The sequence below is a fragment of the Nerophis lumbriciformis genome, linkage group LG23 (genome assembly GCF_033978685.3).
Source record: "Nerophis lumbriciformis linkage group LG23, RoL_Nlum_v2.1, whole genome shotgun sequence".
In the NCBI taxonomy this organism is placed as follows: domain Eukaryota; kingdom Metazoa; phylum Chordata; class Actinopteri; order Syngnathiformes; family Syngnathidae; genus Nerophis; species Nerophis lumbriciformis.
The window spans coordinates 36,946,597-37,011,660 of record NC_084570.2 but is presented as its reverse complement, the minus strand read 5'-3'; the positions used below and the strand labels follow the sequence as shown (position 1 = coordinate 37,011,660).

Sequence of the window (65,064 nt, the reverse complement as noted above, 5' to 3'; positions counted from 1 at the left end):
GTAGCTAGGATAGGCTCCAGCACCTCCACACAGGACAATTGGTAGAAAATGGATGGATGGATGTCAGTGAAAATAGTGTGTAAACACCTCATTTGCATGTATGCACATACACACCCATTTAAAAGCAACTTGTGAGTACTTATTATATGAATTTAGTAACTGTTTTTTGTACCTGAGATCAAAGCTACAGTCTTCCCTCGTTTACCACGGTAAACGGATTTCTACAAAGTAGAATCATTATCAATAAGTGTAATATTTACACAGAGCATAGAAAACTATACAGATGTGTTACAGATGAGGCAGGAGTTGAAGATCAAGTGCATCAAAAAGTTGCTCAGTCGCCGTGTTAGCATTGCTCACCTTGCGCCACAACGTCATAAAGAAATAGGACAAATGCTGCTTTGTAATACGGTCAAGACGCGAAGAAGACTGAATTCACACTTGTGGAACATGCTTTGAGCGTTTTTTTCCCAACCGCTAGGCCGTGGGAAAATATGCAATTTCACCTAATTGACCAAAAAACATTTTTGCAAACCCATATTTAGAATCCGCAATCCAGCACCCCCCGCGACCCCAAAAGGGACAAGCGGTAGAAAATGGATGGCTGGGAGAAATGTGCCGTTGTTGAATGAATGCTGTGTGGTGATCGGCAGTGACCATGTAATACTTCTCCTTGTCAGTAGGTGGCAGCGGGTAGCTAATTGCTACTTTAAGAATGAATGGTTATGGTTTCAATTCATATGGAACAATGGTTTATGCTTTGAGTTTATTTCCAACATGAATACAATTACAACACGATACATCAGAATGTCCAGTTTCTTTTTTCAACATTTTCAAAAAGGAGTAGGATGAAGCAAAGCTTATTTAATCCTACCCCTTTTCCTTTACATAGCAGTTGCTAACACTTTTGTTCACTTCCTGTTCTCATTTATTCACAATATACTCCATAAATAATACCATTGCATCATATGTTGTCTTATTTGGTCACACACACACACACACACACACACACACACACACACACACACACACACACAAGACAGGTACAGACACACACATAAGACAGGTACAAACAGACACAAGACGGAGGGACGGACAGACGGATGCACACACACTGACTGGTATATACACACACACACACAAGACAGGTACAGACACACACAAGACAGGTACAGACACACACATAAGACAGGGAGGGACGGACGGAAGGATGCACGCACACTGACTGGTATACACACACAACACACACAATACATACTGACTGGTATACACACAATAAATACTGACTGGTATACACACACACACACGACAGGTACAGACAGGTACACACACACAAGACAGGTACAGACACACACATAAGACAGGGAGGGACGGACGGAAAGATGCACGCACACTGACTGGTATACACGTGAAATAAATACTGACTGGTATACACACACACACACAATACATGCTGACTGGTATACACACACAATAAACACTGACTGGTATACACACACAATACATACTGACAGGTATACACACACAAATACTGACTGGTATACACACACAATACATACTGACTGACTCTCTCACACAATAAATACTGACACACACAATACATACTGACTGGTATACACACAATACATACTGACTGTTATGCACACACAATACATACTGTCTGGTATACACACACAATACATACTGACTGGTATACACACACAATACATACTGACTGACTCTCTCACACAATAAATACTGACACACACAATACATACTGACTGGTATACACACAATACATACTGACTGTTATGCACACACAATACATACTGTCTGGTATACACACACAAATACTGACTGGTATACAAACAATACATACTGACTGGTATACACACACAATGAATACTGACTGGTATACACACAATAAATACTGACTGACTGACTCTCACACACACAATAAATACTGACTGGTATAGACAATAAATACTGACTGACTGACTCTCACACACACAATACATACTGACTGGTATACACACACACACAAAACAGGTACAGACAGACACAAGACAGGGAGGGAGGGACAGACGGATGCACGCACACTGACTGGTATACACAATAAATACTGACTAGTATACACACGCAATAAATACTGACTGGTATATACACACACACACACACACACACAGAATACTTACTGACTGACTCTCACACAATAAATACTGACACACACAATACATACTGACTGGTATACACACACAATACATACTGACTGTTATACACACACACAATACATACTGACTGGTATACACGCACACAATAAAAACTGACTGGTATACACACACAATACATACTGACTGACTCTCACACACAATAAATACTGACACACACACACAATACATACTGACTGTTATACACACATGATACATACTGACTGGTATACACACACACACACGATACATACTGACTGTTATACACACACACACACAATACATACTGACTGGTATACACACCACATACTTGCCAACCCTACCGGATTTTCCGGGAGACTCCCGAAATTCAGCACCTCTCCCGAAAACCTCCCGGGACAAATTTCTCCCGAAAATCTCCCGAAATTCATGCGGAGCTGGAGGCCACGCACCCTCCAGCTCCATGCGGACCTGAGTGAGGACAGCTTGTTTTCACGTCCGCTTTCCCACAATATAAACAGCGTGTCTGCCCAATCACGTTATAACTGTAGAATGATCAAGGGCGAGTTCTTGGTTTCTTATGTTTATTGTTAGGCAGTTTCATTAACGTCCTCCCAGCGCGGTAACAACATACACAACAGCAGTCACGTTTTCGTCTACCGTAAAGCAGTTCGTCTGCCGTAAACAGCAATGTTGTGACACTCTTAAACAGGACAATACTGCCATCTACTGTACATGCATATGTGACAATAACATCTAGGGCTTTTAGAGAGTGCAGTGCACAACTGCGCACACAAGGAGACGAAGCAGAAGAACGATGAAGATACAGCCGTGGCGACGCCGACGACGAGTAAGATGAAGAAATACGCTTGTAAGTTCCAAGCCGCAGCTGCGATTGGACCTGGATAGCCTCCGGGAAGAAGTAGTGGATTACCAAGTGCTTGGCAGTGAAGATCTTCCTCAGGAAGCAAAGATTGACCGGTTTTGGGCCATGCAAGGGAGAGATGGAAGATTCCAGACTCTAGTGCATTTGATGAAAGCACTTTTGTGCGTGCCACACAGCAATGCATCATCAGAGAGGGTGTTCAGCATGGTTAGAAAAATAGTGACAGAATAGAACAAGGATGGACAATTCAACCCTTAACTCAACAATGAGTAGATGAGTGTTATGTGTGTGTATATGTGTAAATAAATGAACACTGAAATTCAAGTATTTCTTTTATATTTTTATATATATATATATATAAATAAAACATACTTGACTTGGTGAATTCTAGCTGTAAATACACTCCTCCCTTCTTAACCACGCCTCCGACCCCCCACCTCCTGAAATCGGAGGTCTCAATGTTGACAAGTATGACACACCATGAATTACAAAGGAGTGGCTGCGGACCAACTCTATGAGCATTCTTGACTGGCCCGGCCAGAGCCCTGACCTAAACCCAATTAAGCATCTCTTGAGAGACCTGAAAGTGACTGTCCACCACGTTCACCATCCAACCTGACACAACTAGAGAGGACCTGCAAGGATCCCCAAATACAGGAAAAAAATAGTTGCATCATTCCCAAGAAGACTCGTGGCTGTACTCGCTCAAAAGGTGCAAATACTCAATACTGAGCAGAGACTCAGAATACTTAGTAGGACCATGTCATATTTCACTTTTTATTAATACTTTCCATTCCTTATAATAACGATTACAAACTAGAAGCGCGCTAAAAATTTCCTGCGGAAATGTTGATGAGCCTGCTAACAGATGGCGCCAAGTTTCCAAATCTATGATTTTTAGGTAAATATATACAATTAACTAAAAAGCTAGCATAAAACATTAATATGCTAATATAAGAGATGTTGGCATACTTCTAAGAGGGCGCCAAGTATGAAAATATCTATGATTTTTAGGTTTAAACATACACATTTAACTAAACAGCTGGCATCAAATGTTAGCATGCTAATTTTAGCATGAGGCCATTCTTCCAAGATGATGCCAAGTATTACAATGCAATGTTCTTCAGATATAAACATACAAATGAGTTAAAAAGCTGGCATAAAACATTATCATCCTAACATTAGCATGCTAATACAAAATACCTTAACATACTTCCAAGATGGTGCCAAGTATCAAAAATCGTTATTTTTATGTTTAAACAGACTAAATTAGCGAAAAAGCTAATTTGAAACGTTAGCATGCTAACAAGTGACCTGATAAGAGGAATAACAAAAATTCACTATTTGTAGGCGTAAACATACAAAATTAGCTAAAACATTAGCATGCTAATAAAAGAGACGTTAACATACTTCTAAGATGGCACCAAGTATCAAAATATTATTCTTAGTTATAAACATACAAAATTAGCTAAAAAGCTAGCATAAAACGTTAGCATGCTAGCACGTGACCAGGTGAGAGGAAATATTAAAGTGCACTATTTGTAGGCGTAAACCGGAGGAAAAAGCACACAGAACGTTTCAATTGTTCAGACTGGTCGTGCTCATCAGAATGACAAGACACTTCCGGTCTGCAGGTGATAGCATTCAATTGGGAAGAAACGCCCTACTGACCAATGTGAATACTGATAAATGTGTAATGACAGCTCCAAAAACGAAATCAAACCACAAAATAAAATAAACAAATCAACACAAAAATGTGACACATTATGGGTGGGTCACATATGCATGTACAGTAGATGGCAGTATTGTCCTGTTTAAAAGTGTCACAACATTGCTGTTTACGGCAGACGAACTGCTTTACGGGGGACGCAAACTTGACTACTGCTGTTGTGTGTTGTTACCGTGCTGGGAGGACGTTAATGAAACTGCCTAACAATAAACACACATAAGAAACCAAGAACTCGCCCTCGATCATTAGCTGTTTATATGGTGGGAAAGCGGACGTGAGAACAGGCTGTCAACACGTCACTCAGGTCCGCATGGAGCTGGAGCCGCCTGAATTTCAGGAGATTTTCGGGAGAAAATTTGTCCCGGGAGGTTTTCTGGAGAGGCGCTGAATTTCGGGAGTCTCCCGGAAAATCCGGGAGGGTTGGCAAGTATGGCGTAAACATACAAAATTAGCTAAGACACTAGCATAAACATTAGCATGCTAATATGAGAGACATGAGCACACTTCTAAAATGGCGCAAAGTATCATCATCTGATTTTTAGGTATAAACATACAAAATGAGTTAAAAAGCTAGCATAAAACATTATCATGCTAATATTTGCATCCTAATATAAAAGACCTTAACATACTTTCAAGATGGCGCCAAGCATCAAAAATCATTATTTTTATGGTTAAACAGACACAATTAGCTAACAAGTAAATATAAAACGTTAGCATGCTAGCCCGGATAAGAAATACTAAAATGCACTATTTGTAGGTGTAAACATATACAATTAGCATGCTAATATAAAAGATGGTAGCATACTTCTAAGAGGGCACCTAGTATCAAAATCTATGATTTGTAGGTGTAAACATACAAAATTAGCTAAAACGCTAGCATAAAATGTTAGCATGCTAATATAGGAGACATTAGCATACTTCTAAGATGGCACCAAGAATCTAAATATTATTCTTAGGTATAAACATACAAAATTAGCTAAAAAGCAAGCATACAATGTGAGCATGCTAGCACGTGTCCAGAATACCAAATACCAAAGTGCACTATTTGTAAGGGTAAACATACAAAATGAGCTAAAACGCTAACATAAAACATAAGCATGCTAATATAAGAGACATTAGCATACTTCTAAGATGGCGCAAAATATCAAAATCTGATTTTTAATAAATGAATAAATATTTTTGCATAAAACATTACCATGCTAACATTAACATATAATAGACAGTAGCATACTATCTATAGTAGATGGCGCCAAGTATCAAAAAACATTTTAAATTTAACAGAAAATTTTTTGCTAAAACGCAAACATCAAACGTAATCATGCTAGCACGTGACCAGATAAGAACAAATACCAAAATTCACTTTTTGTAGGTGTAAACATACAAAATGAGCTAAATCATTAGCATACTTCTAAAAGGGCGCCAAGTATCAAAATCTATGATTTTTTTTAGGTGTAAACATACAAAATGAGCTAAAAAGCAAGCTGAAAATGTTAACATGCATGATAAGAGGAAATACCAAAATTCACTATTTGTAGGTGTAAACATGCAAAATTAGCAAAATAATTAGCATACTAATATAAAGGACGTTAATCTACTTCTAAGAGGACGCCAAGTATCAAAGGCTATGATTTGTAGGTGTAAACATAATTAAACGCTAGCATAAAACATTAGCATGCTAATGAATATAAGAGACGTTAGCATACAGGATTGTCTCAGAAAATTTGAATATTGTGATAAAGTCCTTTATTTTCTGTAATGCAACTATCCATCCATCCATTTTCTACCGCTTATTCCCTTTTGGGGTCGCGGGGGGCGCTGGAGCCTATCTCAGCTACAATCGGGCGGAAGGCGGTGTACACCCTGGACAAGTCGCCACCTCATCGCAGGGCCAACACAGATAGACAGACAACATTCACACTCACATCCACTAAAAACATGAAAATGACATACATTCTGGATTCATTACACATCAACTGAAATATTGCAAGTCTTATTATTTTAATATTGCTGATTATGGCATCCAGCTTCAGAAAACGCAAAAATCCTATCTAAAAAAATTAGAATATTTCCTCAGATCAAGTTAAAAAAAAAAAGATTTATAACAGCAAAACAAAATCAAACATTTGAAAATGTCAATTAATGCACTCAGTACTTGGTTGGGAATCCTTTTGCACGGATTACTGCATCAATGCGGCGTGGCATGGAGGCAATCAGCCTGTGGCATTGCTGAGGTGTTATGGATGCCCAGGATGCTTCAATAGCGGCCTTTAGCTCATTTGCATTATTGGGTCTGGTGTCTTTCAGCTTCTTCTTCACAATACCCCATAAATTCTCTATGGGGTTCAGGTCAGTGGAGTTGGCAGGCCAATCGAGGACAGTAATGCCAAGGTCAGTACACCAGTTACTGGTGGTTTTGGCACTGTGGGCAGTTGCCAGATCATGCTGGAAAATGAAATCATCATCTCCATAGAGCTTTTCAACAGATGGAAGCATGTAGCCGTATTCCCATGGTCAAGCCACTCCTGAACTCAAGACAACGGAAGAAGCGTCTGACTTGGGCTATGGAAAAGAAGCACTGGACAGTTGCAGAGTGGTCCAGAGTCCTGTTTTCAGACGAAAGCAAGTTTTGTATTTCATTTGAAAGTCAAGGCACTAGAGTCTGGAGGAAGGCTGGAGAGGAGCAAAATCCAAGTTGCTTGAAATCCAGTGTGAAGTTCCCACAGTCAGCGATGGTTTGGGGAGCCATGTTAGCTGCTGGTGTTGGTCCACTGTGTTACATCAAGTCCAGAGTCAATGCAGCTGTGTACCAAGAGATTTTAGAGCACTACATGCTTCCATCTGTTGAAAAGCTCTATGGAGATGATGATTTCATTTTCCAGCATGATCTGGCACCTGCCCACAGTGCCAAAACCACCAGTAACTGGTGTACTGACCATGGCATTACTGTCCTCGATTGGCCTGCCAACTCCCCTGACCTGAACCCCATAGAGAATTTATGGGGTATTGTGAAGAAGAAGCTGAAAGACACCAGACCCAATAATGCAAATGAGCTAAAGGCCGCTATTGAAGCATCCTGGGCATCCATAACACCTCAGCAATGCCACAGGGTGATTGCCTCCATGCCACGCTGCATTGATGCAGTAATCCGTGCAAAAGGATTCCCAACCAAGTACTGAGTGCATTAATTGACATTTTCAAATGGTTGATTTTGTTTTGCTGTCATAAATCTTTTTTTTTTAACTTGGTCTGAGGAAATATTCTAATTTTTTGAGATAGAATTTTTGAGTTTTCTTAAGCTGTATGCCATAATCAGCAATATTAAAATAATAAGACTTGCAATATTTCAGTTGATGTGTAATGAATCCAGAATGTATGACATTTTCATGTTTTTAGTTGCATTACAGAAAATAAAGGACTTTATCACAATATTCTAATTTTCTGAGACAGTCCTGTACTTCTAAGAGGGCGCCAAGTATCAAAATCTGATTTTTTAGGTATAAACATACATTATTTTTTTTTATTTTTTTTTTTTTTTTTTTTTTTTATTAAATCAACATAGAAAAAAACACACGATACACTTTCAACTAGTGCATCAACCCAGAAAAAAAAAAAACCCTCCCTCACCTATTCACACTCACACACACCCACTCACACAAAAGGGGTTGTTTCTTTCTGCCAACAATACTCTGGTTTCCACAACATGGACAACACTTCTGCAAGGGACACAACACAGTCCCTGAAGCACACTTGATTGTTTGTGCTGCTGGTCCACTAACATTTTCATTTAATTACTATTTTTTCTTTCTCTTTTCTCCCTTATGTAATTATTTTTATATTGTTTACTTTCCTTTTTATCCAAGAAAATATTTATTTATCTTATCTATAAAAAAATAAAAATAAAATAAATAAATAAATAAATAAAAAAGGAAAGAAAGGACCTTATCTTCACCAGACCTGGTTGTAAATGAAATTAGCTTTGTTTAAAGTTTTTTTTTTTTTTTTTTTTAAACCAGGTCCAGTCCAGATAATGTCCAAGTCGGGTCCAGCAACACACACCTTCATTCATGTACACTGAGAAAAAAAACAAACAAACAAACAAAAAAAAAACTGAAAATTTTGGAACACAACAGATTGCATATAATCTATAAACTAAATTACATTTTAAAAACAAAAACAAAAAAAGTATATACAGTCCATCTTATGTTCAGGTCACTAAAAGTTAGGGAATACAACAACAGATAGCATATAATCTATAAATAATTACACTTTCAACATAAGCCTTTGAGGACTTCCCATCTTTTTTTATGTTTTTTGGCATCATTATCGTTTTCAACCATGTAACTTTCTAAAGTTAAAAAATACTGAATAAATGTTTTAAAGAAAGTAATACTAAGTGAATATCTGTTTTTGGCCTTAAAAATAAACCTTTTACCGAGTACTATAATTAAATTGATTAAATCATGATTGTCAATGAACTCTCCCAAAATAACAGAAACCACATCAAGCTTCATAAACAAACCAATCCTTAAACACATTTTTTCAACTTCCACCCAAAAAGAAGACACAATATGACAATACCAAAACAAATGCAGGGTGGATTCAGACTCCTGACAACAAAATCGGCAGTCATCTGACTCTGTCATATTCCATAATTTTAACATTTTCCCCGTGGGTAAGAAGTTATAAATAATTTTAATTTGAAAATAACGATTTTGCACATCAATAGTAGTTTTATAGATTAGTTTGAACATACAACATTATTTAAAAAGCTGGCATAGACTCCGGGAGCGCTGCTGAGCAGTGAAGGAGTCGGGCATGTTTATTGTGGTCGTCTTTTTTGCTCAACTTGTTAGTCTCTTACCTGAAGGTCTGCCATGTTGAACAGAAGGAAGCCCGACTCCGCTAAACCAGGCCGCAGACCATGGGCCTCGCTGGAACCTGACTCTCCCGGTAAGTCGGTTGCTGATTCTTCTCTGCTGCTGTGCATACGGGAGATGATGGACGAGGTCCGTGGTCTTGGGCAAGTTGAGAGGAGAGGAGAGACAGCAGCTGCTTTGGAACCACTCAATGGCAAACTTTCGTCCTACAGCGAGGCGGTTGCTAGCCTGGAGCACGCTGCTAACGATATCCGTGTGGTGGTCTTCCTGAGGGATCTGAAGGCCCTCGTCCCATTGAGTTTACGTCCCAGCTCCTGCAGGATTAGCTTAAACTCGACGACGGGCCCCTTTTGGACTTTGGGAGCGGGGCCGAAAGATGGCGGGCCTCCGCGGCCACTTGTTGTCTGGGTGTATTTATTCCAAACTCGTAACCAGATTCCACGCCGGGCTGGCGAAGCTTCTCCACTCTCCTACATGGGCATGAGGACCTCGTCCGACCGTGGCTTGGAAACGGGTGAAGAAGAGGTTGCACTCCAACCCCAACGTGAGGTTTGGGCTTCTCTACCCAGCGACGTTACGGGTCACCCAGACCAACAGGTGCGATGAGCCAACAAAGGCATCTCGGGCAAATAATAGCTGCCCCAGATTCCATGGAGGAGGCATGTTAGCATGCTAGCTGGCGACCGCCAAATGGAGGAGAGTAGCTAACTTGCTACATAAATCTGTTCCTTTAGTACATTGGAATAGTATTTCTGATTTGTTATTGTCACTGGCCAGATGTCAAACACCCCAGGAGCTCTTGAAATGTTTATGCTCCCAATTTTCACAATGACACCTTTTTCAAATGTCTTTTTCTGACCCTCCCTGACTTGTCAATGTACAAACCCCGTTTCCATATGAGTTGGGAAATTGTGTTAGATGTAAATATAAACGGAATACAATGATTTGCAAATCATTTTCAACCCATATTCAGTTGAATATGCTACAAAGACAACATATTTGATGTTCAAACTGATAAACATTTTTTTTTTTTTGCAAATAATCATTAACTTTAGAATTTGATGCCAGCAACACGTGACAAAGAAGTTGGGAAAGGTGGCAATAAATACTGATACAGTTGAGGAATGCTCATCAAACACTTATTTGGAACATCCCACAGGTGTGCAGGCTAATTGGGAACAGGTGGGTGCCATGATTGAGTGTAAAAACAGCTTCCCAAAAAATGCTCAGTCTTTCACAAGAAAGGATGGGGCGAGGTACACCCCTTTGTCCACAACTGCGTGACCAAACAGTCAAACAGTTTAAGAACAACGTTTCTCAAAGTGCAATTGCAAAAATTGAGGGATTTCAACATCTACGGTCCATAATATCATCAAAAGGTTCAGAGAATCTGGAGAAATCACTCCACGTAAGCGGCATGGCCGGAAACCAACATTGAATGACCGTGACCTTCGATCCCTCAGACGGCACTGTATCAAAAACCGACATCAATCTCTAAAGGATATCACCACATGGGCTCACACTTTAGAAAACCACTGTCAGTAACTACAGTTGGTCGCTACATCTGTAAGTGCAAGTTAAAGCTCTACTATGCAAAGCGAAAGCCATTTATCAACAACATTCAGAAACACCGCCGGCTTCTCTGGGCCCGAGATCATCTAAGATGGACTGATGTAAAGTGGAAAAGTGTTCTGTGGTCTGACGAGTCCACATTTCAAATTTTTTTAGGAAATATTCGACATCGTGTCATCCGGACCAAAGGGGAAGCAAACCATCCAGACTGTGATCGACGCAAAGTTCAAAAGCCAGCATCTGTGATGGTATGGGGGTGAATTAGTGCCCAAGGCATGGGTAACGTACACATCTGTGAAGGCGCCATTAATGCTGAAAGGTACATACAGGTTTTGGAACAACATATGCTGCCATCTAAGCGCCGTAATTTTCATGGACGCCCCTGCTTATTTCAGCAAGACAATGCCAAGCCACATTCAGCACATGTTACAACAGCGTGGCTTCGTAAAAAAAGAGTGCGGATACTTTCCTGGACCGCCTGCAGTCCAAACCTGTCTCCCATCGAAAATGTGTGGCGCATTATGAAGCGTAAAATACGACAGCGGAGACCCCGGACTGTTGAATGACTGAAGCTCTACATAAAACAAGAATGGGAAAGAATTCCACTTTCAAAGCTTCAACAATTTGTTTCCTCAGTTCCCAATCGTTTATTGGGTGTTGTTAAAAGAAAAGGTGATGTAACACAGTGGTGAACATGCACTTTCCCAACTACTTTGGCACGTGTTGCAGCCATGAAATTCTAAGTTAATTATTATTTGCAACAAAAAAATTACGTTTATGAGTTTGAACATCAAATATCTTGTCTTTGTAGTGCATTCAATTGAATATGGGTCGAAAAGGATTTGCAAATCATTGTATTCCGTTTATATTTATATCTAACACAATTTCCCAACTCATATGGAAACGGGCTTGTACTATTTTAATACTAGGAGGAGACTTTAACTGTCGGCTCGATCCCCAGGTTGGTCGCCCAACACCCAAAACTTGCTCACCATCAAAATCCTCTAAATTAATCCAGTAATCCAGAAGAATTTTCTATTTTAGATGTCTGCTGTTTTTTCAATCTCTCCAAATGTCCATACTCCTTCTCCAACGTTCATCACACTTCCACCTGCATTGACTACTTTCTCGTTGATAACAAGTTACTCTCATCTATATCTTTATGCAAATATGATGCAATTGTTATCGCCGACCATGCTCCAATTCCAATGGATTTACTCTTTAAAAACCTGATCCAGGCGTCTAAATACACAATTACTACTATTTGTTTCATTCAAGATCCCAGTTCAACGAACATGGCAATAGAGCTGATAATAGTTAACCAGCTCATCAACTAGGCCAGATATCAGCATCCCATTAAATTTTGCAGATTCAATCCGATTAGGTGTAGTTGCGGATGATCTTTAGATTAATTATGTATTTAAGAATTTGTACGCGTCCCTCTACTCATCTGCTCAATGTTCTACTCCTGAGCTTGATAACCTTTTTGGCCAAATTGGACATCCCCTCGGTTGATCAGTCCTCTGCAGTAATGTTAGAGAGACCAATTACTTTTGTGGAATTGAATGTTGCAGCGTTATCACTACAAAATGGTAAATCCTTGAGAAAAGATGGTTATCCTTTCGAATTTTTCAAAAGATTTTGGCATAAACTCGCCCTCTTTCTATTGGACAGGTACAATTAGGGGTGTAACGGTACACAAAAATGTCGGTTCAGTACGTACCTCGGTTTAGAGGTCACGGTTCGGTTAATTTTCGGTACAGTAAGAAAACAACAAAATATAAATGTTTTGGTTATTTATTTACCAAATTTATAAACAATGGCTTTATCCTTTTAACATTGGGAACACTATAATAATTCTGCCCACGTTACTCAACATTAAACTGCCTCAAGTTGTTGCTCAGATTAAATAAAATGACAAACATTTTCTTCTACATAGAAAAAGTGCAACATTAAACAGTTTCAAGTCAACTCATCATGCTTAATTTATTACAGCATTTGGGAAGCCTGTAGTTGATTTTTATCTCACACACACACACACACACACACACACACACACACACACACACACACAATCAGCTAACACACTAAAAGCTAATTTCGCCTTCACCTCAAGCCAGGACTGCGAGCGAGCTGAGCTGCAGTTTGTTTCTAGAAGGTCAACGGGCTCATAGTGATGTTACTAGTAGTTGACTGGGAGGTGTTTATTTTAATTTGGGGAGAGTCCGCTGCCTGATGCTCACCTGCTAAACACCTATCTGCTAACCCCACCGCAGAAGCACTGACTCAATGCGCTCCGAATACGCACTGCTGATTGGCTGTTACCGCTATGCTTGTAACCAATCAGATGGTTGTGTGGGTGGGACAATGCTGGGTGCTGTGTAGGAGACAGAGGCAGAAAGCAGAGCAGCTTGTTAAGACTTTAGCTTAGGCGGCTACTTGATATGTACGTGTGGAAACTCGTTCGGTACACCTCCGAATCGAACCGGAACCCCCGTACCGAAACGGTTCAATACAAATACACGTACCGTTACACCCCTAGGTACAATGAATCAATTGAATTTGGCCGCCTCCCGCAAACGCTCAACCAAGCTTCAATTTCAAGTCCTAATAGCCTGTTAAACTGCTGGCTTTACATCTGGATTCTATTTTCCCTTCTATTATTAATGTGAATCTAACGGGGTTCATTCGGAATAGGCACTCCTTTTCTAATCTTGGACGTCATTGCAATATATTGTACAAAGTGCCTGCTCTTAACACTGAAGAAGCAGTCATATCTATGGATGCTGAGAAGGCATTTGACAGAGTGTAGTGGAATTATGTATTTATGCCCTGGAGAGATTGGGTTTTTGTAACAGATTTATCTCATGGATTAGGTTCCTATAGTCATCTCCCAAGGCCTCAGTCAGAACAAATAATATTCAATCCCAATACTTTCACCTCTACCTTTCCACGTGGCAGGGCTGCCACCTGAGCCCATTGCTTTTTGCTCTGGCCACGGAGCCTATGTAGACACAATGTGCAAGTGAAAGTCTCTCTCTATGCAGATGACCTTCTATATATGTCAGACATCTCCATCTCAGTCCCAGCTGCCTTAAGTACTCTCCAAGCTTTTGGACATGTATCCGGTTACAAATTGAAAGGAGCTTACACCAACTTGCTCAGACGCGTCCAAAACATCCCTGCTACCATATAGCGTACAAAACGGAGATATTAAGCCACTATCTCAGAAGGTCGGCAAGCGGAGGCCACGCATACGCTTGCAGGACTTTATGAAGCCAACTTTGCTCCACTGTTGTCTAGAATCCAGGGAGATTTTGATCGCTGGTCCATATTTAATTTATCTACAGTGGCTTGTGTGAACTTTGTTAAAATGAATGTACTTTTGCGATTTTCCTATTTGTTCCAGTGCATAGCACATTTTCATCCCTCAGTCCTTCTTTTGTAAATTAGATACAGATTTTAGACCTCATTTGGAATAAAAAGACCCACAGACCCAAATCATTGGAAGGATTAGCACTACCAAACTTTAGGTTTCCCTACTGGGCCACCAACATTAGAATTCTTAAATATTGGCTGCAATATGAAGCATTTGATCTTCCTCTGTTATGGCTGGTTATGGAGGCAAACTCAACTAAACCAGTATCACCAAGGGCTCTAGTTCACTCTCACATTCACTCTTGTACTTCTGCTATTACGAAAAATCCAATTGTAAAGACCTCATTTAGGATTTGGGTTCAGTTCAAGCGCTGTTTTTGTCTACAGACTATTTCTAGTCTTGAACCCATCACTGCTAACCATGCCTTCCCTCCCTCTCTTGTCGGCAGTGCCTTTTTAAAGTGGTCAAGTCTAGTGATCAATAACATTAAAGATTTATACATTGAGAACACTTTTACCTCTTTTCAGCAACTTGGTAATAAATTGACATGCCCTAAACCCTTTTTTTTTTTTAATAGATATGTCGGATCCGCAGTTTTGTTTTGTAATCTTTTCCCTAGGTTTCCAGACTTACCGACTGATGTGCAGATGTGTTTTTGACACCACTTTCAACTTTAAAAGAATCAATTATTCATTAAAATGTTTTTCTTTTACGCCCTGAATCTCTGACTTTAAGTAATTTTGAGGAGGGGGGATTGGGTATGTGTCTGTCTGAGGATAGCTGGAGAGAGATCTTAAGTAGAGTTCACAAATCATCCATTTTTGCCAGACAGCTTATTCAATGCAAGCCAATACATCATACTTATTACGCCAAGCTCCGATTGGCGAAGATGTGTGATGGCATATCTGTGTTGTGATCGGTGTCAACAGGCTCCAGCTTTTTGGTACATCTGTTTTGGCTCTGCCCATCCCTGAACAGCTATTGGACAGAAATGTGTCTCTGTTCACTGGCAAAAAGACTGAAGCAAATTCTTTAAGTTTAGTATTTGGGGTAGCTACCTAACCTTAACAAATTCAAAAAGTATCAACAATAATGATTTTTAGGTTTAAACATACACAATTAGTTAAAAAGACAGCCTAAAGCTTTAGCATGCTAGCATTGTAGCACGTGACCAAAATGCACTGTTTGTAGGTGTAACCATAGACATCTTATAAGTACACGGAGCATTGGCTGCTGTGACGCGAGAAATTGGGCCGCCATCTTGAAGTGGTGATGAGGAGCCGGCGAGCAGCCTAAACTGACAGTTGGCAGGTAGAAAACGAAGATGGTGTTCAGCGTTTTCCTGCTCAAATGAGCGGACTGTTGAAAATAGGAATTGGGGGATTACTTTTCACAAGTAAGATTTAATATTAACGTATTATTGGTTGTATTTTGTGAAAAGAATATTACCACAGAGTTGAGAAGGAGCAAAGATCTTCAATAGTACTGAAATCGTAGCCGCTAGCAAATAAGAGTATGACCATAATAGAATTGCTTGTCAATTAAATTAATTAAAGGCAAAGTATAAGGCAATGCTTTCTTAACAGTATAATTGTAACCAGGAATAAGTCTTCAAGTAACAATATTCAAATACTAACATTGTTGGGTAAGACATAATTTGGTTTTATTCTGAATCCAGTGAAACAGATTGGTGGTTTTAGCTGATATAAAGACTTTCAGGTGTTTATATATGTTTATGTTTAAGTATTTGGCAGACGCTTTTATCCAAAGCAACATACATAAAAAATACATATAAAACAATCACTGTAAACATTATCATTTAAGGGAAGAATGTAATAGAAAATATCAATACAAAGTGTCAAGACAGAACAAACTCTCTGCTGCTGCAGCAACAGAGATACAGTCTATAGGTCCCTAAGATATATAGATATCTAATGTATTCATACATTGTTTATGTAGGATATACGCATGTATATATAACCTAATCATATTGTTTCTTCAACTTAAAAATGGCTGACCGTTTTTTCCCCTTCTCTAGGATTAGATTCCCAGTTTTGATCTCGGACGTCTGGTCACTTATAGCATATAAGAATATTCTAATACTGTTAAGCAAACTATGAATAATAAAACACGCCAAAACATGTGTCTACACATATGACAATAAAACGCGTGAAAATCAGTGGTATTCAGTGAGGTAAGATGAATTAAATGTGCTGACAGTTCATTGCTCCTCCCAAATGAATTGCACTGAGTGGAGCGAAACACCACTCCAAGATGGCGGCCCGCGTCTCGTCAGCGCCAGTAGCGCTCGAAGCTGTGTACCCTTCTAAGATGTCTATGGGTGTAACCATACAAATGTAGCTAAAAAGCTAGCATAACATGTTAGCATACTTCCAAGATGGCGCAAAGTATCAAAAATCATGATTTTTAGGTTTAAACACACAAAATTAGCTTAAAGCTAGCATAAAATGTTAGAAAGGTGCTAGGCAAGTGTTGCTAACAATCAGTAGGACGTGGCCATTACATTTGATTGAAGTTGCATTAAAAAGCATTAAATTAGATTTGCTGATACCTGCAGAAACCCTTGGAAAGTCTATACTCTTTTATAAAACAAATTGACCAATAAGGTTTTATATACCTTAAATTTAGGAAAATAAAAGCATAGTGAATTGGAGCAAATATATAAACATACACCATATTTTTTCTGCAAATCATTTTATTATATCTTGTATTGAGTTGTCTGCTGCAAAGTCACTAGAAGTCTTGCAAGCTTTATTTTATATTGGAATTTTATTTTTGCATCTTGTTATTTCTCTTTTTATGGCTTGCTTTCTCTAAAAAGGTACACCCAGAAAAAGGTGGGATGGTAAAAAAACAAAAAAAAACATCCACAATATTCCTTAAGCGACTTCACTTCTTGTCCTTTCCAGGTTCCGGCAGCGGACAATTGCACGAAAAGTCACGTAAACATTTTCAGACAGCGGCGGCCATGTTGGCTCAGAGTTCATCCTAGGGCGCTGCGATGGTGTTTAGGAGATGAGAAGAAAAAAAATCACTTTTTTGTATGGAGAGCTAAAAGCGTTGCATACAAACAGACAATCAATCAAGTTTTAATGGGTAGACTTTTTGTTGTTTGGTTAAAAAATAATGCTGACATTGTCTTGTGTGTCGAAAAGCTGCTAAAAAGTGACCGTCGGTGACAGTGAAAATAAAACTAATGTAATAGTGACTTGGCTAAAGATAAAAATACATGTTTTACGTATTAAAGTGGAGGGAGTGCTATTCCTGCGTCCAATCACGTCTTTGTTGTGTCCGATAGTTCAGTGGGAAACGCTGCTCCTAGTGTCTCGGAAGAGAACTGAAGCATCAAGCGGATTTAAGAGTGGTTTGTTCTGTTGGTTTATGAGTCGCTGTCAGGAGTTCGTCTCAATAAAAATAACAGCATTCCTCGTAAAAGTCCCAAAAAGATTAAAAAGCACAAATAAAATAAAAAAAGTGATGTCTGGATTATTATTGCTGGGGGAGGTGTGTTTTTTTTTATGGCCCCCCCACTCCTCCTCTTTGATAGTCTTTGGTGGGCGGGGCGAAGAGGCGGAGTGAGGCGTTTCCTGTTAAAGGGTTGGCGGTCACAGTGAGTCAGGTTATTTCCTGCACTTTGCACTTATCTGTGCTGCCTGAAGCCCCGTGTGCCATCGGGACTGTTAGGTGGTCTCACGGTGTGCTTGTTGGCGCGCACGTCCTCGTCTGAAGTCGACATTGTGCTGCTGCTGCTGTTGTTGTTGCTGTTGTTGTTGCTGCGAGCGGATCTGGAAGAAGAAAAGACAAGCGTATTTTTAACACTTAGAATTTGTGGTTGCCGATACAATTCTGTGACGATGTTACTGTACTTTCCGGACTATAGAGCGCACCGGTATATAAATTGCACCCGCTAAATTTCAGAAGAAAAATATTTTTCCCCCCAGATATTAGCAGCACCTGACTATAAGCCGCAGATACAGTCGTGGTCAAAAGTTTACATACTCTTGTGAAGGACAATGTCAAGGCTGTCTTGAGTTTCCAATAATTTCTATAACTAATTTTTTTGTGATAGAGTGATTGGAGCACATGTTTGTCACGAAATACATTCATGAAGTTTGGTTCTTTTATGGGTCTAATGAAAATGTGAGCAAATCTGCTAGGTCAAAAGTATACATACAGCAATGTTAATATTTGCTTACATGTTCCTTGGCAAGTTTCACTGCAATAAGGCACTTTTGGTAGCCATCCACAAGCTTCTGCTTGTATTTTCGACCACTCCTCTTGACAAAATTGGTGCAGTTCAGCTACATTTGTTGGTTTTCTGACATGGACTTGTTTCTTCAGCATTGTCCACATGTTTAAGTCAGGACTTTGGGAAGGCCATTCTAAAACCTTCATTCTAGCCTGATTTAGCCATTCCTTTACCACTTTTGACGTGTGTTTGGGGTCATTGTCCAAGGTTTCTCATAGTCATTCACATCGACGTCCCACTGGGGTGAGTTTTTCCTTGCCCTTATGTGGGCTTTGTACCGAGGATGTCGTTGTGGCTTGTGCAGCCCTTTGAGACACTTGTGATTTAGGCCTATATAAATAAACATTGATTGATTGATTGATTGATAAATGAGACAATGAAAAAGGAGGATTACCTCCAAATTCTTCAGGACAACCTAAAATCATCAGCCCGGAGGTTGGGTCTTGGGTGCAGTTGGGTGTTCCAACAGGACAATGACCCCAAACACACGTCAAAAGTGGTAAAAGAATGGCTAGAATTAAGGTTTTAGAATGGCCTTCCCAAAGTCCTGACTTAAACATGTGGACAATGCTGAAGAAGCAAGTCCATGTCAGAAAACCAACACATTTAGATGAACTGCACCAATTTTGTCAAGAGGAGTGGTCAAAAATTCAACCAGAAGCTTGTGGATGGCTACCAAAAGCGCCTTATTGCAGTGAAACTTGCCAAGGGACATGTAAGCAAATATTAACATTGCTGTATGTATACTTTTGACCTAGCAGATTTGGTCACATTTTCAGTAAACCCATAATAAATTCATAATAGAACCAAACTTCATGAATGTTTTTTGTAACCAACAATTATGTGCTCCAATCACTCTATCACAAAAAAATAGGAGTTGTAGAAATTATTGGAAACTCAAGACAGCCATGACATTATGTTCTTTACAAGTGGATGTAAACTTTTGACCACGACTGTATATACGTTGTCAAATTAGTTATTTACACAGAAATATTTTGTAAAATTTTATTACATACCTTAATTGTTTCCAAACGGTGTCTGTAGCACGGCAGTAAAACGGCTGATCAAACAAAACAGAAGTCATGGTGATGGACCCACTAGCTGCGCAAGCTAGCTCTCCAATCAGCTAAACAGACTCAATAACTCCACAGTGACGTTTTGGTGAATTTACAGAACTCAAACAATACAGAAGTAATGCCATTGTAAATTACTAACTAACGTGTAAGCATGTTAGCTAATGCTAACACTTTACAAAACAACTTTACGACGACCCATCATCCCGAAGAGTTTATGGATTCTCTCACAAAGAAAGGAGGCATTTTCAACAACTATGTCAAACAGCAGCACAAGGGCTCAAGAGATCACAAGGTATACGTTGCGTACGATATACGTTCCTTTTCTGCAGTACATGCCCAAGGATTTATATGGTTAGTGGCAAAGCTTGAGCCGAAGTACCAAATGCCATCGTGGGCTCATTTGAGTCAAACTGTGTACCCTGCTCTTTACCATGACACAAAATAACTTGTGATGTTGAGCCTTAAAACAATCAGATGATGAGTGGACTACATCGCCATTACGGCACGTTTTGACAAGTGAATGGGAGATGAAGAGTTACGTTTTACAAACCAGACAGCTTGGCGTAAACATTGCCAACGTCCTTACATCGGAGTGGGGGCTTGACAAGATTGGAAAAAGGACAAGGCAAGCAACATGCGAGTAGCAGTAAATGAAGCCCAACGGTCAATGGCCACAGCTGTGTTGACCACCAAACAGAAATGACTCAATCTCCCCGCACACCAACTGATTATTGATATAGTGACAAGATGGTATAGCACTCTGGACATGGTGGAGTGCTAACTTGAACAAGTTGTTGCTGAAGCCCTACAGAGCGTTGAACTGAGACACAAGTCTCGTGAAATTGACACTTTGGACACATCAGACATTGCAAAACCTTTGGCCCCCCGCAAAACTGTGTTGAAATAGTCTCATTTGTTTGTGCTGCTTCGTGCAGTTGAAATGGTTGTTTGTGCTGTTTTCATTTCTGAGTTATTAAAGATTATTTTAATCAAAGGTCACCCAGCCCCTCGTTCTCCATATTAAGTCCAAATTAAGCCAAAATACTCATTTGTTTGTGCCTCAAAATGTTTTGGCCTAACTATTATAGTTTTTAAGTAAACGTTTTATGGTTTTAATGTTAACATGTAATTAGGAAGTTACATATGTTTAAGTGTAACAATTTTAAGAACATTTTGATTTTGACTTAGACTTCTTAAAGTCTAAGTCATAATCTCCCCAAACTAGTCCCAATCGTTTGCGCTGGTTTAAGCAGTTAAAATGGTTGTTTGTGCTGCTTTAGTTTCTGAGTTATTAAAGATTCTTTTATAGGTCAATCAAAGGTCACCCACCCCCTCGTTCTCCAAATTAAGCCAAAATACTGTCATTTGTTTGTGCTGCATTTGTGCGGCAAAAACTTTTGGTCTAACTATTATAGTTTTTAAGTTAACGTTGTTGTTGTTGCAATATGTTATTAACATGAAATTAAGTTGTTGTTACATATAAACAAGTCCTTCTCCCCAAACCAGTTCCAATCGTTTGTGCTGCGTTTGTGCAGTTGAAATGGTTGTTTGTGCTGCTTTCCATCCATCCATTTTCTACCGCTTGTCCCTTTCGGGGTCGAGCCTATCTCAGCTGCATTTGGGTGGTAGGCGGGGTACACCCTGCACAAGTCGCCACCTCATCACAGGGCCAACACAGATAGACAGACAACATTCACACACTAGGGCCAATTTAGTGTTGCCAATCAACCTATCCCCAGGTCCATGTTTTTGAGTTATCAAAGATTATTTTATAGGCCAATCAAAGTTTTGCAATGGGCGGGGGGCCAACTTCACACAAGTCCTTGTGAAGCTTCTTTTACCAATAAAAAGGCCACAACTGTTCTCTGTGTCACCAATAAAAAAAAGTTTCTAGGTAGCATGGCCACAGATAACTGCCATGCCATTGCTCCGATAAAGGCTGTCGTACTGAAGAATCACTCTGACAGATACCATGGGGAGTTTATATATTGTTATTTACAGATAAACACTGACATTTATTATTAATATATTGTTATTTACAGATAAACACTGACATTTAATATTGATATATTATTTACAGATAAACACTGACATTCTTTATATATTGTTATTTACAGATAAACACTGACATTTATTATTTATATAGTTATTTACAGAAACACTGACCTTTATTATTTACATATTGTTATTTACAGATGAACACTGACATGTATTATTGATATAGTATTCACAGGTAAACACTGACATTTGTTTACAGATAAACAGACATTTATTGTTTATAGTTATTTACAGATAAATACTGACATTTATTATTTGCATATTGTTATTTACAGATAAACACTGACATTTATTTTTGATATATTATTTACAGATAAACAGACATTTATTATTTATATATAGTTATTTACAGAAACACTGCCATTTATTATTTATATATTGTTATATATAGTTATTTAAAGATAAACACTGACATTTATTATAAGGCACACTGCCGATGAAGAAGAACGCGGGCAATTTTTTTCCAGGATTTTCGCAGATCCCAAATACAGATCAGCAGGTTCCAGAAGGTATGAATAGTTGCTTTTGCATAATTTTGCAAAACAAAACACAAGATATGTCTAACCTTATACACACACAATAATAATACTCGTATGTTTAATGCGCCGGCAATCCTTCAAGCGGTGCGGGTTCATTGCTTACCAAAGTCGTACTAAAACATTTTGATAGATTTTTGAGTGCCGTGTGTAATCTTCTATATTTTCAATGGAACATTTAAAATGTTGGTGTTTACTTGAGACCCATCATAGTAGAGGCTACACTTATCTCTTATGTTTGACTGCCATCTACTGGTCACACTTATTACACCATGTACCAAATAAAATAGCTTTGAGGTGGGTGAGCTCAACCAAACTTATTCCTTACATTAGGCGCACCGGGTTACAAGGCGCACTGTCGAGTTTTGAGAAAAATAAAAAGATCTTCAGTGCGCCTTATAGTCCGGAAAATACAGTAGTTATTCACACAAACACTGACATTTATTATGTATATATTGTTATTTACAGATAAACAATGACATTTATTATTTCAGTGACGTGCAGTCACTAGAGGCAGGTGAGGCGGGGCCTCACCTGCCATCATGGAAAGAAAAAAAATTTAAAAAGAAAAAAATATATATTAAATTGTTAAATGTATCCAGTGATTATACTATAAAGTTATTTTCCATTTAACTTCACCAGTTTTAGATTATTTTTATTCAAAATCACTGAATTTTCACATTTGCCGTTCAAATACTGAAAAGAGACGGTGCGGTGAACAGCAGCCAGTCGAAGCACGTCACTCAGTGCCTCAACATGGACGGACTCGGCTAACTGCTGGTCTGCTGTGCAGTGAGACCGTATTGCTATATGAACTATATTATACATATACTGAGGTATATAATGTACAGTGTATTTTGTCAACAACTGTATGTGTGTAAAGTATTTCTTGTGCTGAGCGATCATAAAACGGCTGCAAAAGACTCACTGGCTGAGGCTCCAGTAGCCCCGCCTCCTGCACCCCCGCCGTAGAATGCACGGCAACCCCTGATGGGAGTGTTATATCAACTAAAGCCCACACTTAAACTTTCCACGTGCAAGATTGAATCTATTTAAAAAAGTTATTTCATAAGAAGCCAAAAAGTGCAAAAACAATAATGTTCGTGTTGGAGGAGTTGTGCATGACTGCTGGGCCACAACATTAGGTACAACAAGTGTATCTAATTCACAACTCCTCCAACACGAACATTATTGTTTTTGCACTTTTTGGCTTCTTATTAAATAACTTGTGTAACCTATTTTTATGGGCTTTCCTCTTTGTGATGTAATGGCCATAGGGGTCCATCGAGGCGTATATATATATAATGAATATTGCCAGTCACAGTTAACTTGTGCTCAGCTGGGAAAATAAATATATATATACTTATTATGTCATCCATTTACCTATTATAAACTGTTACAGGCGTATCAAATAATCATGTTAATGTTAAAAATGTAGCTTAATAATATGTGGGGATATAAAAGGCATCCGGCGCTATCAGTCCGGGCGGAAGCGGAAATTGACGTCATAAACCACCTAGGAGCACCTGTCAGACCCAGCGTTTTTGCTACGGAGCCACTTCATGGAAGAATCCTCATTTTTTACCTTTTTTGTGGACTTTCCATTGGCCTGTGGAGAACTGGCACAACGGACTCTTTTTCCAGGAGGACTTTGAGTTGGATGCGCAGACGCGGTGCCGTGAGTATACGCTGCTGCGGGTTCCAAACATTTGATCGCTTGCCCGTACGTGCATGCCTCTATGTGCATGTCACGTACGTAACTTTGGGGACTTTGGGGAAATATATGTGCTGTATGAACTTTGGGGAGGTGAACGGTATTTTGGGCTGTGGGATTGAGTGTGTTGTGCAGGTGTTTGAGTTGTATTGGCGGGTTATATGGACGGGAGGGGGGAGGTGTTTGTAATGCGGGATTAATTTGTGGCATATTAAATACGAGCCTGATCGTCTTGTGGCTAATAGTTATACATGTCTTGTGTTTATTTACTATATTAATCATTCCCAGCTGAATATCAGGTCCCACCCGTGACTCCTTAATTGCGTAGTGGCAGAGACACCCGGAGAACTTGGGTGTGTTTGTTACAGTGATGTTAAGTTCCTGTTATGCGCTGTTATACAGTATATGCCTTGAGCTCTTATTTTGAAGGCGCTAAGAGCGGAAGTGATGACTCGGAGTGGAGCGGAAGTTTTTGAAAGAAGGTAAATAAAGTGGTCCTCGTGTAAACTGGAGCCTCCGTGTTTGTTATTTTGTAGTTTCATACAGTATAGGCGACATTTATAAACCCTCGGTTACAGTTTTTTAAATAGATTCAATCTTGCACGTGGAAAGTTTAAGTGAGGGCTTTAGTTGATATAACACTCTCGTCAGGGGGTGCATTAATCCAGCACAACAGCGGCTCATGGACTTATTTTATAAGTAAAGGTAAGACCATAATAAAGTTTTTTTTTATTAAATGTGCTTTTGTGTGTGCTACAGTTTGTATGTGTAAAGTTAAAGTTAAGTTAAAGTAGCAATGATTGTCACACACACACTAGGTGTAATGAAATTTGTCCTCTGCATTTGACCCATCCCCTTGATCACCCCCTGGGAGTTGAGGGGAGCAGTGGGCAGCAGCGGCACCGCGCCCGGGAATAATTTTTGGTTAATTAATAACCCCCAATTCCAACCCTTGATGCTGAGTGGCAAGCAGGGAAGAATGCTGGTATGAGCTTTTAAACATAACCCGTTAACTGCTGCCAATCAAATGGTGAATAAGATACTCTTTAGGGTTCATATGTTTGTAAATCTGACTGTGATGAAGTCAGTGCCTCACCAGCCATCAACCTCACCGCACGTCACTGTATTATTTATATATAGTTATTTGCAGATAAACACTGACATTTATTATTTATATATAGTTGTATACAGATAAACACTGACATTATTTATATAAAGTTATTTACAGATAAACACTGACATTTATCATTTATATATTGGTATTTACAGATAAAAACTGACATTTATTATTGATATATTGTTATACACAGATAAACACTGACATGTATTATTTATATACAGTTATTTACAGATAAACACTGACATTATTATTTAGACAGTTATTTATATATTGTTCTTTATAGATACTGACATTTATTATTTATTAGAGATGTCCAATAAAATCGGCCTGCCAATATCGGCCGATTAATGCTTTAAAATGTAATATCGGAAATTATCGGTATTGGTTTCAAAAAGTAAAATGAATGACTTTTAAAAACGTCGCTGTACGGAGCGGTACATATCCGGTAAAACACGGACGTAGGGAGAAGTACAGAGCAGTTGCGTCTCCCAGTCAGCAGCCCCTCTACCCTCTCCCACACACAACACAGGAGTTGACGACTGCTGCATGAGAGGCTTACTGGCGACGCGTGATGACCTCATCAAACCGCCGCGAGCGGAGCATAACAACAACAAGAGTGTGTTGTTGCCGGTGCTGTAGCCGTGGCTAACAAGCTAGCTCGCTCGGTGACTGACTAACGACACCTTGTCTATGGTTTGGGATTATTTTAAAGTATGCTGACGGATAAAAAACTGGCAATTTGCAATGACTGCAAAAAGTTGGTTATGCGAGGAGGAACCAAGACGTCTTCCTTTAATACGAGCAATTCGATCTTCCTCCTCTTCAAGAATCATAAGGAGATACACGATGAATACAAGCAGAAGATGGATGAAAAGCAAACACCTAAAAAAAGTAGGACCACACAGTTGTCGCCTAAAGACTCCGCCGAAAAAAAACAAAAATACAACAAAAAACACCCCAGAGCGAAAGCTCACTTTGTGGTCAGGGACAAAGCACACAAAAGCTACGGTGGAGTTTGGTGTGGCTAGTCTGCCCTGCATGGCGCACACTTTGCAGCTTGCAGTGAGCGGAACTGCCCTGTCTCAACGCAGCATTTCAGAAGCTCTGGCTAACTGCTAGGCCACTTCAAGCACTCACCACTAGCTTGCAGCACATTTTTGTTACTCATACAAATACGTTAGAGCAGGGCAGATTGAGCCCAGTTTATAATTTCCTGTTATACAGTATGCCAGGCAGTCTTGCACTAAAAGAGGACTATGTTATTGTTTACTTTATTACTCAAGTATACTCTGGACTGAAGCTGTGTGCCTTCATTGTTTTTGTAGTTGTTGTTTTGAGGCATGTTTAAAAAAATTAAAAAATTATGCACTTTGTGAAAGCCAAAGTATAGTATTTCCCATAGTTGTAGTGGGTATCAGGATTATCTCAGGGAGAGCATGTCCCAAATTCCAAGCTGCCGTTTTGAGGCATGTTAAAAAAAATAATGCACTTTGTGACTTCAATAATCCATAACTTGAGTTGAAGTTGTTCTCTTATTTTTAGAAAACCTTGTTACATTGTTTAATGCATCCAGCGGGGCATCACAACAAAATTAGGCATAATGTGTTAATTCCATGACCGTATATATCGGTATCGGTTGATATCGGAATCGGTAATTAAGAGTTGGACAATATCGGAATATCGGATATCGGCAAAAAAGCCATTATCGGACATCTCTATTATTTATATATTGTTATTTACAACTGAAATGGACCAAAAGGAACGGCCTGATCCTCATGAATTCATCATTTGAGGAGAGGACGACTTTCTGACAGTTGCGGACAAAAGCCTGACTTTTTATAAACAATCAGGTACACTTTATTTTATAAATCATATTTCGTTTTGTATATTATTGCTTTGTATTGCAATTATCCCTTTTAGTAAATGAACTGTGACCTTAGAATGTCTATTTACATGCTATCAGTGTAGAAATATAGTAAACCACTCCTCCATACGTCATCAGCCTGATTTGTATAAAAGACCTGAACTGTGAAATGCGGTGTAAAAACAAACGACACACTGCTATAGGAACCTCTAGTTCCAGGAACCAAAGGTACCTGAACTTTTGGTGGAAAAGGGCCTATTGGTTTCTCAGTCTGCTTGTCCTCTCAAGTGGTAGAGAGACAATGCAGGGCGATTATCTATTCTGTCCTCATTAACTAAGATCTCCCTGTGTATATCCGCTACCTTTCTGCCCAGTGAAATTGTATTTTTAACAGCAGGGGGTATTGAAAAAATGCCTCTTCTTCTTCCATGCAATAAAGATCTTTTCTATCTCGCTAAAGAAAATCTTGAACATAAGCTAAAGGATAGGTCAGTGTTTTTCAAAAGGCTTTTTGCCTGACTATTTTATTTAAATTTAAGATATGTTACTAGATACTCGTTTCAAAAGGCTGCTTTTATTTTCCTAGCACATTTAAACCTGACTTACCTTGATCTTTGTTTGCACTTTAAAAGGATTCCCTATTGTTACAATTGTGCTTGTTCCTTCTTAACTTGATCAGTGTTTTGTGTTGTCATGATTCGTAAATGTAACAATAAATTACCTGGTAAATGTCAGTATTTTCTCGCTATTATCATCACAGACAAACCGTGAGCCTTTTCACAATATCGTAATAAATATCGTAGTGTGAGATCAATATCGAAATCCTACCGTATCCTGAGATTTTGATATTTTTACATGCCTAGTAATCAAGCGAGCTTCGTTAGCATGAGCTAATATGCTAACATGTTTACGAGTGTCTGTGTTAGTATTAACTTAGAACGACATTTTTTTTGTATTGTTTCAGTTTCACAATTTCCTCAGTGAATTCACCAAAACGTCACCGTGGAGTTATTGAGTCTGTTTAGCTGATTGGAGAGCTAGCTTCCGCAGCTAGTGGGTCCATGACGATGATTTCTGCTTTGTTTGATAGACCGTTTTACTACCGTGTTACAGACACCTTTTGGAAACAATTAAAGTATGTGAATAAACATTTACAGAATCTTTCTGTGTAAATTAACTCATTTCACAACGTATGTATCTGCGGTTTATAGTCCGGTGCAGCTAATCTATGGACATATTTTTTTACTTCTAAAATTCAGTAGGTGTATCTTATATACCAGTGCGCTCTACAGTCTGGAAAATACGGTACATTCAATGATAGCGAACAGTCACTAAGCTTTGATAAATCGCTATTAGCTAACAACACACAAAGCTAGTGTGTGTATAAGAGAACACTTGCAACACTTACATTTTGCAAAGTCTCGTTCATAAAGCCTGTATGGCAACAGGTTGACCCCGGAACAGATCATTGGTGTCTCCAGGTGTAAAGAGAGCACCTTTACCTGTCTGTGCTGTTTTTGTCCTGAGCGGTTTCTTCCGGGCAGGCGCTCCCTAAAATCCTCTTCCTGGCCTCTGCGTACTCAGCCTCCCGCTGAGCCAAGGACTTGACCTGCGGCGTGGGTCGGTTGTGACTCAGAGACGAGGCCAGTGAGCCGTTGTTGGTCGGCCGCTTCAAGATGCGGATCTGAGGCGGCGGCGCTGAGGGTAGAGCATCGTCCTGGATGACCATGGCCATGCTCAGTGGGGAGCGGGGACAAAGATGGTTACTGGACTCTCTGAAAACCGCACAGTCGCAAAAGTTATGTACTGAACAACTAGTGATGTTTATTATCTCTCCTCTGCCTGCCTACCACCACAATGTAACCCACTGGGCGTCTTTTGTGTCATGTTTTTTGTAGAAGCGAGCGAGTGTAACTCAGCAGTTTATTCAAGCCTTTGACAAACAATATTTTTTGCTTTTTCCAAATTGAGGCTACAATATTTCTCTGTAATTTTATTATACAAAATTAATCATACATGTGTTATGCACACAAATATATTATCAAATAATGAATATGCTGGAAAAAGAACATTTCAAAACACAAAATAGCACCACATTACAGTGGTGCAGTTTTTCCATAGATTTAGTTTTAGCTGAAAATATGTTTTGGTTTTCATAAATTGTCTTGTTTTTAATGCAAATAAACATAGATGATTCAATCCCTACTTTGTATTTGTATTAAGTATATATCTATATATATATATATATATATATATATATATTTTTTTTTTTTTTTTCTTTTTTTTTTCTTCCCATATACATATATGGGAAAAAAAACATGAGCATGCTTCTAAGATGGTTTCAAGTATCAAAAGTCATGATATTTAGGTTTAAACAAATACAATTAGCTAAAATACAAGCATTAAACGTTAGCATGATGACATACAGTGCATCTGGAAAGCTTCACTTTTTCCACATATTGTTATGTTACAGCCTTTTTCTGAACTGGAATACGTTCATTTTTGTCCTCAACATTCTACACACAATACCCCATAATGACAATGTGAAAAGTTGTTTTGTATTACCTTATCAAATTTATTAAAACACGTGTTTTGCCCCTAAGAGGCAGTTCTATATTAGTACACCATGTCTGGTATACATTTGTATTTTTATACAGGTAAAATAGCTAAAATGTCAAAATGCATATAGTTCCCATGCTGGCACCCAGTAAGATAGCCTGTCCTGAATGTACTGATATAAATAGCATGATAATATAGTAACATTTTTTGCTAATAAGAGCAACAAATGCTGCTTGTGATTTGTGACTGAGACTTAAGTCTGCAGAGTGTTGTCCTGATACCAATAGTGTGGTACCGGTACCAAAATGTATTTCGATATTTTTCTAAATAAAGTGGACCACAAACAATTGCATTATTGGCTTTATTTTAACAAAAAATATTTCGGTACATTAAACATATGTTTATTATTGCAATTTTGTCCTTAAATAAAATGGTGAACATACAAGACAACTTGTCTTTTAGTAGTAAGTAAACAAACAAAGGCTCCTAATTAGTCTGCTGACGTATGCAGTAACAAACTGTGTCATTTATCTACCTATTATTTTGTCAAAATTATTAAGGACAAGTGGTAGAAACTGAATTATTAATCTACCTGTTCATTTACTGTTAATATCTGCTTACTTTCTCTTTTCACATGTTCTATTTACACTTTTATTAACATGTAATAATCACTGATTTTTCAGTTGTTTGGATGCTTCACATTAGTCTTGGATGATACCAAAAATTTAGGTATCAAGCTGATACCAAGTAGTTACAGGATCATATATTGGTCATATTTAAAGTCTTCATGTGTCCAGGGACGTATTTCCGGAGTTTATAAACATAATATAAATTTAAAAAAAACCTGAATCATAGTAGTATCGACTAGATACGCTCCTGTACTTGGTATCATTAAAGTGGACGCCAGGTGTAGATCCACCAATGGCGTTTGTTTACATTCAGAAACGGCATCATTAGTGGTCACGCCGGTGAGCTACGGTGTGTAGTGAAGCATGTTTAGCTATTCCTCGTCCTGCAGGGATGATACTTGTAAGAAACATACTTTATTTGTCGCCATGGAGGCCAGGATTAGTGATTTAGAAGTAGCTAAAACACTGCCAACTGCGGCTGGACTATAGCCGCTAGCTAACCATGTCTTAAAGCAACTCTTTCTGAGGGATTTTCAGTGTTATAGCGTCACCTTTATCGTTAGTTTTTAAGCCAAAATGCGTTTGTTCTCCCTTTTCTGTCTACACACTGTCTGCTTGTAAGTACTCTGTGATTGTGCGCTGGCGAACACGCTCCTCTGCTCGTAAACCAGCAATGTCACAACGTGATGACGGAGGGGCGGGGGTTTGGGGGACCGGTACTTTTTAGAGGCGGTATAGTACCAAATATGATTCATTAGTACCGCGGTACTATACCAATACCGGTATACCGTACAACCCTACTGCAGAGTTGTGACGTGTTGTGCCCCAAAGATAACCAGCAAATGTCTGGGATCGCATCAGTCGTCATGTGAGCACGCAAACCTCGCAGGTGCCAGAACTTTGATAAATAAGGTTGGAAATATGGAGGTTAATTTGTGTCTTTATTACAAAAGCTTTTTTTAAACACTGAATTGTATTGCGTTTGAATTTTGGATTTTTTTTTTTAGCATCAAATAATACTAAAATTACATTGAAAAAAATGTGTTAACAAAATGCGTGTTTCAAAATTCAGTGTACTAAAATTTAGAATATGAAAAAATCAGTGTCAAAAAATTCAGTGTATAAAAATTCAGTGTAGAAAAATTTGCTGCTTCAAAAAGCAAGACTCACTTCCGGTAAATTAAGACTAAAGCAATCAATCCCGTCTCAGAACCAGCCAATGAGGTGTCAAGTTTGAAGCCACGTGACAAGGGTCTTGCAAAACAGCCTAAAAAAGGCAGTTAACTGGGCTACCTGGGCATAACACAACATAAACATTTCAATGCGGCCCGCTGAATATTTTTAAACCACAGAAATTATTCCAATGGTTAGAATCTGCACTTTCAAATGTCATGGTTAAGATGGCGCACCCCGTGGCTGACGTGTTTGCGTCATCCTCCCGACAACAACTACGTTTTTTTATTTATTATAGTACTACTTTGCATCCTAAATGCAAAGTTTTTGCACGCAACAGTGAGATACAACAGAGACACACTTCTGGACATCAGAAAAGCTCAGTTATAGTCTGACGGACTTTAACTTTCTGCTACGACAACAAGCTGGATGAGCTGAGAACCAGGATTACATCCCAGCGTGAACTGAGAGAATGCTGTGTTCTTATTTTCACGGAAACCTGGCCTTCGGACAACATCCCAGACTCTGCTATCCAGCTAGCAACGCACTCAGTCTACCGTGGAGACCGGACAAAGGCTTCAAGAAAGGCGAGAGGCGGCGGCGTCTGTGTTTACGTGAGTAACCGCTGGTGCTCGGACGTACAGGTGGTAGAAAGCAGTGACATGCAGTCAGGGGAGGCAGGTGAGGCAAGGCCTCATGTGCCATCATGGAAAGAAAAAAAATGTAAAAAGAAAAAAAAAAATTAAATTGTTATATGTATCCAGTAAGGCTGCAGCTAACGATTATTTTTCTATCGATTAATCTATAGATTATTTTTTCGATTAATCGGTTAATCTATAGATTATTTTTTTCGATTACTCTATAGATTACTTTTCCTTTTACCGATTTTTTTTTTAATTTAAAATGAAGATGAAAAAATAAATGTAGGCCAGTTTTTTCAAAAGGCATGGCTTTTATTTACCAAAAAAAAAAAAGTATGGCCACTCAGTCAACATTGACAACATGACAAAATATTCTGTAACAATGTAAACATTTAAAACTTTTAACATTTAACAAAATTAAAAGTAGCTTATTTGCTTTTTAATGTGCAAATATAAAAGTAAACATCCAGTGCAAATCTTAATATTCTGCAATAGTATAAGCATTTCAAAAGTAAAAGTATTGTTTATTTTGCTTTAAAATGTGCAAAAATAAAGATAAACATCCAATACAAAAAAGTGCAAAACGAAAATAATCTGTAACAATGTAAACATTTCAACAAAAGTAAAAGTATTGCTTATTTTGCTTAATAACACAACAATGATAATATGATTAAAGTGAAAGTTAATTGTTGGTTTGTACATAGTATATGTAACCGTTAATGTTGTAAAAGGTATTTGCACAACTAATTAACGTTAGCGTTTGTGACACGTCTTGTGCCGTGGGGTTCTTTCAGGACCGACAGACTGAACGCCAGACGGCTTTGCCAGGTTTACAATCTTTTAATTTTACACAAAGTATTTTCTCTTCCAACTCTTTTCTCTTTCTTTCCTCGCTTTTCAGCTCCTCTTCCTCGCTCGCTCGTTGTCCCCTGTCTCCGTCTCTCCTCCTCTCTCGCTCCACGTCAGCTTCACTCTGACTCCTTCCAGTCTCTCTTCCCTTTCTCTCTGCTGCTCCCCTTTTCTTCAGCGAGAGGATATTGGATGATCGTGCCCAGGTGCGCGGACCGCGCACCTGGGCACGATTGCGGCGTCGCTCCCGGCGCACCCCACCTCTCCACAGCGTTAAAGAGGAGTGCGTCTTTGTAAACACTGCACGCCAAACGCACCTCTCAGAGCGAAACGATGCTTTAGTTTATGAATTTACAACGCAGATACAAATGACACATTCATGTTTTTGTGTAATGATGACAACGTATACTCACGCGGACGATTGACTAGTTGATGGTGATGGCAAGAACGCTGTCGGTTTTCTTTTCAAATGTTCGTTCATAGCCGTTGTGCTGCTATGATAGGCCATTCCCGCTCGACACAGTGTGCATATAACAACATTATTAGGCCGTTTATTGAAATACTCCCACACTTTTGATGACTTTTGGCGTGCTTTTTTCCCCTCGCTCGCACCGTCTGCTTTGCGATCCGCCATGACAGTAGTGTGACGTAAATATGCGACGCATCGACGCACAAAAATGGCGTCGACGTATTTACGTAACCGATGACGTCGACTACGTCGACGCGTCGTTTCAGCCTTAGTATCCAGTGATTATACTATGAAGTTATTTTCCATTTAACTTCACCAGTTTTAGATTATTTTTATTCAAAATCGCTGAATTTTCACATTTGCTGTTCAAATACTGAGAAGAGACTTGCGGTGAGTCAGCAGCCAGTTGAGGCACGTCACTGAGTTGAGCCTCACCATGGATTGCGCAATGACTCGGCTAACTGCTGGCCTGCTGTGCAGTGAGACCGTATTGCTATATGAATTATATTATACATTTCCATAGTTTAGTTAGCTGAACTATATACTATGTATTTTGTCAACAACTGTATGAGTGTAACGTATTTCTTGTGCTGAGCAATCATAAAACTGCTGCGAAGACGCACTGTGTGAGGCTCGCAGTAATCCCGCCTCCTGGTGGTAGAGGGCGCTAGTGATCCCAGCGATCATTCTTGCGACTACTCGGCTGCAGAAGAAGTGACAACAAGCAGCAACAGTTAGCAGCAATCGTTTATTTTTTCCTCTCGCCTGAACTTTTAACATGGAGGATTACATATCTAAAATAAAACAGTTTTCTAAACTGGACTTTCAATCGAAGCAGGAGGTAATACTTGAATATCTCCATCGAGACAGAGAGACTTTTAAAACTGAAGAAAGATAAGGAAGACTTCTATAAACAAGTCATCGATGCTTTTGTTCAAAAGGAGCTGCGCATGGACTTCATTTATAAGTAAACGTAAGACTATAATAACGTTTTTTTTTTATATTAAATGTGCTTTTTTGTGTGCTACAGTTTGTATGTGTAAAGTTAAAGTTAAGTTAAAGTACCAATGATTGTCACACACACTAGGTGTGGTGAAATTTGTCCTCTGCATTTGACCCAGCCCCTTGCTCACCCCCTGGGAGGTGAGGGGAGCAGTGGGTCAGCAGCGGGGCCGCTTACGGGAATCATTTTCGGTGATTTAACCCCCAATTCCAACCCTTGATGCTGAGTGCCAGGCAGGGAAGAATGCTGGTATGAGCTTATAAACATAACTCGTTAACTGCTGCCAATCAAATGGTGAATAAGATACTCTTTAGGGTTCATATGTTTGTAAATCTGACTGTGATGAAGTCAGTGCCTCACCAGCCATCAACCTCACCGCACGTCACTGTATTATTTATATATAGTTATTTGCAGATAAACACTGACATTTATTATTTATATATAGTTGTATACAGATAAACACTGACATTATTTATATAAAGTTATTTACAGATAAACACTGACATGAACCTCACCGCACGTCACTGGTTGAAAGACACTGCTCAGACAACATTGAGTTTTAGATGGTGAAATGCAGACCTTTTTACCTGCCAAGGGAGTTCAGTGCAGTGTTTATACTGTCTGTTTACATCCCGCCATGGGCGGATTCCACTACAGCGCTGAAGCTGCTGCATGACGTCATCAGTAAACAAGAGACCGCACACCCTGATGCTGCATTGACGGTAGCTGGGGATTTTAACCACCGCAACCTAAAGAGTGTCCTCCCGACATACCATCAGTATGTGAACTTTCCTACGAGGGAGAAAAACACTCTGGACCAAGTATACTGCAACGTGAGGGGAGCCTACAAGGCTGTACCCAGACCACACTTTGGACTATCTGATCACATCTCAGCTTTTCTATATCCAGCGTACAGACAGCGCCTCAAGCAAGCCCCCCAGTGAGAAAAACTGTTAAAGTGTGAAATGAAGACACTGAACTAGTGCTTCAGGACTGCTTTGGGAGTACAGACTGGGACATGTTCAAAACTGCTGCTCAGCGGGATGACGGTACTGTGGACATAGAGGAATATGCTTCCAGTGTAACTGGCTACATCAGCACATGTGTGGAAAACATTGTTCCCACAAAACAATACAAAATATACCCAAACCAAAAACCCTGGATTAACTGTGATGTTTGGTCCAAGCTACATGCCCGCTCCACTGCATTTGTCTCAGGCAACGCTGAGGACTACAAGAAGGCCAGATATGACCTGCGTAAATCCATCAGCGAGGCAAAGGGACAATACAGACTAAAGCTGGAGGGATTCTACTCCACCACAGATTCCCGCCGCATGTGGCAAGGCCTGCAACACATCACAGACTACAAGCAGAGGAGCAGGGGGGTCACAAACAGCCAACGCTCACTGCCAGATGAGCTGAATGAGTTCTACGCCCACTTCGAGGTCCTCAACACCAACCAACAGAGAGGGGTTCTGACCACGGCGCGCACGCATGACCCACCACTCACTGTGACAACAGCAGAGGTACGTACAGTTCTGAGGAGAACAAACCCACGGAAGGCAGCCGGCCCAGACAACATCCCTGGCCAGACCCCCAGGGTGTGTTCATCAGAGCTGGCTGACGTACTTGCTGACATATACAACTTGTCATTAGCACAAGCTGTTGTGCCCACCTGCTTCAAGACCACCACCATCGTGCCCCTGCCAAAGAAAAACACTGTGACCCGTCTGAATGGCTATCGCCCTGTTGCACTCACCCCAATAGTGATGAAGTGCTTCGAGAGGATAGTCATGTCACACATCAAGAAGACTATCCCAGACACACTGGACCCTCTACAGTTTGCCTACCGGCAGCACCAATCCACTGAGGATGCAGTCAACACCGTCATCCACACCACCCTCACCCACTTAGAGGGCAAGGACACCTATGCCAGGCTATTATTCATCGACTACAGCTCTGTTTTTAACACGGTCATCCCACAAAAAAACGGCTCTCTTTTACTGGGTCCTGAACTTTCTCACAAACCGGCCCCAGTCAGTCAGAATCGGCAACCAGACATCAGGCACAAAGGTTCTAGGCACACGGACCCCCCAAAGCTGCGTGCTGAGCCCCCTATTGTACACCCTCTTCACACACGACTGTGTGGCCTCCCAGAACAACACCAGTATCATCAAGTTTGCAGATGATACTACGGTCGTCGGACTGATCACCGGGTTGAGCTGAGGCAGCGTACAGAAGGGAGGTAGCGGAACTGGTGGCCTGATGTCAGGATAATAATCTCTCCTTGAACACAGACAAGACCAAGGAGATGATTATTGACCCACAGAGAAGAAGTGCACAGTACACACCTCTGTACATAGGGGGGACAAAGGTGGACAGGGTGAAAACCTTTAAATTCCTTGGGACCCACATCAGCGAGGACCTCACCTGGGATCACAACACCCAACAAACAATAAAGAAAGCCCAGCAGCGACTGTACTTCCTAAGAAGGCTGAGAAAATTTGGCATGCCACCTAAAATTCTCAGCAACTTCTATAGAAGTACGGTTGAGAGAGTCCTTACCAGCTCAATCACGGTCTGGTATGGAAACTGCACTGCTAAGGACAGGAAGGCACTCCAGCGAGTGATTAAAACTGCTCAGTACATATCAGGAGCAGCGTTCCCCTCACTACAGGACATGTACTCTACCAGGGCCACCAGAAGAGCACACAACATCATAAAGGACAGTACACACCCCCAGCACAGTCTCTTCAGCCTCCTACCATCAGGCAGACGATACAGGAGCCTGAAATCCAGGACTACAAGACTGACAAACAGTTTCTACCCACAGGCCATCAGGCTTGTGAATGCTAACTTGTGAATGCTAGCTCCCCCCCAACACCCCGTTTTACTTTTATCTTTTTTAACAAAAGACAGCTACCATGACCACCCCCGAACTGTGAACCATCACTGTGACACTTTTGACCTTTGATCACTAAAGACACTAACTGCTGCTGTGACCCAAGGTCACCTCCATATTTATACTGTTGACTGTCAATCAGAATGTGCAATAATGTAATGTTACTTACTGTGCCTTGTATATACATTTTTATTTTTAGCTAAGTACCGTGTGACTTGTTGAAGGGTGGACTAGCAAAGTAAGATTTTCATTGTACGGCAAACTGTCTGTTTAACTGTGCATATGACAATAAACAATCTTGAATCTTGAATACGGGTTACTACGGTAACCGTAGGAAGCTCTGCTTTACGCAGAGTCGGCGAGGCTTGTTTTGACAGCAACAAGCCTGATAGCGAGTGTCAGACAGGCAGATTTCTACAACAAAGTTCTGCCGAACAGTGTATTATGTCCAATATGTGGATGTTTTTTTACCCTTTGCATTTATGTTTTGCCGTGTTCGTTGCATCTTTGTTGTTCTTGCTCGACTATAAAAGATGCCGATCAAGGAGGTGGTCTGGGACGTAGAAACCGCCACTGTTTAACGTGTTCATAAAAAGGGGTCCTAACACGTACAGCAGATTACATGGCCTGGAGCATGTAGTGCAGCGTTGCCTGCCTCTTCGTAAGACCCGTGTCACGTGACTTCAAACTTGACACCTCATTGGCTGCTTCTGAGACAGCATCGATTGCTTCAGTCTTAAGTTACCGGAAGTGGGTGTTGGGTAACAATTTTTTTTTCAAGGAAATTGTCAGCATAACTTGATGAATAAAAATTCAGTTCACAAAAATCCAACGTAAAAAATGTACCTTACATTAGTTGTGTAAGAAAAAAAAGAAGCTTTTGTTAAAAAAAGACAAATTAACCTCCATAAACGACTGAATTCAAGAAAAGTATGCAGATGGCGTTCGTAATTCTCTCGCCACTAATCCTTGACCTTGAAGGCCTGAGGGAGAAACTTGTACCAAAATTACAAGATTTCAAACCAACACAAAACTATAAAAAAATCTTGGTGTGATTTTTGAATCAAAGATGACTTTTATTTCACATATTAAAAATTCTACAAAAACAGGTTTTTATCTTTTTTTGTTGTTAACGCTACCTCTCTATCTGGCTGTTAACTATCGCCACCCTGGGCCCTATTTGGACGTCATTAGCAAATGTTCAGTTTGTTGCTGATCTAGTGACGCACGCAGATAATATAATTATAATGGGGGATTTTAAGATCCATATGAATACCCCGTCAGACCCTATGTGTGTGGCGCTCTAGACTATAATGATCATGAAGAAATAATATATTTATTTATATACATTTTGCATTGTTATGTGCGTGTGAAACTACTATTATTTTGTAAAAATGTTAACAGTTTTAAGTCTCCATGACGATGACTTCTGTTTTGTTAGATCGACCATTTTACTGTCGTGTTATAGACACCGTTTGGAAACAATAAAAGGTATGTAAATAACTTATTTCACAATATAAACATCTGCGGGTTATAGTCCGGTGCGACTAATATGTTGAAAAATACTTGAGCCTAGGGCTGGGCGATATATCTAATCTTCTTCTTCTTTTCGTGTCTTTGAAGCATGTGGTTATATGACAGTTTCCCATTTCTTTACACAGTCTTTTGCATTGTTGTTGAACTCTGCGAGATCTTTTAAGCTGCACTGGTTGAGTAGCAGAGGACAGACAAGGCAGTGCTGCATCGTGTGGTCCTCTTCTCCGCATTCGCAGGTGGTTGGGCCGGTTTTTAACCCCATCTGGCCATAGCAGCTTTTGATCGCCCTGTTCCTGTTCTCAGGCGGTTTAGTGTCTTCCACTGGACCCATGGTGTTTCTGACCCGGGGGGCAGGTCTTCAAAAGGGGGGATTCCCATGTCAATAGGAGGGGGGTCTTTCTCTAATTGTTGTGTCCATAGCTGGAGACTGGCTTCTTCCCGAGATGTTGTTAGGGGCTGGGCATTGCTGAGGAAGCTTCTCCTTGACTTCAGATGTTGGGTTGAGGGTTCACGTCCATAGAGGAGGTGGCGTTCATCACTGGTAGCTTTTGTGAACTCTACTCGGCTGGCAACTTCCCGTCTCACGTCTGCAGGGGCGATACCAGCGAGGAGATGTAGGTTGTTCAAGTTGGTAGGCTTCAAGCAACCAGTGATCAAGCGGCAGGTGTTGTTCAGTGCTGGGTCGAGTTTCTTGGCATGGGTTGATCTCTCCCAGACAGGACATGCATACTCCGCCGAGGAATAGCACAGGGCCAAAGCAGTACATCTTAGTGTGTGTGCTGTGGCTCCCCATTTGGAATTTGTCAGTTTCTGTAAGATGTTGTTTCGGGAGCTGACTTTCAGTTTGGTGTTTTTGATGTGTTCCTTGAAGGAGAGGGTGCGGTCCAGGGTTACGCCAAGGTAGACAGGGTTGGTACAATTCTCAAGTGGTGTTCCAGATCATTTGACGTTAAGAGGTCGGTTCGCATCCCGGTTCCTGAGATGGAACGAGCAGACTTGGGTCTTCGCAGGGTTTGCGTGTAGATGGTTTTGCTCGTAGTAGAGGAGTAGCTCATCTAGAGCTGAGGTGAGGTTTGCTTCTACCGCTTCAAATGTACTCTTTTGAGATGTTACACAGAGGTCGTCAGCGTATATGATATATATATATATATATATATATGATATATCGAATATACTTGATATATCAAGGGTTTGTCTTTGTGCGATATAGAAAATGACTATATCGTGATCTCACGCAGTTGCTTTTAGCTGCGGGTATTACACTACAGGCTCTTCTCACTCTTTCCTGTCTCTCCTTCTCACAGAGACATAAAACAAGCGCACTTTCTTACATACGTCACATACGCGTATGTGACGTATGTTATGATATGTGATATGCGTATCATATGTTATGATACGCATAATCGCATGCAACGTCATACGCTCTCGCGGAGCAGAGAGGTAGCGACATGGTAACGTTAGCTGTGATGCTAGCGGAGAGGTGCGAGTGGTAATACGAGAGAAAGAAGGTGCGAATCTGGTAACAAATGAAGGAAGAAGAATTAATTCCCAAGAAAAACAGCAGGGGGTCCATTCAATGTTCCCTCTAATTGTTCATGTGTCTGAGCAAACACAAAAACTCCCTGAGCATTCAGTGGAGCACATGTGAGCAACATCACACGTGGCAATACCAGCAGCACACCTGTCTCAAACCAATCTTTTATTATAACACTCAAATGAGAGGAGTCATTTTCATGAGATTATTTTCTAATATTAATGATTTGGCCCACTTGTAATGAAAATAAAAGAAAACTTGTTTTTCATAACCTACCTAGGCCACCTACTCAGTGGCCTAGTGGTTAGAGTGTCCGTCCTGAGATCGGTAGGTTGGGAGTTCAAATCCCGGCCGAGTCATACCAAAGACTATAAAAATGGGACCCATTACCTCCCTGCTTGGCACTCAGCATCAAGGGTTGGAATTGGGGGTTAAATCACCAAAATGATTCCCGGGCGCAGCCACCGCTGCTGCCCACTGCTCCCCTCACCTCCCAGGGGGTGATCAAGGGTGATGGGTCAAATGCAGAGAATAATTTCGCCACACCTAGTGTGTGTGTGACAATCATTGGTACTTTAACTTTAAAAGCTATGGATTAGTATTGTACAATATGTTTGGGTGGGGGTCCTGCTTTGAAAATCATTTGTACCCCTTTCAGAGATCACATTTAGTTCCCCTTAAACATCCTCATGTTGCACAATGAAATGTAAGCATAGGATGAAGTGTGCATTCCTGTAACTTTCTCTAGTAACAGCATTCCATGATTAATATCAAGAAATAAACATGAATAATAAATGACAGTAGAATAAGCACACGTATGACTGAGGAGTCATAGTGTAACTTTGTGGTGTTTGAGTTGTCTGACTTTTTGTGTGGCCATAAACGCACCAGTGGCTTAGTGGTATGCGTGTTGGTGACAGATGACAAGTTGCTTTTGGCCTGGTTTGTACGGCAGAAAATGACTAGTTTTTTGAGATAGAAGTTTTTTACTCATGTTTTTGGTGTGGTTCTGGTCGAATATAAACTGTTTTGCTCAATAAAGTGATCGATATAATTCCTGTCCTCTAAGCATCTCGATAGACGTTACAATAATTGAACGGTGTTGACGAACACCGTTAGGGCCGCTTGTTGTCACTGTCACTCAGAGTTGCATTGCAAAATTATACAGAATAAATGTGTTTATTTTGTTTAGAATTCAGATGGGATTTGATTTGGTGCACAGCATATATTTGCTGTGCGCAGAGGACGCTTGAGCAGTGCGCAATTGCGCAGGCGCGCACCTTAGAGGGAACGTTGGTTCCATTGTCTGGCGGTGGTTTGGCTTCAAACGGGAATATGTTAAACAGACAACCGTAATATGTCAAGTATGCGGCAAAAGCTTTGCTACAAAAAGTAGCAGCTCTACTAATGTAGCATCATTTGAGTCACCCGCTAGAGAATGAAGAGTGCTTGAAACTCTGCATGTCAACATCTCCGGCCGGTGCCACAACAACAAAATGCCCAAACAACCATTTCCAGATCAACCCCGTATGAAACAAATAGTCTAAAACAGAAGGAGATAACGTCCGCAGTAACCTACCACATAACGAAGGACATACACTATTTGATTTCTTATTATGCAGCTCATTTCTATTTGACAGTTATTGAAATATCTTGTGTGACATCATGCACAAAAGTGCACTTTATTTGTTTTAAAATATTGTAGTGGCGTTCTGTACAAAAAGTGCACTTTAATTTAGTGTTGTTTTGATATGTCATCTTAGTGACATGATGCACTAAAGTGCACTAATAGCTTGTTTTAAAATGTCTCTGACAATCTTGCACTTTCTGTTTTGAAATGACATGAATGTTTGTGCCACTGCTTAATAATTGTTTAATAAATACAGTTTTGGTAAATTGATATAAATAATGATAAATGGGTTGTACTTGTATAGCGCTTTTCTACCTTCAAGGTACTCAAAGCGCTTTGACACTACTTCCACATTTACCCATTCACACACACATTCACACACTGATGGAGGGAGCTGCCATGCAAGGCGCTAACCAGCACCCATCAGGAGCAAGGGTGAAGTGTCTTGCTCAGGACACAACGGACATGACGAGGTTGGTACTAGGTGGGGATTGAACCAGGGACCCTCGGGTCGCGCACGGCCGTTCTTCCACTGCGCCACGCCGTCCCTATAGTTGTGATTTCCCTCTCTGCATGAAAGTTTAAAATGAGCATGGTAAATTGACTTAGTTGTGATTTCCCTCTCTGCATGAAAGTTTAAAATGAGCATATATTAATGCAGTATGAACAAGCATGTTTTCATGAAGACACATAGAATTATCATACTGCTGTGATTATATGCATCAAGTGTTCATTCAAGGCTAAGGCAAAATATCGAGATGTATATCGTGTATCGTGATGTGGCCTAAAAATATCGACATATTAATAAAAGGCCATATCGCCCAGCCCTCGCGCAGCATTTGAAAGTACACTTTTCAAAATACAGCATTTTACTTCCAGACCTTTAATAAACCAAAAGTCCTTACTTTTCTCTCTGGCTGATTCTTAGCTTCTCCGCTAACCGCTTTTCCATTTCCTGGCGAGGGAGAGAGAAGTACAAACATGAATGAATGTAAACAAATGATTTAATGGGGAGAAAGAAATAAAAGTTGTCCAGACGTAATGAGCAAGTCTTGCAGCGGATGGAAAGCAGGGTTGAGTTACGTACTATTTTTAAACGCTTACATGGTGAGGGCAGCTGTCAAGTCACCACAAGTCTTTGCTATCTAACGTCCGTCACGCTACATAATAAAATCAACCTGAAACAAACAAATTAAATGTAACATCAGTGGGTTCCATAGACATCTTATAAGTAGACGCAGCATTGACCGCTACTGCCTACTGGCGCTGACGAGACGCGGGGCCGCCATCTTGGAGTGGTGATCCGCTCCACTCAGTGCAATTCATTTGGCAGGACTGAACTGTCAGCACATTTAATTCATTTTACCTCACTGAATACCACTCATTTCCACGTGTTTTTTTGTCATACGTGTAGCTATGATAAAGGACACATGTTTTGGCGTGTATTATTATTCATAGTTTGCTTAACAGTAATAGAATATTCTTATATGCTATAAATGACCAGATGTCCGAGATCAAAACTGGAAATATAATCCCAGAGAAGGGGGAAACACGGTCAGCTATTTTTAAGTTGAAGAAACAATATGATTAGGTTATATATACATGCGTATATCCTACATAAACAATGTATGAATACATTAGATATCTATATATCTTAGGGACCTATAGACTGTATCTCGGTTTATAAGAGTTTATTCTGTCTTGACACTTTGTATTACATTCTTCCCTTAAATGATAATGTTTACAGTGATTGTTTTATATGTATTTTTTATGTATGTTGCTTTGGATAAAAGCGTCTGCCAAATACTTAAACATAAACATATATAAACACCTGAAAGTCTTTATATCAGCTAAAACCACCAATCTCTTTCACTGGATTCAGAATAAAACCAAATTCTGTCTTACCCAACAATGTTAGTATTTGAATATTGTTACTTGAAGACTTATTCCTGGTTACAATTATACTGTTAAGAAAGTATTGTCTTACACTTTTCCTAAAATGAGAATGCATCATAATCAGTGGCGGCTGGTGAATTTTGTTTTAGGTGGGGCTAAAAGTTTGTAAACCAAACCCCTGTAGGGGGGTCATCCTCCCCGAGAAGATTTCTTTGTGATTTTCACATACAAATGAAGCATTCTGGTGCATTTTGACAAAATAATGAAGATAAAATAGAACATTTCATAGGTTTGCAGAGAATTATATACAATATGCACACTGAAGGCATGATGCCACCATAGGTTTCAACTTTATGTTATTCAAGTATGACATTTTTAAATTTATTTCATTTCATTGACAAGTAATTCTATTATGGTCATACTCTTGTTTGCTAGCAGCTACGATTTCAGTACTATTGAAGATCTTTGCTCCTTATCAACTCTGCGGTAATATTCTTTTCACAAAATACAACCAATAGTACGTTAATGTTAAATCTTACTTGTGAAAAGTAATCCCCTGATTCCTATTTTCAACAGTCCGCTCATTTGAGCAGGAAAACGCTGAACACCATCTTCGTTTTCTACCTGTCAACTGTCAGTTTAGGCTGCTCATCACCACTTCAAGATGTCGGCCCAATTACTCGCGTCACAGCAGCCAATGCTGCGTCTACTTATTAGACGTCTATGGTGGGTTCCACGGCTACTTCCGGCTTTTAACAGGGTCGCGTCGATGACGTCATCAACTAGCACGCAGCTGTAGCCTTAAAACTCTATTGAATGGGGAGAAAGTGTCGTTAAATAGACATTTCTGCAACTCAGGGGTGTGATAAGGCTGTTCTCCGACATTGTTCAACAAGACAGACGCTCATTCATTGACTTGAAGAAAAGTTGGCAGCGCGCTGAATAAAAAGTGAGCTAAACGGCCAACTACAGATTCAGAGTACAAGTTGTGTTCGTGTGCTTTATCGCGATCAATTAAACAAAGAGGATATTTAGACACACCTTGCCAAATAGCGAGCCGATGTTTAGAAGCCTTTTGCCAAATAGTGAGCCGGCGTTTGTCCCGTTCTGTCGGGTTAGCTTTAGCAACATTAGCTTAAGCGAAGCTAAAAAAAACTTTGTGGCCACCTATTTAGCTTCACCTCATAAATGCCGGCGCAGTTACCACTAGGCCATAAGTTCGACTTAAGCGAGTGTGGTGAGTTACAAATAGCTGACACGCGGCTTGTCGTCGAGTTCACTCTCCGTCTGACGTTAGCATTAGCATGTTAGCATGAGCCGCATTGTTGCCCAACAGGACTTGGGAACACAATTAAGTATTTCTTACTCAAGCGTGTTAGCAAAGTGACGAAGACAATGATGTTGAGGTGTAGTGTTTAGGGTAGTTTTTTACCCCGTTTTCAGCAGCTTCCTCCCAACTTTCCGCCACCTCCTCATCCATGTTTCATGTTTCTGGAGACACGCTGCTGCTCTCTTCACTCCTCCCACCGCCTCACAGTGACGTCATTGTGACGGCTTCCCCCAAGGCGTGAGACGCCCCCACGACCACGCACACACACACGCACATACTCTTGTATTTGTGACCCTCTTGAGACCTCACATGCACACGCACGCACACACACTTTTATTTGTGACCTTTTTGAGATCTCACACGCACACGCACGCACACACACACTCACACATACAAACACACGCACACACACACACGCGCGCACACACACACGCACACTCTTGTACTTCTGACCTTCTTGAGACTTCACATGCACACGCACACACACTCTTGTATTTGTAACATTCTTGAGACCTGCGAAAAATGCCTACCTCTTTCGGACCACCCTTTCTATATATATAAAGATGTGTATTTACAACATTAATAATATATACTTACTGTGCAAATATAAAAAAGATAAGCTTTAATTTATTTTTTATTTTTTTAGTTTGTAATTGGTTTTTAATCTTCATTATTTACTTCAAGTTATTACAGTATGTCTCTATATACATATTTATTTCATCCATCCATCCATCCATCTTCTTCCGCTTATCCGAGGTCGGGTCGCGGGGGCAGCAGCCTAAGCAGGGAAGCCCAGACTTCCCTCTCCCCAGCCACTTCGTCCAGCTCTTCCTGTGGGACCCCGAGGCGTTCCCAGGCCAGCCGGGAGACATAGTCTTCCCAACGTGTCCTGGGTCTTCCTCGTGGCCTCCTACCGGTCGGACGTGCCCTAAACACCTCCTTAGGGAGGCGCTCGGGTGGCATCCTGACCAGATGCCCGAACCACCTCATCTGGCTCCTCTCGATGCGGAGGAGCAGCGGCTTTACTTTGAGCTCCCCCCGGATGACAGAGCTTCTCACCCTATCTCTAAGGGAGAGCCCCGCCACCCGGCGGAGGAAACTCATTTCGGCCGCTTGTACCCGTGATCTTGTCCTTTCGGTCATAACCCAAAGCTCATGACCATAGGTGAGGATGGGAACGTAGATCGACCGGTAAATTGAGAGCTTTGCCTTCCGGCTCAGCTCCTTCTTCACCACAACGGATCGATACAGCGTCCGCATTACTGAAGACGCCGCACCGATCCGCCTGTCGATCTCACGATCCACTCTTCCCTCACTCGTGAACAAGACTCCGAGGTACTTGAACTCCTCCACTTGGGGCAAGATCTCCTCCCCAACCCGGAGATGGCACTCCACCCTTTTCCGGGCGAGAACCATGGACTCGGACTTGGAGGTGCTGATTCTCATCCCAGTCGCTTCACACTCAGCTGCGAACCGATCCAGTGAGAGCTGAAGATCCTGGCCAGATGAAGCCATCAGGACCAAATCATCTGCAAAAAGCAGAGACCTAATCCTGCAGCCACCAAACCGGATCCCCTCAACGCCTTGACTGCGCCTAGAAATTCTGTCCATAAAAGTTATGAACAGAATCGGTGACAAAGGGCAGCCTTGGCGGAGTCCAACCCTCACCGGAAACGTGTCCGACTTACTGCCGGCAATGCGAACCAAGCTCTGACACTGATCATACAGGGAGCGGACCGCCACAATCAGACAGTCCGAAACCCCATACTCTCTGAGCACTCCCCACAGGACTTCCCGAGGGACACGGTCGAATGCCTTCTCCAAGTCCACAAAGCACATGTAGACTGGTTGGGCAAACTCCCATGCACCCTCAAGGACCCTGCCGAGAGTATAGAGCTGGTCCACAGTTCCACGACCAGGACGAAAACCACACTGTTCCTCCTGAATCCGAGGTTCGACTATCCGGCGTAGCCTCCTCTCCAGTACACCTGAATAGACCTTACCGGGAAGGCTGAGGAGTGTGATCCCACGATAGTTAGAACACACCCTCCGGTTCCCCTTTTTAAAGAGAGGAACCACCACCCCGGTCTGCCAATCCAGAGGTACTGCCCCCGATGTCCACGCGATGCTGCAGAGTCTTGTCAACCAAGACAGCCCTACAGCATCCAGAGCCTTAAGGAACTCCGGGCGGATCTCATCCACCCCCGGGGCCTTGCCACCGAGGAGCTTTTTAACTACCTCAGCAACCTCAGCCCCAGAAATAGGAGAGCCCACCACAGATTCCTCAGGCACTGCTTCCTCATAGGAAGACGTGTTGGTGGGATTGAGGAGGTCTTCGAAGTATTCCCTCCACCGATCGACAACTTCCGCAGTCGAGGTCAGCAGAACACCATCCGCACCATACACGGTGTTGGTAGTGCACTGCTTCCCCTTCCTGAGGCGGTGGATGGTGGTCCAGAATCGCTTCGAAGCCGTCCGGAAGTCGTTTTCCATGGCTTCCCCGAACTCCTCCCATGTCCGAGTTTTTGCCTCCGCGACCGCTGAAGCCGCACACCGCTTGGCCTGTCGGTACCTGTCCGCTGCCTCAGGAGTCCCATGAGCCAAAAGAACCCGACATATTTTTTTTTTTTTTTTAATTAATTTTGGCCAAAGGGGGCACATTTCAATTTCTTACACACACTTGTTATTTTATATGTTGACCAGAGGGGGAGCGCTTTTAAAACCGACACACAGTCAATTTGAAAAATCCCTCCTTTTTGGAACCACCCTCATTTTGATAGAATTCACCACCAGGGGTGCAAATGAGACAATCTCTATTAGATGCAATGGTTTTGCGTAATGGGACCATGATTTATGTCCTAACTTGTTCACACCTCCTCATATGGAAGCTACTTTTCCATGTTGATTTCTCAAGAAGGGTAGAGATACAAGAACACACACACGCACACACACACACACACGCACACACTCTTGTATTTGTGACACACTTGTTATTTCATATGTTGGCCAGAGGGGGAGCACTTTTAAAACCGACACACAGAAAACGACCTCCTTTTTGGGACCACCCTAATTTTGATAGATTTCACCAGCAGAGGTGCAAATGAGACATTTTTGTAGCTGCGGACCGGTCAACGCTTGAAAATTTGGTGAGGGGGTGGTATTTTTATTTATTTTTTGTCATAAATAAATACAATCATGTGTGCTTACGGAGTGTATCCCTGCAGACTGTATTGATATATAATGTATATATTGTTTTTCTTATGTTGATTTAATTTAAAAAAAAAAAAAAAAAAAAAAAAAATTATGTATTTTATTTTTTTATTTTTTTATTTCTTGTGCGGCCCGGTACCAATCGGTCCACGGACCACTGCTCTATTAGATGCAATGTTATTGGGACCATGATTTATATCATCACTTGTTCACACCTCCTCATATGGACCAGCCTTTCTAGATATATAAAGATTTGTATTTACAACATTAATAACATATACATACTATGCAAATATAAAAAAAAAAGCTTGTTGTTAAAAAATATTTGGAATTTCACAAGAAAAAGGTCACAATCTCACAAGAAAAACTTGGAATTTTGGCAGTACTATAATAAAAGTCGTAATTTTACTCAACGCCAGTCAGAGTTTTACAAGAAAAACTGAACATATGATTATACAAGTTGGAATTGTACTCAATAACAGTCGCAATTTGACAAGAAAAGCTTAAATGTTGGCAATTTTATTAAAAGAGTCCTAATTTTACCCGACAAAAGTCACAATTTATAAGAAAACTTAAAAATTTTTGGGGCAATATTATAATAATAATCGGAATTTTACTTGGCAAAATAGTGACAAGAGTCATAATTTCACTAAAAAAATGTCACTATTTTACAAGAACAACAAAACAGTTGGCAATATTGGGATAAAAGTCAGAATTTTATATGACAAATGTCACCATTTTGCATTAAAAAGTACTCATTTTACATGAATAAGTAATAATTATACGAGAAAATATTGCAATATTACAGAAACAGGACAAATATGAGAAATTGTTCCCAATTTTATAAGAAAACTTTGAAATTTTGGCAATATTATAATAATAATCGGAATTTTACTTGGCAAAATTATGACAAAAGTCATACATCTCACTATTTTACAAGAACAACAAAAAAGTTGTCAATATGGTGACAAAAGTCAGAATTTTATTACAAATGTCACCATTTTGCTTTAAAAAGTAATAACTGCCCCTGGCCCCAGTGGTATACCCTATAACAGCCGGCCCTTTGTGCGTCCCTGTCCGGCCCTGTGAGGCCAATCATAAATTACAAACCCCGTTTCCATATGAGTTGGGAAATTGTGTTGGATGTAAATATAAACGGAATACAATGATTTGCAAATCCTTTTCAACCCATATTCAATTGAATGCATTACAAATACAAGATATTTGATGTTCAAACTCATAAACTTTATTTTCTTTTGCAAATAATAATTAACTTAGAATTTCATGGCTGCAACACGTGCCAAAGTAGTTGGGAAAGGGCATGTTCACCACTGTGTTACATGGCCTTTTCTTTTAACAACACTCAATAAATGATTGGGAACTGAGGAAACAAATTGTTGAAGCTTTGAAAGTGGAATTCTTTCCCATTCTTGTTTTATGTAGAGCTTCAGTCGTTCAACAGTCCGGGGTCTCCGCTGTCGTATTTTACACTTCATAATGCGCCACACATTTTTGATGGGAGACAGGTCTGGACTGCAGGCGGGCCAGGAAAGTACCCGCACACTTTTTTTTACGAAGCCATGCTGTTGTAACACATGCTGAATGTGGCTTGGCATTGTCTTGCTGAAATAAGCAGGGGCGTCCATGAAAAAGACGGTGCTTAGATGGCAGCATATGTTGTTCCAAAACCTGTATGTACCTTTCAGCATCAATGGTGCCTTCACAGATGTGTAAGTTACCCATGCCTTGGGCACTAATGCACCCCCATACCATCACACATGCTGGTTTTTGAACTTTGCGTCGATAACAGTCTGGATGGTTCGCTTCCCCTTTGGTCCGGATGACACGATGTCGAATATTTCCAAAAACAATTTGAAATGTGGACTCGTCAGACCACAGAACACTTTTCCACTTTGCATGAGTCCATCTTAGATGATCTCGGGCCCAGAGAAGCCGGCGGCGTTTCTGGATGTTGTTGATAAATGGCTTTTCGCTTTGCATAGTAGAGCTTTAACTTGCACTTGCAAATGTAGCGACCAACTGTATTTAGTGACAGTGGTTTTCTGAAGTGTTCCTGGGCCCATGTGGTGATATCCTTTAGAGATTGATGTCGGTTTTTGATACAGTGCCGTCTGAGGGATCAAAGGTCACGGTCATTCAATGTTGGTTTCCGGCCATGCCACTTACGTGGAGTGATTTCTCCAGATTCTCTGAAACTTTTGATGATATTATGGAGCGTAGATGTTGAAATCCCTAAATTTCTTGCAATTGCACTTTGAGAAACGTTGTTCTTAAACTGTTTGACTATTTGCTCACGCAGTTGTGGACAAAAGGGTGTACCTCGCCCCATCCTTTCTTGTGAAAGACTGAGCATTTTTTGGGAAGCTGTTTTTATACCCAATCATGGCACCCACCTGTTCCCAATTTGCCTGTTCACCTGTGGGATGTTCCAAATAAGTGTTTGATGAGCATTCCTCAACTTTATCAGTATTTATTGCCACCTTTCCCAACTTCTTTGTCATGTGTTGCTGGCATCAATTTCTAAAGTTAATGATTATTTGCAACAACAAAAAAATGTCTATCAGTTTGAACATCAAATATGTTGTCTTTGTAGCATATTCAACTGAATATGGGTTGAAAATGATTTGTAAATCATTGTATTCCGTTTATATTTACATCTAACACAATTTTCCAACTCATATGGAAACGGGGTTTGTACAAAATACATTTAAAAAAGTATCTATGTCGAGTGTGCAAAACAACGGTGCTGCTTTTGTTTTGAAAAGCGTTATTTGTATTACTTCAGTGTGGACGTATGCCCGTGCGTGATTGTGAGTGAATGTGAACAGTGGCAATCACAAATTACAAAATAAATTTTAAAAAACACCTATGTCGTGCGTGCAATAAAACTGTGCTGCTATAATTTTGAAAAAAGTTTTTTATGGACGTATGTCCGTGTGTAACCTGTGAGTGAAGGTGCACAGCGACAAGTGATGTCCGGTTACCCCCGAGACGCTAAAAAAAAGAAAAGTTGATGACATGGCGCACAACAAGACATGGACTGCCAAGAATTTCTTTACAGAAATGAAAGGTAAAGCCGTGTGCTTAATTTGTGGTACAAAGGTTGCTGATGGAAGCGTGGCTGACAATTTGCGCCTACGGTCCCTCCGACCACCACCTATCATTCATAATTAATTCACCGGTGTGAGCGGCACCGGGGGCAAGGGTGAAGTGTCCTGCCCAAGGACACAACGGCAGCGATTTTTGGATGGTAAGAGGCGGGGAGCGAACCTGCAACCCTCAGGTTTCCGGCACGGTTGCTCTACGCCATGCCGCCCCTAAGGAGTGCTTTTTGGACTCTGTTGCGCTGATATGTCCGGAGAAGAGGGGCGCATTTGACAACATGTCACTCTCCCACCGCACTGTAACGAGGCGGGTTGAGACCATCGCTGGAAACTTGGAGCTTCAGCTGAAGAACAGAACGGCCGACTTTGACTGTTTTTAGCTGGCTTTGGATGAGAGCTGCAATGTACGTGACACCGCCCAGCTGCTCATCTTCTTACATGGGATAACTGCAGACTTTCAAATCACGGAGGAGCTGGCAGCCATGCAGTTAATTAAAAGGGACAACCACAGGTAATGACTTGTTCACATAGGTAAATGCGTGTTTGGACATGTTAGGACTGAAATGGGACAAGCTGGCAGGTGTGACAACAGATGGTTTTCCAAATCTGACAGGGAAAAATGTTGGACTTTTGTTCGTTGTATTGCAGTATTTCTATAAACTTATTAAGTTGTTTGTTGTTTTTCCTTGTTTGTGGAATAAAGTTAAAGTGTGAACAAGTTAAAAATAAATTGCAGTGATTCAATGATTGTTTTTGTTTTCTTATTTCAATTTTACATAGCCTAATATAAATATTTAAGGATTAAGAGTTTAAATAAAACCATCAAAAGCAATCTGCTTTTCTATAAAGTTAAGTTAGGTTAAATGAAATTATTATTATTATTATCATTTTAAAAAGAATGTTTATCTTATGGTATATCAAAAATAATATTGAGCAAAATTGAATTGAAATATTGTCGATGTGGCCCTCCAGCAGTGCTCAGGTTGCTCAGAAACTTGGAGCTTCAGCTGAAGAACAGAACGGCCGACTTTGACTGTTTTTAGCTGGCTTTGGATGAGAGCTGCAATGTACGTGACACCGCCCAGCTGCTCATCTTCTTACATGGGATAACTGCAGACTTTCAAATCACGGAGGAGCTGGCAGCCATGCAGTTAATTAAAAGGGACAACCACAGGTAATGACTTGTTCACATAGGTAAATGCGTGTTTGGACATGTTAGGACTGAAATGGGACAAGCTGGCAGGTGTGACAACAGATGGTTTTCCAAATCTGACAGGGAAAAATGTTGGACTTTTGTTCGTTGTATTGCAGTATTTCTATAAACTTATTAAGTTGTTTGTTGTTTTTCCTTGTTTGTGGAATAAAGTTAAAGTGTGAACAAGTTAAAAATAAATTGCAGTGATTCAATGATTGTTTTTGTTTTCTTATTTCAATTTTACATAGCCTAATATAAATATTTAAGGATTAAGAGTTTAAATAAAACCATCAAAAGCAATCTGCTTTTCTATAAAGTTAAGTTAGGTTAAATGAAATTATTATTATTATTATAATTTTAAAAAGAATGTTTATCTTATGGTATATCAAAAATAATATTGAGCAAAATTGAATTGAAATATTGTCGATGTGGCCCTCCAGCAGTGCTCAGGTTGCTCACGCGGCCCCCGGTAAAAATGAATTGCCCACCCCTGCCCTATAAGGTGTATAAGAAATGCCCGATGCTCCTTCGGAGGCTGTGGATGCTGTTCCGGAGGATCTGGAAAAAGTGCACCATTCCATCATGCTGGAAGAAGGCAGAAGGCTGTTTTGTGCCAAAGGAAGAGAACTCCTCAACCATAAATCAATTCCGTACAATATCACTTCTAAACGTAGAGGGCAAAATCGTCTTTTCTGTACTGGCAAAAAGGATAACCTTATACATGACGGAGAACGGATATGTTCACACCTCTATCCAGATAGGTGGAATTTCAAGCTTCTCTGGATGCCTGGAACACACCGGAGTTCTCAGTCAGATGATCCGGGAGGCCAAAGCAAGCAAAGGCAACCTGACTGTTGTCTGGCTCGACCTGGCTAACGCCTACGGAGCAATCCCTCACGTCCTCATTCACACTGCACTAGACCATTACCACATCCCTCTGCACATCAAGGGAATGATAACCAGCTACTTTGGAGGCATCCAGATACGGTTCAAAACAGCCAATTTCACAACTCAGTGGCAAAACCTGGAAAAGGGAATCATAACTGGATGCACAATCTCCCCCATCCTCTTCATCATGGGTAGAAACCTCCTCATAACAGCTGCTGGGAAAGAAGCCAGAGGACCAGCAATGGAATCAGGCATTCGACAAGCCCCAATAAGAGGTTACATGGACGATCTCACCGTGACGACCACAACCCATGTAGAGGCGAGATGGGTGCTAACAGTTCTGGACCACATGGCAACATGGTCCAGAATGAAGTTTAAGCCCAAAAAATCAAGGAGCATGGTGATCCGGAAAGGTAAACTGACGAACAGGTTCAAGCTACAAGTACCGTATTTTCCGCACTATAAGGCGCACCTAAAAACCACAAATTTTCTCAAAAGCTAACAGTGCGCCTTATAACCCGGTGCGCTTTATTACGATTCATTTTCATAAAGTTTCGATCTCGCAACTTCGGTAAACAGCCGCCATCTTTTTTCCCGGTAGAACAGGAAGCGCTTCTTCTTCTACGCAAGCAACCGCCAAGGTAAGCACCCGCCCCCATAGAACAGGAAGCGCTTCTTCTTCTACTGTAAGCTACCGCCCGCCCCCGGAAGAAGAAGAAAAAACGCGCGGATATCACCGTACGTTTCATTTCCTGTTTACATCTGTAAAGACCACAAAATGGCTCCTACTAAGCGAAAAGGATCCGGTTCATAAAAAGACGCAATCTCTCCATCCGCACACGGATTACTACCGTATTTCACAGCAACTGATATTCCTGTGAACCGCACTGTGGAACGGGAGCACGTACGGTGAATATTCGCACCACAGGGAATGAGAAGTCATCCTTCACTGTGGTTCTAGCTTGCCATGCTAACTTCCACCCATGGTGATATTCAAAAGGAAGACCTTGCCAAAAGAGACCTTTCCAGCCGGCGTCATCATAAAAGCTAACTCGAAGGGATGGATGGATGAAGAAAAGATGAGCGAGTGGTTAAGGGAAGTTTACGCGAAGAGGCCGGGTGGCTTTTTTCACACAGCTCCGAAGGCGAACACACCTTCACTAAGACGGGCAGACAGCGCCGGACGACATACGCCAACATTTGCCAGTGGATCGTAAATGCCTGGGCAGATATTTCGGTCACAACTGTGGTCCGAGCTTTCCGGAAGGCAGGATTCACAGAACTACTGGACAACAGCGACACTGACTCCGATGACTTCGACGAGACGGAACCGGCCATTTTGGATCCCACGCTTGCGCAACTTTTCAATTCGGACACCGAAGACGAAGAATTCGAAGGATTTACGAATGAAGAATAACTTCAGAAGGTGAGCGCTATGTTTATTTTGTGTGTTGTGACATTAACGTTCGAGCAACATTATGTTGCTATTGCTCTACACCATTTTGAATTTTACTATGTTTGTGATTGCACATTTGCGTACATTTTGGGACAGAGTTGTTAGAACGCTGGTTTTCAATATATTATTAAAGTTTGACTGAACTATCTGACTGTTTTTTTGACATTCCCTTTAGCGCAGCGTAGGCGCGGCTTATAATCCGGGGCGGCTTATTGGTGGACAAAGTTATGAAATATGTAATTCATTGAAGGTGCGGCTAATAATCCGGTGCGCCTTATAGTGCGGAAAATACGGTACAAGGAGTGATTCCATCGATTGAGGAGAACCCTATAAAGTGCCTTGGAAAGTGGTTTGACAGTTCACTTCCTGACAGGAACAACATCACCAGTACAGAGAAGCAGACAGAGGAGTGGCTGAGGAGGATTGAAAAATCAGGACTCCCTGGTAAATTTAAAACATGGCTCTACCAACATGGACTGTTACCAACACTCATGTGGCTGTTGACGGTGTATGACGTCCCTATGACATATGTAGAAGGAGTGGAGAGAAAGATCAATAAGTACCTCAGAAAATGGCTGGGAATCCCTCCAAGCTTCACATCAGTAGGCCTCTACATAACATCAGGACAGCTACAGCTTCCCTTGTCATCCGTGGTGGAGGAATTCAAGGTAGCAAAGGGCAGAGTCTTAATGACATACAGAGACTCCCAGGATGAACAAGTCAAACACGCAGGCGTCACTATGAGATCAGGACGCAAGTGGGCAGCTGACATATAATTTTTATAATTGATAAATATATATTTTTATGTGTTCCAAATTATTAGAATTCCAAAAAGTAATTGTATTTTTACTGTGGATGTCCAAATGTGTCTGTACAGTTTTGGTTTCTACAAATTAATAATATTAAAAAATAATAATAATAATTATTATAATAATAATGATGTAAACAATTAAATAGTTGTTTATTTATTTACAAATCTAAATCAAATCTGATTTGCATCAATATAAAAATGCACACACACACAAAAAGATACACTTTTTATGCAATCAAAGTTATTACTAAAATTTCAAAAAGTAATTGTATTTTTACTATGGAGGTCCAGATGTTTTGGTTCCATTGTGACTTGAGTAAAAATAAAAGGGGAACATGGGCTTGAACATGTTTGTCTGTCAGCAATTTCCAACAGCAACACCACAGACCAGACCTCCTTTTGTGCCTACAGGAATCCGTGATGCTGGCCCTATAAAAAGTGCATCAAGGTCTGCTCCACACTCCACAGCCGATCTTCTCTTTGCACCCACCTGCTGGTCTTCCTGCCCACCTGCTGGTCTTCCCGGGCGCATCAGTGCCGCACGCCGACAACTCCTTATGAGCTCCGTCCAAGAGCTCCTGGACTTCCACCAGCTGCCACCGAGCGGCCCCGTGGATTCTGACACGGACAATAACGATGCGAGTCGCACGTGCGTTTTCACGGGGACGTCCATCGAGAGGCGCTTACCATGAATTGATTAACGTGGACCCCGACTTAAACAAGTTGAAAAACGTATTCGGGTGTTACCATTTAGTGGTCAATTGTACGGAATATGTACTGTACTGTGCAATCTACTAATAAAAGCTTCAATCAATCAATCAATCAAATTCGACATGCACAGCTACCAGTCGGGCGTCATCGTCAGCTCCTACAACATCGCCGCCTGCGTCTGCCTCGCCTTCGTCAGCTACTTCGGCGGCACGGGCCACAAGCCCCGCTGGCTGGGCTGGGGCGTGCTCCTCATGGGGCTGGGCTCGCTGGTCTTCGCCTTGCCGCACTTCACCACGCCGCCATACCGGGTCAGCCTTTCTTTTTTTTTCTCAAAACTTGACAATGCGCCTTATAACCCGGTGCACCTAATGTAAGAAATAAGTTTGGTGGCGCTTACTCAGCTCAAAGCTATTTTATTTTGTACATGGTGTAATGATAAGTGTGATCAGTAGATGGCAGTCAAACATAAGAGATACGTGCAGACTGCAATATGACTCAAGTAAACAACAACAACACTTTATATGTTCCATTGAACATATAGAACATTACACGTGGCGCTCAAAAATATATCAAAAATGTTTTAGTACAACTTTGGTAAGCTATGAAGCCGCACCGCTTGATGGATTGTAATGTGCTTCAACACTGGAGTATTACTATGGTGTGTGTATAAGGTAAGACATATTATCTGGCATTTTGTTTCGCAATATTATGCAAAAGCAACTTTTCTTACCTTCTGTTACCTGCTGATCTGTATTTGGGATCTGCATAAATCCTGCGCACGTCTGCCTTTGTAGTCCGTGTTGACACTGAAGTCGATAAGCTTCTTCTTTTTCTCTATCTTCTTGTTATGGGACATTCATCCTCCGCTGTTGCCATTTCTAATATAAAGTATTGTCAAGTTCTTACTTATATCTGTCAGTAAACTCGCCATGAAAACACTAAAACATACTGGTGTAGTGAGTTTAATTATTCACCCAAGGAACTTTAGTTATTAGAGACTTACGGTCGGACGGTTTTTCACGGGACACATTTCTGGTGTTGTTGTTTCCGGATGAGGAGATGCTGCTCCGTCATTGATTGAAGTAAAGTCTGAATGTCATTAAAACAGCGCCATCTTTTGACACTTCTTCCACCCCCGTCCTTGCACGCTACACCGCTTCAACAAAGATGACGGGGAGAAGACGCTGCCGATGGTGAGCCACGTAAATAAGACCGCCCACAAAATGGCGCATCCTGAAGCGACTGTCAGAAAGCGACTTGAGGATGATCTGTAAAACATCATCTATGCAACATTTTGACTGAAGAACCACCATTACATGTTATGTAGACCACAAGGAAGTCTTTTACATTTAGAAAAAAATCATAATATTATGACTCCTTTAATGAGCCTTATAATCCTAATATATGAAAAAAGATAAAAAATAGACCACTGATTTGCAGTGCGCCTTATAATCAGTTGCGCCCTATGGTCCGGAAAATACAATATATATACAGTAATTTGAGGAAAATCCGTAGTAAAATGTAAAATTTTACCTTAATAATTTTGAGATTTATCGTAATATTATTACACATTTTCCTCATAATAATGTGACTTTTACAAAATGTTCTCATAACATATTGATTTTATTCTGGTATAATGAAATACATTTCTTTTTTTAGCAAGTAATATTATACATTTTTATTATAATATTCTGAATATATTCTAGTAAAATGACAAGTTTTACTCAAACTCCAACAAGTATTCTAGTAATGACATAATCGTGTGACTTTTGTCTAATGTAATAAAAAAACCATCTAATTTTAAGATTAAGATTGATGTACTTAGAGCCTTGTTTTGTTTTGTTTTGTTTTGGGGTTTTTCCCCTTCAAACCTGTCCGTTTTTTTAAGCGGGTGACATGAAAGCTGTAAAGCTGAAAAGTGCATTATCATACTAACCACCAGAGGGCGCTGTTAGACCCAACAAACTAGTTCGCTACCTGAAAATGAGCTACATTTTGCAACAATTGTGGTCATTGAATATATTTTCTCCCTCTGCTTGGTTTCATGGAGCTCTTCTCGTGCAGGTCTGTCCTCCTTCTTGTTTCTGTGCTTGGCGGGGGCCACAGAGGCCATCCTCATCAGCGGCATATGTCCACCTTTGGTCCCAAGTTCTTGGAGGCACAATTTAGCCTCAGCGCGTCTGAAGCTGCCATCTGGTTCGGTGAGCGACAAATGATTTGTAAACATTGTTTAGTTTTGTATTATTTTTTGGCATTTAAAAGACTATATAATTTGTGAATGTGAGTGTGAATGTTGTCTGTCTATCTGTGTTGGCCCTGCGATGAGGTGGCGACTTATCCCGATTGTAGCTGAGATAGGCTCCAGCGCCCCCCGCGACCCCGAAGGGAATAAGCGGTAGAAAATGGATGGATGGATGTATGGATAATTTAATATATATTTTTTATTTTAATTTCTTCGTTTGTATTATTATTTTTAGTTGGATATTTTTGTATCATTGCTTTTCTTAATTTTTTTTATACATGATTTAATTGTAAATACATTTGAAAAATGTTTTATTTTATTTTGATTTATATTATTACATTTTTAATTATATTCTGTATTACTATTCGTAATTTGTATTTTTTTTATTTTTTTTTAGTATTTGTTAGTATAAATTATTTTTTTCTTTTGTCTTATTACTATTATAATTTTTTAAATCATTTATTTTTAGTTATTTTTTATATTTGATTATTTGTAGTTAATATTTTTTAAAGTATACTATTGTAATATTGTAGTTTTCCTATTATGTATTGCAATTTGTATTTGATTTTTCCGACTTTATTCAGAAATAAATGTATGTTTTTATGCCATAATTTAAAAATAATATTTTAGTAATATCACACATTTTATCATAATAAATGCATGTTTTTAATGTCATAATTAAAAAATTATATTCTAGAAATATCACACATTTTATCATAATATTCCGACTTTATTCCGAAATAAATACATGTCTTATTTTCTATAATTTAAAAATAATATTCTCGTAATATCACACATTTTATCATAATATTCTGACTTTATTCCAAAATAAATGCATGTTTTTATGCCATTATTTAAAACATAATATTCTAGTAATATCACACGTTATCATAATATTCCGAAATAAATGTGTTTTTTTGCCATAATTGAAATATAATATTCTAGTAATATCACACGTTTTTTTTGCCATAATTGAATAATAATATTCTAGTAATATCACACGTTATCATAATATTCCGAAATAAATGCATGTTTTTTATGCAGTATTTGAAAAATAATATTCTAGTAATATCACACATTTTATCATAATATTCCGACTTTATTCCGAAATAAATGCATGTTTTTATGCCATAATTGAAAAATAATATTCTAGTAATATCACACATATTATCATAATATTCCAAAATAAATGCATGTTTTTATACCATAATTGAAAAATAATATTCTAGTAATTTTACACATTTTATCATAATATTCCAACTTTATTCCAAAATAAATGCATGTTTTTATGTCATAGTTTAAAAATAATATTCTAGGAATATCACACATTTTATCATAATATTCTGACTTTATTCCAAAATAAATGCGTTTAACCCTTTTAAATTTATGCCTTAATTTAAAAATAATATTTTAGACATATCACACATTTTATTATAATATTCCTACTTTATTCCGAAATAAAGGTATGTTTTTTTTGTGCCATAATTTAAAAATAATATTCTAGTAATATCACACATTTCATCATAATGTTCCGACTTTATTCTGAAATAAATGCATGTTTTTGATGCCATTTTTGAACAATAATATTCTTGAACAATAATATTCTAGTAATATCACACATTTCATCATAATATTCCGAAATAAATGCAGGTTTTTATGCCATAATTTATAAATAATATTCTAGTAACATCACACATTTTATCATAATATTCCGACTTTATTCCAAAATAAATGCATGTTTTTATGCCATAATTTAAAAATCATATTGTAGCAACAGCACACATTTTATCATATTATTCCGACTTTATTCCGAAATAAATGCATGTTTTTATGCCATAATTTAAAAAACATATTCTTGCAACATCACACATTTTATCATACATATTCTAGCAACATCACACATTTTATCATATTATTCCGACTTTATTCCGAAATAAATGCATGTTTTTATGCTATAATTTAAAAATAATATTTTTGTAATATCACACATTTTATCAAAATAAATGCATGTTTTTATGCCATAATTACAAAATTATATTCTAGTAACATCACACATTTTATCATAATATTCCGACATTATTCGGAAATAAATTCATGTTTTTATGCCATTATTTAAAAATAATATTTTAGTAATATCACACATTCTATCATAGTATTCCGACTTTATTCCGAAATAAATGCATGTCTTATTTTCTATAATTTAAAAATAATATTCTTGTAATATCACACATTTTATCATAATATTCCGACTTTACTCTGAAATAAATGCATGTTTTTAAGCCATAATTAAAAAAAAAAAATTCTAGTAATAGCACACATTTTATCATAAAATTCTGACTTTATTCCGAAATAAATGCATGTTTTTATACCATAATTGAAAAATAATATTCTAGTAATTTTACACATTTTATCATGATATTCCAACTTTATTCCAAAATAAATGCATGTTTTACTGGCATAATTGAAAAATAATATTCTAGTAATTTTACACATTTTATCATGATATTCCAACTTCATTCCAAAATAAATGCATGTTTTTATGCCATAATTGAAAATTAATATTCTAGTAATATCACACATTTTATCATATTCGGACTTTATTCCGAAATAAATGCATGTTTTTATGGCATCATTTTAAAATAATATTCTAGTAATATCACACATTCTTCTCCTGACTACATGTTTTCTGCCACATTGTAAATATGTAATTTTATTAATAGCAGACTTTATTTGGACATATTCTGCAGACAAAATGGCCGAAAGGTAAACACAAAGCTTGCTAATTCCCTCAGGAGCTCCTGGGCGCCACAGAGCTTGAACGCGGACTGCAACGCGGGGTGCGGCTGCGGTCGGGAGCTGTACAACCCGGTGTGCGGCGCCGACACCATCATGTACTACTCGCCCTGCCACGCCGGCTGCAGCTCCGTCAACCACACGTCTAACATGGGCAGAAAGGTGCACAGGAAGTGTGTGCAGCTATGATGGCGACTGGGAGGAGTGACCATTGTGTACGTGTGGCCGGCAGGTCTACTCAGGCTGCAGCTGCGTGGCGGCCAACGCCACCCAAGACGTGGGCGTGGCGGTGGCAGGAAAGTGCGGCAGCGCCTGCAACCACATGTTAGTCTTCCTCATCTTCTGCTTTGTGGTGATGTTCACCTTTCTATGCAGCATCCCCGCTCTCACCGCCACGCTCAGGTCAGGCACGCCATTTTCTTACTCCTCCTCCTCCTCCTCCTCCTCCTCACCTCATGCTCTTCCATCCTCTTGTAGGTGCGTGCCCGACAGCCAGAAATCCCTCGGTCTCGGGATCCAGTGGATTCTGGTGCGCACCTTGTGTCAGTTTCACTTTCACAAACTTTAATATATGTATGTATATGTGTGTATATATATATATATATATGTATGTATATGTGTATATATATATAGTAATTTCATAAACTACATTGCGTGTGTATATATATATATATATATATATATATATATATATATATATATATATATATAAATATATATATATATATATATATATATATATATGTGTATATATACAATGTAATTTCATAAATTACATTGTATGAAATCATACAATGTAATCATGGTTATTAATGACATCATACAATATAATCATGTATGTATGTTTATATATTAGGGGTGTAACGGTATGTGTATTTGTATTGAACCGTTTCGGTACGGTTCGGAGGTGTACCGAACAAGTTTCCACACGAACATATTAAGTAGCCGCCTCTGCTTCCTTCTGCCTCTGGCTGTCTCCTACACAGCACCCAGCATTGTCCCACCCACACAACCATCTGATTGGTTACAAACAGAGCGGTAACAGCCAATCAGCAGTGCGTATTCAGAGCGGTAACAGCCAATCAGCAGTGCGTATTCAGAGCGCATGTAGTCAGTGCTTAGCAGGTAAGCATCAGGCTGCGGACCAAATAACCAAAAAATGTATATTTCGTTGTTTTCTTACTGTACCGAAAATGAACCGAACCGTGACCTCTAAACCGAGGTACGTACCGAACCGAAATTTGTGTACCGTTACACTCCTAATATATATATTTATGTATGTATATATGTATGAATATATGCGTATATGTATGTATATATGTATGAATATATGCATATATGTATGTATTTATGTGTATATGTATGAATATATGTGTATATGTATGTATATATGTGTATATGTATATATGTATGTATATATATATATATTTATATGTACATATATATGTGTGTATGTATGTGTATATGTATGTACCGTATTTTCCGCACTATAAGGCGCACCTAAAAACCTCCAATTTCCTCAAAAGCTGACAGTGCGCCTTCTAATCCGGTGCACCTTATATATGGACCAATATTAAGCCACAACAGGTCTCGCAACTACGGTAACTACGCCAACTTCATTTCCCCCCTTCTACGGCTGCTTACCGTAGAAGAAGAAGCGCTTCTTTTTCTACGGGGGAAAATGAAGTCGGCGGCTGCTTATCGTAGAAGAATAACTTCTTCTTCTACGGGGGAAAATGAAGTCCCGTAGTTGCGAGACCTAAACTTTATGTAAAGACCCAAAAATGGCTCCTATTAAGAGACACGCTTACGATGCAGAGTTTAAACTCAAGGCGATCAGTCACGCAGTAGAACACGGTAATGGAGCAGCAGCGAGAGAATTTAACATTAACAAATCAATAGTGTGGAAGTGGAGGAAGCAACATGATGACCTGCGCCAAGTAAAGAAGACTAAACAGAGTTTCCGAGGGAACAAAGCGAGATGGCTACAGTTGGAGGACAAACTCGAACAGTGAGTTGTTGAACAGAGAGCAGCAAGTAGAAGTGTCAGTACAATCACTACTTGTTTTGTTGACATTCCCTTTAGTGCAGCTCCATCTAATGGATGCATAACGTAACCCCAGCCTCTACTGTAGCGTCTATTCTATGCGCCTTATATTGCGGTGCGCCTTATATATGAACAAAGTTTTAAAATAGGCCATTCATTGAAGGTGCGCCTTATAATCCGGTGCGCTTTATAGTGCGGAAAATACGGTGTATATATGTGTGTATATATGTGTGTATGTATGTGTACATGTATGTATATATGTGTGTATGTATGTATATACCGTATTTTCCGCACCATAAGGCGCCCTGGGTTATAAGCCGCGCCTTCAATGAACGGCATATTTCAAAACTTTGTCCACCTATAAGACGCCCCGTGTTATAAGCCGCATCTAACTGCGCTAAAGGGAATGTCAAAAAAACAGTCAGATAGGTCAGTCAAACTTTAATAATATATTAAAAACCAGCGTGATGTGGGCGCGCACGGAGTCGTATATCAACATGGACGGAGCTGCGTGAAAAAAGCCACCCGGCCTCTTCGCGTAAACTTACCTTAACCACTCGCTCATCTTTTCTTCATCCATCCCTTCGAGTTAGCTTTTATGATGACGCCGGCTGGAAAGGTCTCTTTTGGCAAGGTCTTCCTTTTGAATATCACCATGGGTGGAAGTTTCTGGCCATTAGCATGGCAAGCTAGAACCACAGTGAAGGATGACTTCTCATTCCCTGTGGTGCGAATATTCACCGTACGTGCTCCCGTTGTATCCACAGTGCGGTTCACAGGAATCCTAGGCAAGATTTTAGGTGGCGCCCCCCCACATCGGCAGTGAAGTGTATATACTCACAAGAAACCGAATAGCTTTGTCTTTGACCTTTTTTTTTTTACTTACAACTATACCTAATATATAAAGGTGTGGACAAGTGACTATTACCTGCAGGGCAAACATTAGCTAACCAGAAGGCAATAACAATGTAAACAAAAAACACCTGCTTAAAAGATCTAATACAAATGTCCCTGAGGAATGTAAGGTGAGTACTGTAATTACCTAACGTTACATTATTATTTTCCATAACAATTTAGCCCCCTCCACAATATTAACCCGACGTTAAAACAGAACTAGCTATTTATTGATTAGCAATTGCCGAATCATGTAACATTAGCTTAATGCTAAAAAGCCAGGTTACTATCACATT

At 39.9% G+C, this 65,064-nt stretch overlaps 1 protein-coding gene across 1 annotated transcript; it reads right to left on the bottom strand.

The window, feature by feature from the left end:
- Positions 1-17,379: 17,379 nt before the first annotated feature.
- On the bottom strand, positions 17,380-45,655 carry LOC133622724 (SUZ RNA-binding domain-containing-like). Its single transcript, XM_061985627.2, has 4 exons — positions 45,499-45,655; positions 43,076-43,125; positions 28,749-29,021; positions 17,380-18,414 (listed from the first exon to the last, which is right to left on the bottom strand). The coding sequence occupies exons 1-4, from the start codon at positions 45,544-45,546 to the stop codon at positions 18,270-18,272; spliced, it is 516 nt and encodes a 171-aa protein (XP_061841611.1). The 5' UTR covers positions 45,547-45,655; the 3' UTR covers positions 17,380-18,269.
- Positions 45,656-65,064: the final 19,409 nt, after the last annotated feature.

What these genes read in the sequence shown, in the direction of transcription:
- LOC133622724 (XM_061985627.2), bottom strand. Translation starts at nt 45,546, where the DNA reads ATGGATGAGGAGGTGGCGGAAAGTTGGGAGGAAGCTGCTGAAAACGGG. An exon ending in AGGAAGCTGCTGAAAACGGG is followed by an intron (nt 43,126 to 45,498) that starts GTAAAAAACTAC and finishes CTCCCTCGCCAG; the next exon opens with GAAATGGAAAAGCGGTTAGC. An exon ending in GACAAAAACAGCACAGACAG is followed by an intron (nt 18,415 to 28,748) that starts GTAAAGGTGCTC and finishes TTCTTCTTCCAG; the next exon opens with ATCCGCTCGCAGCAACAACA.